Source organism: Pinus tabuliformis, chromosome Q, assembly GCF_031772625.1.
Source record: "Pinus tabuliformis cultivar Carrire ecotype Pingquan chromosome Q, CPIR1, whole genome shotgun sequence".
NCBI classification, from domain to species: Eukaryota; Viridiplantae; Streptophyta; class Pinopsida; order Pinales; family Pinaceae; genus Pinus; species Pinus tabuliformis.
The window spans coordinates 805067551-805139639 of NC_142296.1; the positions used below are offsets into that span (position 1 = coordinate 805067551).

The window sequence follows — 72089 nt, forward strand, 5'->3', positions numbered from 1 at the left end:
GCGAGCATGAAAAGACAATTGAGCAACTGCCGATGCGGGGAGTCGAAGCAGTTCGGTTATGGGTCCATTCTAGTCCCACTCATGCTGGAGTGGGTGCCAGCGTTACAGCTATAGGACATGGCCCTTGATCCACCCAGAGGTCTGCGAGAGACGAGGGCTAGTCGGTGGGGCAACATCATGCCCCGAGGAGGTGGCGGCCGCCCAGTGGCATGGGGGCATTATTTCTGAGAGTGGTTGGATCGCCAGGTGATCTTCGTAGAGGACTGGCCATATGCTGGGATTGATTTCAGAGGTGACCCAGACATGCCACTGCCTGCGGGGGAGCAGTGGGACGATGGTGGTAAGCCACTTGACCTATTTAATTTTTATGTTTTGTAATGTTTTTAGTTTTTCATGTACATGCCTTGATGATAAATGCTATGATATGCAGATGTAGGACCAGTGAGACCCCTTGGATTGGCTCCAGATGCGAGGAGAGAGGCGCAGGGTGACGGAGTCTTGGCCTTGGCTCCTCCAGGAGTCAACACGCCCAAGATTGTAGTGCAGAACCTTGAGGGCTTACTGGAGGGAGTCCCAGATTACCAGGGGATCGAGGAGGTCCCCATAGCATCCCAAATTCACACAGTGGGAGTAGAGCCCAGGATGCACCACCTTTTGAGGTGGGTGGCATGGACGGCAGTATGCTATAGAGAGCATAACCTACCAGAGTAGTCTCCTAGGTTTTATTTCCACTGCTGTTTTTGAGAGACACGTGTCTCAGATGTACTGAGGACATCGGCCTTATTTTTGACATGTACACTTATTTTTGAGTGCCTTAGTGCGCCACACGATATATATATATATATACATACCGATTTTGGATGGATCTTGTTACATATGATGATGTTTTTTATATGCTATGCAAATGTTCAGTACAAATGTAATCTCATGTAATGGTTGCATAACACACGACCCACATATTTTAATTTTTTGAATGCAAGCTTAAAAGCACACACAACACGCATGCAAACTATGCTTGGAAAAATATTTTATTTACATATGCTTTACTCTATGGTCTTATTATGCTTTCTATGTCTTCTTGTATGATGTTTATCTATTTCGCAAATGCCTTTCCAACACACGATTTGCCAATGCACCAGTCAACATGTTTAATCGTCTCGGAATATGTTGATATGTGATAAAATCAAAATTTCTTTCTAACAATCTGACACGTAGATACAACCTTAGAATGCGTTGGTCCTTGACGGAATATCTCCCGTTGAGTTGATGGACGACGAGCCGAGAGTCCAGGTTTACCACCATTGCACGAATGCCGAGATCAACTGCTTCGGCTAGTAACTCAATTACGGCACTGTATTCGGCAACATTGTTAGTGGTATGAACCAGGCAGACTCCTTGAAGGTCCAGCAACTCTCCGTGAGGATCATAGATTACCCATGCCGCAGAAGACAAATTACAAGTACTACGGCAGGCGCCATCGGCGAAACCAACATAAGGTGCACTAGACATCTTCACAAGAAGCAGAGAACACAATAAGAGGCAAACATGCCTTCACACCAAAGCAAAACGTGAAATCATGCACACATAACACACTAAAACACGCGTATGTACAAGCTGGGTGCACGAAATCATGCATAATATTTCTTCAAATAAAGCCCGTTGCGGGGCTTGTCGAGAGGATTTCCTTCGTAATCAATCAACTCATATGCACCCTTCTACAAAACTCTTTTCACAATATAGGGACCTAGCCACATGGATTCGAGTTTTCCTGCCCCCAGCTTATCCTTAGCTTGATCATAGAGCAGTACTAGATCTCCCTCAATGAAGGAACGAGGTTGAATATTATGGTCGAAGTGAGCCTTAACTCTCTTCTTTTGCGCTTCGATAGCCAGAGAAGCTAAACGACGGGTCTCGTCTAACCGTTCTAGGTAAAGAAGCCGTTCCTCCACCAGAGTGGTGTTGGGAAGCAACTCGACAGCTAATTTCAACGAAGGAATCTCACACTCAACAGGAAGGGTGGTCTCCAGTCCATAAACCAACTGAAAAGGAGTGAAACTGGTGGCGTCCTTCACAGAGGTCCGGTAGGCCCACAAGGCAGGGAACAACATCAGATGCCAATTAGACTTGTGTGTATTGACAGTGCGTTGAAGCATGGTGATCAAAACTTTGTTCACAGCCTCGACTTGACCGTTGGATTGGGGATAGTACGTTGTCGAACTATCTTGGCGCAAGCCTAGTTGGGTCGTTAGTTCCGTCATCATGTGATTATGGAAATGTTTTCCGTGATCCGTGACGATCGCCTGAGGGACTCTGAAACGAGTAATGACATGATTAAACAAAAACTGCACCTCTGTGTAACCATCTTCGTTCAGTGTAGGCATCGCTTCGGCCCACTTGGTGAAATAATCCACGGCAAAGATGATATGCCCATGCCCCTCGACCGAACGAGGGTTACAGGACGTATAATCGATGCCCCACTTGGCAAATGGACCTACGGTAACAACAGGGTGCAGTGGTGCAGGAGGTGCACGCATTTTCTGATGGTAAACCTGGCATTCATGGCAAGCACGGACGACAAGAATGCAATCTTTGAAGATAGAAGGCTAGAAGTAAGCAGCACAGAGAATTTTCTGGGTGGTAGCATATCCGGACATGTGGCTGCCACATGCACCGGAGTGGCAGTCATTCAACACCCGCTCAGCCTCCTCGAGAGTCAAACATCGGCGGAGAACAGAATCAACGCCGAGGTAGTACAGGGTATCGCCAAGAATGCGATAGGGTTGAGATTGGTGATGAATCCGCCGTCGAGCATCTTTTGACACATTGGGATGGAAGGAAGACGTCTGCAAATATACTATAATGTCCCCATACCATGGGTCGAGGGTGCTGATGAGGAACAATGTTTCATCCGGAATATGCTCCTTCGAACGAGATGGTGCAAAATGAGATGGCAAGGAACAGAGCAGTTCAGCAAAGACCAGAGACTTCTTAGACTTGGCCGCAGTAAATTCCAAGTCGAACTCTTGGAGGATTACAATCCATTTCGAGTATTTTCCCCCCAGCAGTTGACGCGACAAAATGTAGGTCATTGGGTTGCAGTCAGAAATCACGGTCGTTGTGCATAACAGGATATAGTGCCAGAAACGTTGGACGGCGCAGACAGCTGCCAAGGCCAACTTCTCGAAATATGCGTAGCGAGTTTCCGTATCCAGAAGGTTGTGACTAAGGTAATAGATAACGTGCTCGGTGTCGTCATCATCATCCTGCACTAGAACCATGCCGATGGTGGTGTCAGCGGCAGCTAGATAGAGAGTGTAATCACGGTGGTAGTTCGGTGGTCTTAAGAGCGGAGCCGAAACAAGGAGGTCCTTGAGTCGCTCGAAAGACTCCTGGGCGACGACATCCCAACGAAAGGGTGTGTCTCGCTTTAATAACCATGTGAAACGCTTAGCCACCTCGGCATAATTCGGAATGAATCGTCTAAGGAAATTGGCTTTGCCCTGCAAGCTCTGCAATTGCTGCAAAGAGGCAGGGGGAGGAAGATTCAGGATGGCCTCGACTTTGAGGGGATCCAGACGGATGCCTTCTCGGGAGACGATGAACCCGAGCAGTCGGCCAGATTCTACGCAGAAGACACACTTGTGCAGATTGAGTCGAATACGGTAGTGTCGACAGCGGAGAAAAATTTCGGGTAGATGAGATGGGTGGTCCTGACGCTTAGCTGAATGAGCTGGGAGGTCATCCAGGTAAGGCTGCACGATGTGTCAAATATCATGAAAAGCATATGACATCGCACACTGGAAGGTGGCTCCGGCATTTTTGAGACCGAAAGGGAGCTTCTTATAGGCAAAGGTGCCCCAAGGACAGATGAAAGATGTCTTATGCTGGTCTGCAGGAGCTATGTTGATCTGGTTATAGCCAGAGAAGCCGTCCATAAATGAATAAAACTCACTTCCTGCACATTCATCGATAAGCTGATCGATGAAGGGCATAGGGAAGTTATCTTTCGGACAGGCCCGATTGATATCGGGGTAGTCAACACAGACCCGGATAGTGCCCTGCTTTTTGTTCACAGGGACTATATTAGACACCCAATCCATAAGGGGAATGGCGTAGATGAAACCAGCTCTAAGAAGCTTTTTGACTTCGGCCTTGATGGCTGCAACTTTTCGACTTCGGCCTTGATGGCTGCAGCCTTTCGAGGGTGCACTGGGCGTAGGTGCTGACGGACAGGCTTGGCCCCTGGGTACGTCGGTATTTCGTGCACCACGATACTAGGGTTGATGCCGGGCATTTCCTCGTAGGACCATGCAAAGACATCACGGAATTCGCGAAATAAGGCAGTATAGAGTTGAACCTCCTCAGGAGTACACGTGACTCCAATGTAAATGTTCTCGACAACCCCTGGTTTGATAGAGATGTCGATGGGTTGGGTTTGTGTGATGTTGCCCATATTGCCCTCAGAAGACACTTGATACAGCTGAACAGGTGTTTGGAGGGGCGGGGATGGGACACATGAAGCAAACCGCTCGAGACATGCGACCATTTCTGAATGTGGAGGGAGAAACGAAGAGCGATGGTGGTGATCTGACCAAGGGAGCTCTTCGAGAGACATGGTCTCTATGATGGCTTCATCGGAGGGAAATGTTTCCTTCAGTGGATCCGAAGTAGCCTCATCCCCTAGCCAAGGGAAATGATCATATGAATTGGGAACACTGCTTAGAAAAGCAGGTTCAGCAGGGGAAGCCGATACAACAACAATCTCGACGTAGTTGAGCTCGGCAGGACTCAATGGCATCATATCACCCCAAGAGTCTTCCTGATTCGGGGGAGGAATAACCCATGGATCAAAACGTACTGAGATCATGTTGATAGGCGAGATTCGGAGGTGGGAGGGGAAAGACTCCCATTAAAGCGGGATCTTTGAAAAGTCCGGCACCCACACTCACTAATGACTTGGAGGTATGCTCCACAAACGGCACATTACCCTCAGAGGAAGAAGCGAAAAAGGAGAGCTGGTCCACCATGACAATCTTTCCTTGGTGAGGGAAACGAACGACACGGAACAGGGAGGAAGCCACGGCTTGCATGGCGTATGTCCAGCTACGTCCAAGGAGGAGGTTGTAGGTGAGATTAGCGTCAACAACATCGACCTCCACCTCTACGGTCTTTCCTTCTAAAGAAATGGGCAAGCGTTGGAGGATACCATAGGGACGAGATTCTCTTCCATCGAAGGCTTCTAGGGTCGTAGGAGACTGGCTCAAAGTAGGAGAACCAATAGCCTTCCAGCAAGCAACAGACATGATGTAGGTTGAGGCACCTTCATCAATAACTGTACAGTGGATCGTTTTGCCATTGATGATGACCTGTATAAGGAAGGCCACTTGGTGAGGCAGTCTCTGTGTAAAACCCTCGAGATCAAAAGAAATCAAATCTGAATCTGCCGGGTCGATGCCACCAATAGCTGATAGCAAGGACTTCCTCTGGGAGGGGCAGCTCTGGAGGACTTCTAACGCGGACATAGCAGACGGAGCCTGAGCTAAGTCCTCAACAATGCTATAATGCTGGGCAGCACGAGCATTAGGGTTATAAGATGACTTCCTGAGTACACCTTTTGGAGGGGGTCGGGGGATCGTCTCAGTGCTGGGCCATTCGATGTGAAGGGGACCAGAACTGGACGGAGGAGCACTGGAGGGAACCTCCGGCTCTTTCCCGGCATGAGATGGATAATCTTTTGCTCAAGTTGAAACATGGATGGGAATCGTTCCATCCATGAACACTTGAGAACCGAACGAGGAAGAGGATTGAGACGGGTTTGCCACCATTTGAGTCTGCTGGGAAGGGAAAGGCTCTTTAAGCACGACAGGAGGCCCAGGAGCACCTTTCAAAAGTCGACTAACTTCGGACCGCCTCGGGCAGTCCTTAGTGTAGTGATCCTCATCGCAGATGAGACAAGGATACTTAGGTTTTCGTTTAGCTCCTTCCTCGGAGGGAGGCTTAGGGGGATCCTGCTTGGGCTGGCCAGATTTATCTTTAGCTTTCCCTTTCTTTTTCCCTTTTGAGGATTTATCCGCCGCGGTGGACTGAACGAAGTTTACCTCGGAGGTACTCCCAGAATTAGATTGACCCTGAGAAGTATTTCCATTAGAAGCGTTCTGCTTTTGCTTCCCAGGGTTCACGACCGATTTCTTTGATGACGAGTTTACAGAGCCAATGACTCCATCAACAGATGGTTTTGGCGGAGCCTTGGACTGTCCAGGCCTCAGGGCATCTGGCAGATAATCATATAAAGTACCCGACTGAGAGTACACTAAGTCGAGGTACTGAGCACACGCGATCGCTTGCTCTTCAGTTACACAAGCTCCCATGGCGATGTCTCGTGCAATTGCAGGGACAAAGGAAGTCGTGAACCAATCGGTCAGGAGTTGATCAGGAATCCAGAATTTGATCAAGCGACGACGCCTTATCCATTCATGTATATGATCAGATATGTGCGTAGTCATGTCCTGTTTGAGAGACGTGAGGAGATGTGTCCCCGTCTCGTACCGAATGGGTAACTGAAAATTAGTTAAGAACGCCATAGCCAACGAGTTGAAATCTTGAAACGTGCCGCGATTCAGCTCAATATACCACTTAGCAGCCGAACCAGTGAGAGTTCTCTGAAAGAGGCGGAGCCAGATCAAATCATCAAGCCATGAGTTCGATGAACACCAAAGCTGATAGGTCATGACATGGGCCTGAGGATCTTCACCAGCTTTGCCATCAAATTTTGGACAATCACCTGGTATTTTGGTTGGAACTGGTGGCCAATACGGATTATGCAAAATAGGATCATTTGTTAACTTGGACACATCCAGAAGTTCCAACGTTGCTAAGAAAGGCAACTGAGGGTTAAAGGACATTTGTGGCTGCGAATTCGAGGCAGTATTAGGGTTCCAACCAGATGGTGGTTGCCCCCACAGACTCTGTCCAGATGGACCCGGCCCAAAAGGACCTAGTGCATAGGGACCTTGCCCATAGGAGTTCTGTCCATACGGATTTTGGCCATATGCAGACAGTTGTCCCTGGGTCTGCCCCCCAGCTCCCCATGTATTAGAAACTTGTCCTGCAGGTGCAGCATACTGATAATTTTGGTAAGGAGTGACCTACATCTATTGATAATTTTGATAAGGAGTGAACTGAGTTTTCCCCTGGGGTTTCTGGTAGCCATACATTTGCTGGGCTCCATACTGAGCCTGATAAGAAGGCTGCATTTGGTAAGAAGGTTGGGGTCGTGGCCCGCCTTGCATTTGATAACCTATTTGAGTTTGGGGCCCAGAATAATGTCCTTGAACCGGTTGGGCTTGGATCATCTGGCCGGAAGGTTGACTTGGTTGGGTTTGGGATGGACCTGCCTGCCCAGAAGGATGAATTTGCTGGGTGCCAGGTTGTCCGTGAACCACCAAGGGTTGTCCTTGCGGAACAGATGGCTGAGCCAGCTGGACGGCTGGTTGACCCTGAGGTTGGCCAGCCTGTCCAGATGGATGATTAGGGCGGAAAACGGGTTGGCCTTGTTGCATAGAAGGTTGGCCCATCTGCCCGGAGGGCTGCACAGGCTAAGCAGTGGGTTGGCCTTGCTGCATAGAAGGCTGCCCCCCTTGCCCAGGAGGATGCATGGATTGAGCAGTGGGTTGGCCCTGCTGTACGTAGGGTTGCCCCCCTTACCCAGAAAGATGACCAGACTGAGCAGTAGGTTGGCCCTGCTGTATGTAGGGTTGCCCCCCCTGCCCAAGAGGATACCCCTGCTGGACTGCTGGTTGACCTTGAGGAGTATAAGCTTGCCCAGCTTGTCCAGATGGGTAACCCTGCTGGAGACCAGGTTGGCCTTGTTGGATATAAGGTTGCCCTGGTTGTCCAGTTGGGTAACCTTGCTGGATACCAGGTTGCCCTGGGTAACTAGAAGGTTGATTCTGATAGGAAAATGACGGACCACCAACGGCCGAAGGTTGTACCGGGTAGGGTTGTCCTTGCGGGCCCCCAGATTGTCCTGGGTAAGGCGGGCCATAAAGTAGCTGCCCTTGAGGGGTTTGCACATAAGGTGGCTGGCCTTGATTTGGCAGTCCTTGAAGCTGCCTAGGGATTACCTGGCACCCACGAAAAGTATGAGTACTGGCGTCGTAAGAGATGGACAACGGTACCGAGACTTCAACGAAAGGTTGAAGAGGCGCGGATTGAGCGAACTGGAGGTACTGACCAGTAGAGTCATAATAAAAGAGGGGACCTTGGTAATTCGGGTCCACGATGGGTTGCCCCTGGGCATCATATGGCCCCCCTCCTGGAGCAGGACCAGAAGAGGGTTGAGCACTCTGTGCAGGATCAATGACTCCAGATGAAAGTTCCGGCTGGCTATTACTCACTTGACTGTGAGAAGGACCAGCACCATCGTTCGTAGATGAAGACGTTGTCACGGCACTAACGATCGGAGTCGAGTATGCTACACAAACGGTTGGATTGGTGGGAACCGAGGTAACAGGCGTATTAAGGGGTTGTGAAACAAAGGGTCCCGTGGTGGCAATAAGACTAGGATCCCATATAGTCGTAGACGGACTTCTGGCAGCTATTCTATCCCTCATCGACTGATATCATGGAGGGAGTGGAGAAGTAGCCGGAATGGGAGTTTCAATATTTGACACCACGGGTGTCTCACCTGTGCTGGGAGATGTCTCATCCATGTGGGAAGTGGTCATCGGAGACGACATACCGGGAGGGGTAAGAGGAATATTGTCTTCGTCAGGCTCCCAGATAGGATTCCAATCTTCTTCGTAATCCTCGTCGCCCGGGGCACGTACATTGATAGGCTGGATACTTGGGATAACAAGAAGAGTATCGCTTACAACTGGTACCTCAGGAGAAACAGAAGATGGAGAACCTTGATCACTTGTACCGGGAGTTGACGGGTCAGCCAGGATGACAAAACCCCACGGAAAACCTAAAGGAAACTAACGATAAAGACCCTCCTCAAGCTAACGCACACAAGATCTAACCAGGTAATTTTATCGTGGCCGAATAAATTTTTAAGACACAGGAACCAAACTTGACCTTTTCATGTTTCAAGAGTCGAGAAAAGGACGAAAAGATGACTCTAGTCTCCTTCGAATATTTAATGAGCACGAAGTGACAAGATGCTCACTGGCACCTTTTCTTTTAGAGAGTCCGAAAAGGATCAAAAGTGACTGCTCTGGAGACTCTAGGTAAAGGGTTTACCAAGCAATCCGTAAAACTACTTATACACCTTGGCAATCGTATGAGAACCAAGGACTTTCCGTACTGCAGTCAATCTTCCCGAATGCTGTGTTCAGTGCGTTACGGTTCACAAGGCAGCAGACTCGGCTTCCTATGGATCAAGGATAAAAGCCTAGTGGGGTCTCCCTATATACGCGATGGTACCTGGGAGCACAGTCTGTGTTAGACCACTATCGAGTCACAGAAGGAGGAATCACCCAACCGTAATGTGAAACAATAGTGACTATGTTTAAAGACTCCGGAACATGTCTCTACCTAGGCCTCTAGATGTTTGCGTTAAGTTCCAATGCGTTTTTAGGTTTATCCAGTTTATTTTATGGTTGATCTTGAATTTAAGTTTCGGTTTCAGGCCTTATCGTGTGATCTCTCACAATTACCTAGATGCAAGCTATATGCCAAAGAACACCATTTCGTTCGATGAATTCTAACTATGAGAGGGTTAAGAGTTTTCAATCAAACAAAACGAACTCAAACAATCGAAAAATCTAATGCAGCTAATGGCAAAGAAATGAGACTTTTCTTTTGAGAATGCAAATCAATAAAATGCTCTTCCTTTGATTAACAATTGAATGCAAAAGATATTAGTTCGATTTCTTTTTCAATGGCACAATGCACTTGCAATGAATTTCGAGAGACAGCAACACCAAGTAAAGAGAAACAAAATCACTCAATGAAAAACACAACAAGCGTGAAAAGGGCCGGTTGAACCCAAGCAATTGTAATCTATGTCTGGGTGGCGAGAAGTAATTGAAACAACCGAAGGACTGGTTCGAGGACAATAACCTAAACAACCAAGCAAAGAAAGAAAAAGAGGAAGGTTTTCGCAAAAGCAAAGGCAAGTAGCAACGGATCTTCGTGAACAAGAGATAAAACAAAATCAATCCAGCAAAAACGGGATGACAAGACTAGGTCACCGGACACGAAACAAAATCCGCCCGACAAGACTTCGCAAGCAAGTGTCTCACAGTTCAAACAATGAAAAACAAGCCACAAACCAAGTGGAAAGAGTAAGGGATAGTCAAACCAACAGGCTCAGGAGGCAAATTTGAAGCAAATTGAATTCTACAGGATCAGCGCGGGTAGAACTCAGCAACAATGCGCTGACCAGAGGTCACGCGTAGCAACAATGCGCTATCAGCGCATAAGGACACGGGTTATCCGCACTGGTTCGATTTCAGAACCGTCGCGACTGTTTAATGAGAAAGCGCGATGACCGCGAGACTCAAGAAACAGGCAAGCGATGTCAGCGCGACTGTTTCAATTAAAAACGCGCTGAGGCTAAAAAACAAGCAGGATCAAACAAAAAGCTCCCAAACCAAGGTAAGGGTTCTTCAAACAATTAAAGCACTTCCCAGACTGAACCAGGAAATCCAAAAGTAAAAGACTAACCCCTAATATTCAAAGAGAGAGCAATCAAGCAAGCTCAAAACAAGAATGAATGAAAAGGGACAGAGGCCAGCTCCCCAGTGGAGTCGCGAAATTGTTGGAGAGGTAAATCCCCTCTACGGATAGAGGCGATCCCTACTAGCCCAGAACAGGTCTAGCAACAATCAGTCAATGCTACTATGCAAGTTCCTAATTGCAATTAAAAGGTAGGCAATGGACACCTACTTGGATTCCAACGCTATTGTTTGATGAAGAGATGCCGCTCTCGCTCCCTCGCTCTGGCCGGTCACGATCCTCCACGATCTCCACGGGTAGATACCTGCACACACGAAGAGAAAGGCAAACACAAGCGTGAAATCTAATAAAAACAATTATACATCAGTCAGAAAGGATGTAATTCACATTAACCATTACAGAGACAAATGATAATGGAACCATAATAGTAATCATCTATTATTAATCAATAACAGAGAAGAGTACAACCAAATGTTCTGACTTCGATATCCTTCTCAAGAGGGTCCAGCCAGCAAGTCTCTCAAGCATTCACCCTTAGAGATAGATCTCCCAAGACAAGAACTCTCTCTCACACAAGCAACACTCCACAACCTCCCTTAAGCTATCTAGCAATTCCACACTTATCACACCAACTACCTACAGTAGCAGCAATCTGAGCATTATAAACTCCACACAATCCAAACTAAAAACTATCTACTCATGGCAATGGTAGAGGTATAAATAGGAGAAGGAGTCTCCTTGAATGGTGGAAGGATGAGCTTATCTTCAAGGGAGGTGGTTTCAAATGACAAACAGACATGCCATAGAAGGCAGGCGATACTCACAAGGCCAACAACCAAGTCTGTAGTTATCTGGAAGGCTGGCTGTTGGAACAAATTCGCCCAAACTGGATCAGTGCGGGGGCATAACTGGAGTGGTGCACTGGCATCGCAAAGTAATAATAGACAGGCCCATGTCAGCGCGACTTAATACAAACAGAGACTGCACTGGTCATGAAATTCGACCAGCGCGGAAAACTCGTGTGCTTCCGCGCTGGCAGCGCATGTGATCTGTTATGAAGCGCCAGTCAGCGCGGTTATTTTAATAACAGTCGTGCTGATGATGAAAACTTTGGAAAAGTGGGTTATTTGGCCAGTTCAGAGGGCATGAACTTGATTATTGTGAACTCCTGACACAGTAGGGTGACTGACAGGGAGACAGTGAGAAATTACTGTGTAACACTTGTCAAAGTAGAGGAGACTTCTTGCTGGACCCTGGGAGGAGCTTGTACAGCGTCAAGGCAAAGGTTGTAAGGTTCTTCTTCTTTCGAATTAATACAATCAAACTCATTTTTCTCAACAAGTATCTTATGTTATTTGTTTCATGGACTCCTTGACTTTCATGTTAAACATGTTTTATGCAATTGGCTTTTCAGGTGCTATTTAATTTGTTTGCCTTGTTTGAGTTTGCAGATTCGCAAAAATCAGCTCATTTGGATCGAAGGAGTGAGGGCATCCACAAGCTAGCGTTGGACCTAAGGTAGGCCCTAAAAACACTTGTTTGCTATTGTCTACCAAATCATATTTAGAGAAAGATAGTGTCTGGTTGGTTTGCTTGTAATTAGGTCTTCTTTAGATTCTAGGAAGGTCTATCTTGTCCACAAGATCAACTTATTTCGTGTGACAGGTTGCCAATCCGGTTTCTCTTATGTGAATTATTCAAGATTGAAAAATAGCTAAACACCTTGTAATGATTTATGAATACCTCCCTAGTTAAGAGGGGGTGTTGAAGAAACTGTAACTAGGTTCATTCTTCATAAATGTACTTTTGATATTTTGATTTATTCAAGAAAAGAAATATATATATATATATATATATATATATATATATATATCATTGAGCTTCTTGCTCATTGAAATAGGCCTAGCACATGTTAAAGTGTTATAAAGAGTCAAAAGAAAATGTTGAAGACCTTAAGTGCACGTTACACCAGGTATATTTATGTATTAGAGTTAAAGATATTCCTACCCTTGCGCCTTCATTCGGGTCGTGTGCCCATTCAAACCCCAAATTTCCTTCAGGTGGGCCGGGTCATCCCGTGCCATGCCGTGTGTGGATGCCTAGGCACACATGGGCATGCTGAAAATGCTAAGTTGTGCCGCCTGTGTGCCTTCTACATGTTCGTGGAGCTCATTTTCCTGACGCTCCCTCGTTCCTTTGTTTGGGTCATGCACCCATGGAAACCCCAAATTTCATTTGGGTGGGTCGGGTCAGCTCGCCTAGGGTGGGTCGGGTTATGCCATGCCGTGTGTGGGTGCCTGGGCACACGTGGCCATGACAAAAATTCTAAGTCGTCACCACCCATGTGTCTTCTGCACGTTTGTGTGGCCCATTTGCTTGATGCTCCCTCAGGCCTTTGTTCAGATCATGCACCCATGGAAACCCCAAATTTCATTCAGGCCATGTACACATGGGAACCCCAAATTTCATTCAGGCGGGTTGGGTCGTGTCATGTGTGGGTGCTCGTGCAAACGCGTTCAAGTGAGTCGGGTCGGGTCATGTCGTGCCATGTGTGGGTGCTCAGGAACATGTGGCCATGCAAAAAATGCTAAGACGTGACCGCGCATGTGCCTTCTGCATGTTCGTGTGACCCATTTGCCTGATGCTCCCTCGTGCCTTTGTTCGGGTCATGCACCCATGGAAAGCCCAAATTTCATTCAGGCGGATTGGTTCATGTCATGCGTGGGTGCTCAGGCACACGTGGCAGTGCCAAAAATGCTAAGTCATGACCCCACGTGTGCCTTCTACACGTTCGTGCAGCCCGTTTGCCCGACGCTCCCTTGTGCCTTCATTCAGGTCGTGCACCCATGGAAACCCCAAAGTTTGTTCAGGTTGTGCATACAAGGAAACCCAAAATTTTGTTCGAGTTAGGTCGTCTCATGTCATGTGTGGGTGCCCATGCAAATGTGTTCAGGCGAGTCAGGTCAGCTCACCCCAGGCCGGTCGGGTCGTGTCGTGTCATGTGTGGGTGCCTGGGCACACATGGCCGTGCCAAAAATGCTAAGTCGTGACCTCCCGTGTGTCTTCTGCATGTTCATGCAGGCCATTTTCCCAATGCTCCCTCGTGCCTTTGTTTAGGTCATGCACCCACGGAAACCCCAAATTTCGTTTGGGTCGTGCGCCCATGGAAACCACAAATTTCATTCGCGGGTAGGGACGTGTCGTGTGTGGGTGCCCGTGCAAACGCGTTGGGGCAGGTCAGGTCGGGTCATGTTGGGTCGTGTCATGTCGTGTGAGGGCACCTAGGGCACACATGGCCATATAAAAAATGCTAATTTGTGACAGGGGTGGGCTTTGTGCACGATCATCCTGTCCATTTGCTCGACTCTCCCTTGTGTCTTCATTTTGGTCATGTGTCGGAGCTGATGTAAACTTGTTTACACGGGTCGTTTGCCATGTAAACACTCGTTTGGGTGGGTTGTTTTCCATGTAAACTCGTTTGGGCAGGTCGCTTGAGGGCGCCCATGTAAACTCATTCGGGCAGGTCATTTGAGGTCGCCTGTGTAAACTCGTTCCAGCGGGTTAGTTGAGGGCGCCCATGTAAACCCGTTCCAGCAGGTCGTTTGCCATGTAAACTCGTTCAGGCAGGTTGTTTTCCATGTAAAATTGTTCGGGAGGGTCATTTGAGGGCGCCTGCGTAAACTCGTTCGGTCGTGTTGTTCAGTGTGAGGGCGCACTCGGGCACACGAGACCATATAAAAAATGCTAAGTTGTGACCCAGGGTGGGCTTTATGCACATTCGTGTAGCTCATTTGCCCATCTCTCCCTTGTGCCTTCGTTTCAGGAGTGTGGGCACCCATGTAAACTCATTCGAGGGGGGTCATTTGAGGGCGTCTATGTAAACTCATCCGGGCGGGTTGTTTGACAGCGTTCGTGTAAACTCGTTTGGGCGGGTCGTTCGATGGCGTCAATGTAAACTCATTTAGGTGGGTCGTTCAAGGGCATCTATGTAAAATCGTTCAGGCAGGTCGTTTGAGGGCATCCGTGTAAACTCGTTCGGGTGGGTCGTTCGAGGGCATCCATGTAAACTCGTTCAGGCGGGTTGTTCGGGTAGGTCATTCTAGGGCACTCATGTAAACTCGTTCAGCCAGGTCATTTGACGGTGTTCATGTAAACTCGTTTGGTTGGTCCATTCAGTGCGCACCCGGGCACACGAGCCCGTATCGAAAATGCTAAGTTGTGTCCCATGGTGGGCTTTGTGCACATTCGTGCAGCTCCTTTTCCCAGCCCTCCCTTGTGCCTTCGCTTCAGTCATGTGGGCACTCATGTAAACTTGTTTGGGAGGGTCATTTGAGGGTGTCCATGTAAACTCGTTTGAGCGGGTCATTTGAGGGTGTTCGTGTAAACTCGTTAGGCAGGTTGTTCGGGCGAGTTGAGAGAGGGCGTCTATGTAAACTCATTTGGGCGGGTTGGGCGAGGGTGTCTATGTAAACTCGTTTAGGTGGGTCGGGCGAGGGAATCCATGTAAACTCGTTCAGGCGGGTAGGGCGAGGGCGTTCGTGTAAACTCGTTCGAGTGGGTTAGGCAAGGGCATCTGTGTAAACTCGTTTGGGCAGGTCGGGCGACGGTGTCCGTGTAAACTCGTTCGGGCGAGTCGGGTGTCGGCGTTCATGTAAAATCGTTCGGGTGGGTCACGCGAGGGCGTGCCCAAGCACACAAGCTTGTATCAAAAATTCTAGGTTGTGACCCGAGGTGGCCTTTGTTCACATTCATGCAGCTCATTTTCGTGGCTCTCCCTTGTCCCTTCATTTCGATCGTGTGGGCACCCATGTTAACTCATTCGGGTAGGTTATTTGAGGGCATCCGTGTCAACTCGTTCAGGTAGGTCGGGCGAGGGCATGCTCGGGTGAACAAGCCCATATAAAAAATGCTAAGTTGTGGCCTAAGGTTGGCTTTGTGCATGTTCATGCAACTTGTTTGCCCAGCTCTCCCTTGTCCCTTTGTTTCAGTCATGTTGTCACCCATGTAAATTCGTTCAGGCGGGTCTTTTGAGGGCGTCGATGTCAACTCGTTTGGATGGGTCGGGCGAGGGCATCTATGTGAACTCGTTCGGGCAGGTCGGGCGAGGGCGCACCCGGGTGAAGGAGCCCGTATTAAAAATGCTAAGTTGTGACCCGAGGTTGGCTTTGTGCACATTTGTGCAGCTCGTTTTCCTGCCTCTCCCTTGTCCCTTCGTTTTGGTCATGTGGGTGCCCATGTAAACTCATTTAGGTGGCTTGTTTGAGGGCGTCTGTGTCAACTTGTTCTGGCGGGTCATTCGAGTGGGTCGGGCGAGGGTGTCTGTGTGAACTTGTTTGAGTGGGTCAGGCGAGGGCGCGCTGGGGTGAACGAGCCCATATAAAAAATGCTAATTTGTGACTCGAGGTTGGCTTTGTGTATGTTCGTGCAGCTTGTTTTCCCAATTCTCCCTTGTCCCATGTAAATTTGTTCGGGGCACCCATGTAAATTTGTTTCGATGAGTCATTTGAGGGCATTCGTGTCAACTTGTTTTGGTGGGTCATTCAGGCGGGTCAGGTGAGGGCGTCCGTGTGAACTCATTTAGCCGAGTCGGGCGAAGGCGTGCTTAGGTGAATGAGCCCGCATTAAAAATGTTAACTTATGACCCAAGGTTGGCTTTGTGCATGTTCGTGCAGCTTGTTTTCCTGCCTCTCCCTTGTCCCTTCGTTTCGGTCGTGTGGGCACCGATGTAAACTCGTTCGCACGGTTTGTTTGAGGGTGTCCATGTCAACTCATTCAGGCGAGTCTTTCAAGTGGGTCAGGCGAGGGCATCCGTGTGAACTCGTTCATGTAGGCTGGGCAAGGGTGCGCCCAGGCGAACAAGCCCATATCAAAAATGCTAAGTTGTGACCCGAGGTTGGCTTTGTGCATGTTCATGTAGCTTGTTTGCCCGACTCTCCCTTGTCCCTTTGTTTCAGTCGTGTGGGCACCCATGTAAATTCGTTCAGGTGGGTCATTTGAGGGCGTTAGTGTCAACTTGTTTGGGTGGTTCGGGAGATGGCGTACATGTGAACTCATTCGGGCGAGTCGGGTGAGGCCCAGCCCAGACGAACAAGCCCATATTAAAAATGCTAAGTTGTGACCCGAGGTTGGCTTTGTGCACGTTCATGTAGCTCATTTTCCTGGCTCTCCCTTGTCCCTTTGTTTTGGTCATGTGGGTGCCCATGTAAACTCATTCGGGCAGTTTGTTTGAGGGCGTCTGTGTCAACTCATTCGGGCGAGTCTTTTGGGTGGGTCGGGTGAGGGTGTACGAGTGAACTCATTCAAGCAAGTCAAGCGTTTGCGCACCTGGGAGAATGAGTCCGTATCAAAAATGCTAAGTTGTTACCCGAGGTTGGCTTTGTGCACGTTCGCGCAACTCGTTTTCCTGGCTCTCCATTTTCCCTTTGTTTCGGTCGTGTGGGAAACCATGTAAACTTGTTTGGGCGGGTCGTTTGTGGGCGTCCACGTCAACTCGTTTAGGTGGGTCATTCGGGCAGGTCGAGCGAGGGCATATGTGTAAAGTCATTCAGGCGGGTCGGGCAAGGGTGCCCCGGGCGAATGAGCCAATATCAAAAATTCTAAGTAGGTTGGCTTTGTGCACGTTCATGCAACTCGTTTGCTCGACTCTCCCCTGTCCCTTTGTTTCAGTCATGTGGGTGCCCATGTAAATTCATTTGGGTAGGTCGTTTGAGGGTGTCCGTGTCAACTCGTTCGAGCGGGTCATTCGGGTGAGTTGGGTGAGGTCGTTCGTGTCAACTCGTTCGAGCGCGTCGGGCAAGGGCACGCCTAGGCGAATGAGTCTATATTAAAAATGCTAAGTTGTGAACTGAGGTTGGATTTGTGCACGTTCGTACAACTCGTTTGCTCAAATCTCTCTTGTCCCTTCATTTTGGTCCTGTGGGCGCCCATGTAAACTTGTTCGTGCAGTTAGTTTGAGGGCATTGGTGTCAACTCGTTCAGGCAGGTTGGGCGAGGGCATCTGTGTGAACTCATTTGGTCAGATCGGGTGAGGGTGCACCTGAGCGAATGAGCACATATCAAAAATGCTAAGTTGTGACTCGAGGTTGGCTTTTTTCACGTTTATGCAGCTCATTTGCCTGACTCTCCCTTGTCCCTTCATTTCGATCATGTGGGTATCCATGTAAATATGTTCAGGTGAGTCGTTTAAGGGCGTTCGTGTCAACTCGTTCGGGCGGGTTGTTGGGCAGGTCAGGTGAGGGCGTTCGTATGAACTCATTTAGGTGGGTCAGGTGAGGGCGCACCTGAGCAAATGAACCCATATTAAAAATGCTAAGTTGTGACCTGAGGTTAGCTTTGTGCACGTTCGTGCGGCTCGTTTGCCCAGCTCTTCCTTGTCCCTTCATTTCGATCGTGTGAGCACCCATGTAAACTCATTCGAGCGAGTCATTTTATGGCGTCCGTGTCAACTCATTCAAGTGGGTCAGGTGAGGGCATCCATGTGAACTCGTTTGGGCGAATCCAGCGAGGGTGCGCCCAGGAAAATGAGCCCATATTAAAAATTCTAAGTTGTGACCCGAGGTCGGCTTTGTGCATGTTCGTGTGAATCATTTGCCTGGCTCTCCCTTATCCCTTCATTTCAGTCGTGTGCATGCCCATGTAAACTCGTTCAGGCGGTTCATTTGATGGCGTTCATGTCAACTCGTTCAGGCGGGTCAGGCGAGGGCGTCCGTGTGAACTCGTTCGGGTGGGTTGGGCGAGGGCTTGCCCGGGTGAACGAGCCTGTATCAAAAATGCTTTATTGTGACTCGAGGTTGGCTTTGTGCACGTACGTGCAGCTCGTTTTCCAATCTCTCCATTGTCCCTTCATTTCAGTCATGTGGGCACCCATGTAAACTCATTCGGGCAGTTCATTTGAGGGCGTGGGTGTCAACTCATTCGGGCGAGTTGGGCGAGGGCATTCATGTGAACTCGTTCAGGTGGGTCAGGCAAGGTTGCACTCGGGCGAATGAGCCCGTATAAAAAATGCTAAGTTATGACCAAAGGTTAGATTTGTGCACATTCGTGCAGCTCGTTTTCCCGACTCTCCCTTGTCCCTTTGTTTCGGTCGTGTGGGCGCCCATGTAAATTTGTATGGGTGGGTCGTTTGAGGGTGTCCGTGTCAACTCGTTCGGGCAGGTCAGGCAGGGGCGTCCATGTGAAGTCGTTCGGGTGGGTTAGACGAGGGCGTCTATGTGAAGTCGTTCAGGCAGGTCGGGCGAGGGCGCGCGAGGGTGCACGAGCCCATATCAAAAATGCTAAGTTGTGACCTGAGGTTGGCTTTGTGCAAGTTCGTGTAGCTCGTTTTCCGAGCTCTCCCTTGTCCCTTTGTTATGGTTGTGTGGGTACCCATGTACATTCATTCGGGCGGGTCATTTGAGGGCGTTTGTGTCAACTCGTTCGGGAGGGCCGTTCATGCGGGTCGGGTGAGGGTGTCTGTGTAAACACATTTGGGTGGGTGGGGCAAGGGTGCCCACGGGCGAACGAGCCCATATCAAAAATGCTAAGCTGTGACCCGAGGTTGGCTTTGTGCACATTCTTGAAACTTTTTTTCCCAGCTCTCCCTTATCCCTTCGTTACAGTCGTGTGGGCACCCATGTAGACTTTTTTGGGTGGGTTGTTTGAGGCTGCGCATGTAAACTCGTTCGGTTCTTGCTTTTCGTGTGAAAAATGGGATGGTAATTGATATGTTTGTTTGGTTCTACCTAAAGGATGGCCTTGTCTCATTTGTAGGGTGGTTGATTCTCATCTACTCTCCGTCCCCACTGGGTAGCACACGAGCGGTAATGTTGGCCATGCTCGTCTTGGTTACTCGGTCGGCTTTTCGTGTCAAAGGTGGGTTGGTAACTGTGTTGTTTTTTCGGGTTTGCCTGAAGAATGGCCTTGGGTCATTTGTAGGGTGGCCAATTTTCATATTCTCTCCATCCCCACTCGTTAGCACATGAGCGGTAATGTTGGCCATGCTTGTCTCGGGAGGCGTATGTCAACAATTCCCCTTATGCTCTCTAAGTTCTTGGAGTTGTAAGGGTTGTTGTGGTGTGGCTCCCTGGCTTGTCTTGGTCCCCTCATGCCCATCCAAATGATATAAGTGGAAATTTTTCTTTTCGCGTGAAAGGTGGATTGGTAATTGAGTTGTGTTTTCAGGTTTCCTGAAGGATGGCCTTGGGTCATTTGTAGGGTGGCCGATTTTCATCTTCTCTACATTCCCACTTGGTAGCACATGAGCGGTAATGTTGGCCATGCTCGTCCCAGGAGGCATATGTGAACAATTCCCCTTATGCTCTCTAAGTTCTTGGAGTTGTATGGGTTGTTCGTGTGAAAGGTGGATTGGAGATTGATTTTTTTTTCGGGCTTGCCTAAAGGATGGCCTTGGGTCATTTGTAGGGTGCCCAATTTTCATCTTCTCTCCATCCCCACTCGGTAGCACATGAGTGGTAATGTTGGCCATGCTCGTCCCGGGAGGCATATGTGAACAATTCCCCTTCTGCTCTCCAACTTCTTGGAGTTGTATGGGCTGTTGTGGTGTGGCTCCCGGGCTCATCTTGGTCCCTCGTGCCCATCCAAATGATACAAGTGATAGGGTTTCTTTCCGTGTGAAATGTGGGTTGGTAATTGAGTTGTTTTTTTGGGATTGCTTGAAGGATGGCCTTGGGTCGTTTGTAGGGTGGCTAATTTTCATCTTCTCTCCATCCCCACTCGGTAGCACATGAGCATTAATGTTAGCCATGGTCATCCCGGGAGGCATATGTGAACAATTCCCCTTCTACTCTTCAAGTTCTTGGAGTTGTATGGGTTGTTGTGGTGTGGCTCCTAGGCTCATTCTGGTCCCCTCGTGCCCCTCCAAATGATACTAGTGACAGGTTTTCTTTCGGTGTGGAAGGTGGGTTGGTAATCAAGTTGTATTTTTGGGTTTTCCTGAATGATGGCCTTGGGTCATTTGTAAGGTGGCCGATTTTCATCTTCTCTCCATCCCCACTTGGTAGCACATGAGTGGTAATGTTTGCCATGCTCATCCCAGGAGGCATATGTGAACAATTCCCCTTCTTCTCTCCAAGTTCTTGGAGTTGTATGGGCTATTATGGTGTGGCTCTTGGTCCCCTCATGCCCCTCCAAATGATACTAGTGACAATTTTTCTTTCCGTGTGAAAGGTGGGTTGGTAATTGAGTTGTGTTTTTGGGTTTTCCTGAACGATGGCCTTTGGTTTGTAGGGTGGCCGATTTTCATCTTCTCTCCATCACCACTCAGTAGCACACGAGTGGTAATGTTGGCCATGCTCGTCCCGGGAGGCATATGTCAACAATTCCCCTTCTACTCTCCATGTTCTTGGAGTTGTATGGGATGATGTGGTGTGGCTCCCGGGCTCGTCTTGGTCCCTCGTGCCCATCCAATTGATACTAGTGACAGGTTTTCTTTTTGTGTGAAAGGTGGGTTGGTGATTGAGTTGTTTTTTTGGGTTTTCCTAAAGGATTGCCTTTGGTCATTTGGAGGGTGACCAATTTTCATCTTCTCTCCGTCCCCGCTCGGTAGCACATGAGCAGTAATGTTGGCCATGCTCATCCCGGGAGGCATATTTGAACAATTCCCCTTTTGCTCTCCAAGTTCTTGGAATTGTATGAGCTATTTTGGTATGGATCTAGGGCTCGTTCTGGTCCCTCAGGCCCATCCAAATGATACGTGTGATAGGTTTTCTTTCTATGTGAAAGGTGGGTTGGTAATTGAGTTTTTTTTTAGGTTTTCCTAAAGGATGGCCTTAGGTCCTTTGTAGGGTGGCCAATTTTCATCTTCTCTCCATCCCTCGGTAGCACATGAGATGTAAGGTTGGCCATGCTCATCCTAGGAGGCATATGTGAACAATTCCCATTCTACTCTCCATGTTCTTGGAGTTGTATGGGATGTTGTGGTGTGGCTCCTGGGCCCATCCTCGTCCCCTCGTGCCCATCCAAATGATACGAGTTACAAGTTTTCTCTTTGTGTGAAAGGTGGGTTGGTAATTGAGTCGTTTTTTCAGGCTTGCCTGAACGATGGCCTTGGGTTATTTGTAGGGTGGCATATTTTCATCTTCTCTCCATCCCCACTCAGTAGCACATGAGCGGTAATCTTGGCCATGCTCATTCTAGGAGGAATATGTGAGAAATTCCCCTTCTACTCTCTAAGTTCTTGGAGTTTTATGGGCTATTGTGGTGTGGCTCTTGGGCTCATCTTGGTCCCCTCGTGCCCCTCCAAATTATACGAGTGATAGGTTTTCTTTCCATGTGAAAGGTAGGTTGGTAATCGAGTTTTGTTTTCAAATTTTCCTAAATGATGGCCTTGGGTCATTTGTGGGGTGGTTGATTTTCATCTTCTCTTCATCCCCACTCGGTAGCACATGAGCATTAATGTTGGCCATGCTCATCCCTGGAGGCATATGTGAACAATTCCCCTTCTGCTCTCTAAGTTCTTGGAGTTGTATGGGTTGTTGTGGTGTGGCTCTTTGGCTTGTCCTAGTCCCCTCGTGCCCATCCAAATGATACAAGTGACAGTTTTTCTTTTCATGTGAAATTTGGGTTGGTAATTGAGTTGTGTTTTTGGGTTTACCTGAATGATGGCCTTGGGTCATTTGTAGAGTGGCCGACTTTCATCTTCTCTCCATCCCCACTTGGTAGCACATGAGCGGTAATGTTGGGCATGCTCATCTCAGGAGGCATATGTGAAAAATTCCCCTTTTTCTCTCTAACTTATTGGAGTTGTATGGGTTGTTGTGGTGTGGCTCCCTGGCTCGTCCTGGTTCCTCGTCTCCATCCAAATGTTACAAGTGATAGTTTTTCTTTCCGTGTGAAAGGTGGTTTGGTAATTAAGTTGTTTTGTCAAGTTTTCCTGAACAATGGCCTTGGGTCATTTGTAGGGTGGTCAGTTTTCGTCTTCTCTCATCCCCACTCAGTAGAACATGAGCAGTAATGTTGGCCATGCTTGTCCCCATCCCTCTTGCCCATTCAAACAATAAAAATGTTAAAAGTTTTCTCAGCACTCCTTTGAGCCTTCATTGTTGAGGTCCCAGATGGAAACCCCAAAACTTTGTCGTGCCTATGTCGCTATCATGCCCCTCGGTTGTTGCAAATAGAAAATTTTGATTGGGCTGGGTAGCCATGTGTGGCTCCATTGAAATTGGCTCCTCTTTATATTTTTCACCTCCTCCCTATTTGGTGGGGTGGGCTTTGCGTTTTGTGTGAAAGGTGGGTTGGTAATTGAGTTGGTTTCGGGTTTGCCTCAAGAATGGCCTTGGGTCATTTGTAGGGTGGCCAATTTTCATCTTCTCTCCATACCCACTCAGTAGCACATGAGCGGTAATGTTGGCCATGCTTGTCCTGGGAGGCATATGTGAACAATTCCCCTTCTGCTCTAAGTTCTTGGAGTTGTATGGGTTGTTGTGGTGTGGCTCCCTATGATGGCTAGCCTCTTCATTGTTCAGCTATTTATGGTGCCAGTTTCTTGTGCTTGTACTCTTTCTGTGTTGGCATTGTCGGTTGAGATGCACACATTTAAGAGGGACGTGGAAGGGCTTTGGCTATAAACCACCTACCCTCCCTCTTGCTTGCTTTTTCCGTCGGGCGACGTGAGTCACTATTCTCCTTATTGTAAAATTAAGGGTTGGCGTTCCTTTCAAAGTGCACATCGTCCATGGTTGTGTTGGCTTTGAGGTTTTGATAGATGTGTTGGCCCATATGTTTGATCAAGTGGTTGGCTTTTTCCTTGCATCTTTCATGCATGGCAGGCTTTTGTGGTTGGAAATGTTAAGTCACAACATTTATGGGCATTTTTTGTTTCAATTGTGTATGCACTTGTGGTCCACTGGGGAGGAGGCTTGCTATGTCGATGGTGGGGGCTATCTGGAAGAAGGATTTCTAGGTTTAACACTTCAGCCTCCCTCCTTTGCATGGAGGTCACTGTAGGTGAAAATTATTCGTTGTCCAGTTGGTAAAGATGTGGTCAATCTCCTAGGTTGCTTGTACATAGGGTGTGTGGGTGCAAAGCTGCCCGATCCCTCCTCCTATTTGGATATGTTCTTGTATTGTGTAGAGAGCCTCTTGATTTGCATTTAGTTCCTTCCTTTGCCTTCACATCTTGGTTGCTGCAGGCGATCAAGTGATCGAGGTCCACCATTGCTGTTGTCCGGGTGGACTCCTAGGTGGCCTCGATGCGCAACGGGGAGGGTCGTGGGGCATTTCTAAGAGAGGTTACAAGCTCGGTTGATCTTGTTTTATTTCCTTCTGTTTCCTTTGCATTGAGGTTGTTGCAGGCCGTCATGTGATCGAGTTCCATCATTGCTGCTGTCTGGGTGGACTCCTAGGTGGCCTCTGTGCGGGGAGGGGAGGGTTGGGGGGAATTTGTTGTTTCAATTATCTATGCGCTCGTGGTCCAATGGGGAGGAGGATTGCTATGTCGATGGTGGTGGCTATTTGGAAGAAGGATTTTGAGGTCGAATTATTTGACCTCCCTCACTTGCTTGGAGGTCGTTGTAGGTGAAAATTATTCATTTTCTAGTTGGTAAAGCTGTGGGAAATCTCCTAGGTTACCTATACGTAGGGTGCGTGGGGTGCGGAGCTTCCCGATCCCTCCTCCTATTTGCATATGTTCTTGTATTGTGTAGCAAGCCTCTTGATTTGCATTTATTTCCTTCCTTTGCCTTCACATCATGGTTGCCACAAGTGGTCAAGTGATCGAGGTCCACCATTGCTGCTGTCCGGGTGGACTTCTAGGTGGCCTCGGTGCGTGGTGGGGAGGGTCGAGGGGCATTTCTAAGAGAGGTTGTGGGATTGGTTGGTATTGTTTTATTTCCTTCTATTTCCTTTACATTAAGGCTGCCGCAGGCAATCATGCAATCGAGGTCCATCATTGTTGCAGCCTACTGTTTGGGTGGACTCCTAGGTGGCCTCTATGCGGGGAGGGGAGGGTTGGGTGGCATTTATAAGGGAGAGGTTCTCGGCTCTGTTTGTCTTGTATTATTTCCTTCTCTTACCTTTGTGTCGAGGTTGCCACAGGAGATCATTCGATCGAGGTCCACTGTTGTTGTTGTCCAGGTGGACTCCTAGGTGGCATCGGTGAGGGGCAGGGAGGTTTGTATGGCCTCTCTATGATAGGATTTGCAGTCGATTGTCCTCTTTTTATTTCCTTCCTCTTCCTTCACATCGAGGCTGCCACAGGCAATCAGGAGATCAAGGTCCATCGTTGCTGCTGTCCGGGTGGATTCGTAGGTGGCCTCAGTGCAGGGTGGGAAGGGTTGGGGCTCATTTATAATATAGAGGTTGCATGGTTTGTCATTCTCAATTTATTTCCTTTGCATCAAGGTTATCGTAGGCGATCAGAAGATCAAGGTCCACCATTGCTGCTACCCAGGTGGACTCCTAGGTGGCCTTGGTGTAGGGCGTGGAGGCTTTTGGAGGCATTTCTAAGGGAATGGGTGAGTGATTGATCATTTTCTTGTTGGTTGGGGCATGGTCGCAAAATACAGAGTGGCCTCGGTTCATTTTAGCTCGGCAGGGCTACCCATTTGTTTGCCATGTCCTTGGCATGTTGCGTGTGCTTCCTTCTTGGGATGCAAGAGGTGCAAGGAATACAAGATTTACATGATATTTTGACATCTTTTTAACTTGATGGGTGTTCAGGTTGGCTCTTGGTAAGAGAGCTCCCAGAATGTCCTTTGAAGTGGGCGGGTGATATCTGGTTGATCCTACCAGTAGTCATATGCTTGTCTCAAAGATTAAGCCATGCATGTCTAAGTATGAACTAATTCAGACTGTGAGACTACGGATGGCTCATTAAATCAGTTATATTATTTTCAATGGTACCATACTACTCAGATAATCATAGTAATTCTAGAGCTAATGCGTGCACCAAGTCCTGACTCTTTGGAAGGGATGCATTTTTTAGATAAAAGGCCAGCGCAGGCTTGCCCACTTCTCTGGTGAATCATGATAACTCGATGGATCGCATAGCCCTTGTGATGGTGATGCTTCATTCAAATTTTTTCCCTATCAACTTTAGATGGTAGGATAGAGGCCTACCATGGTAGTGATAGGTGATGGAGAATTAGGGTTCGAATCCGGAGAGGGAGCTTGAGAAGCGGCTACCACATCCAAGGAAGGCAGCAGGTGCACAAATTACCCAATCCTGACATTGGGAGGTAGTGACAATAAATAACAATACTGGGCTCATCGAGTCTGGTAATTGGAATGAGTACAATCTAATTCCCTTAATGAGGATCCATTGAAGGGAAAGTTTGGTGCAAGCATCCATGGTAATTCCAGCTCCAATATCGTATATTTAAGTTGTTGTAGTTAAAAAGCTCGTAGTTGGATCTTGGGTCGTAAAGGTCGGTCCGCCTACTCGGTGTGCACTTGCCCTTCCATCCCTTTTGTCGGCGGCGTGCTGCTAGCCTTAATTAGCTAGGTCATGGCTCCGACACTATGACTTTGAAAAAATTAGAGTGCTCAAAGAAAGCTTATGCTCTGAATACATTAGCATGGAATAACATGATAGGAGTCTGGTCCTACTGTGTTGGCCTTCGAGACCAGAGTAATGATTAATAGGGACTATTGGGGGCATTCATATTTCATTGTTAGAGGTGAAATTCTTGGATTTATGAAAGACAGACCACTGCAAAAGCATTTGCCAAGGATGTTTTCATTAATCAAGAATGAAAGTTGGGGGCTTGAAGACGATCATATACCATCCTAGTCTCAACCATAAATGATGCTGACCAGGGATCAGTGAATGTTGCTCTAAGGACTCTACCAGCACCTTCTGAGAAATTAGAGTGTTTGGTTTCCATGCAGAGTATGGTTGCAAGGCTGAAAATTAAAGGAATTGATGGAAGGGCACCACCAGGAGTGGAGCCTACGGCTTAATTCGACTCAACACGGGGAAACTTACCAGGTCCAGAAATAGTAAGGATTAACAGATTGAGAGCTCTTTCTTGATTCTATGGATGGTGTTGCATGGCCGATCTTAGTTGGTTGAGCGATTTGTCTGGTTAATTCTGATAATGAATGAGACCTTAGCATGCTAACTAGCTACATGGAGGTTCCCCTTTACGGCTACGTTCTTAGAGGGACTATGGCCATTTAGGCCATGGAGGTTTGAGGAAATAATAGGTCTGTGATGCCCTTAGATGTTCTAGGCCACACGCGTGCTACACTGATGCAGCCAATGAGTTTTTCTTCATGGTTCGAGAGGATCAGGAAATCTTCTCAAATTACATCGTGATGGGGATAAATCATTGCAATTATTGGTCTTCAACGAGGAATTCCTAGTAAGCGCATATCATCAACTCATGTTGACTACATCCTTGCCCTTTGTACACACCGCCCGTTGTTCCTACCGATTGAATGATCCGGTGAAGTGTTCGGATTGCATCAACGATGGTGGTTCGTCGCCATCGATGTTGTGAGAAGTTCATTGAACCTTATCGTTTAGAGGAAGGAGAAGTCGTAACAAGGTTACCGTAGGTGAACCTACGTAGGATCATTGATAGCAGGGGTTTTCTTTTTTGATTTGGGTTGGTTGGGTTTCAATTGCAATGTGTGACTGTGTGGTGTGTCTCTAGGGGAGCAGGTTTGGTGTTTGGCTCGAACATTATTGGTTGCTTGTCTTGTGGTAATGCTTGTCTTTTCATGTGTGTGCCTGCAAGCCATGATTGTGCTTGTCCCACCCATCCTTAGTTTTTCTTTCCCCCGATGTGTTTCCGTAATGGTTTCAGAAGCTTGTTTCTTGGGATCCCTTCCAACGATCTGTTCGGCCAGGCATGGTTGCTGCAGTTGAGGTGCTTGGGAAATATGATGGATAAATTTAGACTCATTCGTAGCGGCGGTGCTCGGTCTTTTGTTCATTGGAAGGCATGGGCCAAGGGTGTGGGCTTCCATAGTTGGTTCTCTCGAAAAGGTGACAGTTGTTGATGCGTTGCTTGGGTGAGCTTTTTCGCTGGTGGTTGGGTCGAGGGAGTGGTTGCGCACGAGCCTGGTAGCTCAAACCTTCCATGAGGGGAATTTTTGGGGTGGGGTCAGTATGGGATGGATGAAGAGTAGTTCAACTCATTGGGCTGGCCACCCTAGTGAGCCAGTAGCCACCTTTGATCTCTATTTATTTCACCTTTTTTTCTTCCCTTCTTCCTTTCGGTCCTTAGCTTTACAGAGAAAAGGGGGAATTGTTGTGGACTGGTGTTCGGGAAGGATTAAAAGTAGTGTGAGCTCTCAGGGTGGCCACCCTAGTTCTTCTCGATTGTTGTTCCATGCATTTCCCCCCTTTTTATGAGGGCGTCGGGCTTGGGAAGATTGTTCTCTATTTGAGCCTCCTTTTATGAGCGGGGTAGACACCTTTGTTTCTCCTTCTTTCATGTGTTTTTCTTCCTTTTCCTCCTTTTGGCACTTAAACTTACATTTGTTGTGGGCGGGTGCCCTTATTCAGCGTTGTGGTCGATTTTTTAGTAATACATGGAAATGACTCTCGGAAACGGATATCTCGACTCTTTTTATGATGAAGAACGTAGCGAGATTTGATACTTAGTGTGAATTGCAGAATCTCGTGAATCATTGAGTTTTTGAATGAAATTCGTGCCCGAGGCCTCGGTCTAGGGCATGTCTATCTGGTCATCGCATCCCATTCAATCGAGCTCCCTTCAATATGCTAGGGAGCAGCAGAGCTAGTCGTCCATGCCCAATGTGGTGTAGTTGGCTGAAATACCTCGAGCGATGTTTCATGGCGTGCGTTGGTGAGCAGTGATCTTGTCCCCTTGGATGGGCAGTGGGCGTTAGCTAATGCAGGCTTTGTGTGGCATCACTAGAACTTGCTTTTCTCTCCCTTGTCCTCCCATTGGGTAGGGCAGATTTAGCTCCAACTTTGTGACCTTAGCTTAGGCAAGAACATCCGCTGGGTTTAAGCATATAATTAAGCAGAGGAAAAGAAACTTACAAGGATTCCCCTAGTAGTGATGAGCGAACTGAGAAGATCCCAGCATGAAAATTGGGCAGCAGCATCGCCTGAATTGTAGTCTATAGAAGCATCCTCAGCGGCAGACCTGGGCCAAGTCCCTTGGAAGGGGGTGCCTGAGAGGGTAACTGCCCCGTTAGGCCGGGACCCTGCCGCATCACGAGGCATTTCGGCGAGTCGGGTTATTTGGGAATGCAGCCCTAATTGGGTGGTAAATTCCATCCAAGGCTAAATACAGGTGAGAGACTGATAGCGAACAAGTGCCGTGAGGGAAAGATGAAAAGGACTTTGAAAAGAGAGTTAAAGAGTGCTTGAAATTGCTGGAAGGGAAGAGAATGGAGGCTATCAATGCATCTTGGTAGGATGTGGAATAGCTCAGGCTGGTCTGCCACTCGACTTGAGGTGCAAACCAACATGGGCTGCTGCATCATCACGAGCGTGGGTGGATTACTACCTGTCAGTTTACAAATGCGGTGGTCGAGGAATGAAGCATGTGCCCTTGTGGTGGGCCGTGTGCACCTGCATGCTCGTGGTGTTGGTTGGCGGGCTTTCAATTTGACCCATCTTGAAACATGGACCAAGGAGTCTAACATGTGTGCGAGTCGGCGGGTTTGAAAACCTGCAAGGCGCAAGGAAGCTGACGAGCGAGATCCCCTCTATGGGGGGTGCATCGTCAACTGACCTTGAGCTTATGTGAAGGGTTCGAGTGCGAGCACACCTGTTGGGACCCGAAAGATGGTGAACTATGCTTGAGTAGGGCGAAGCCAAAGGAAACTCTGGTGGAGGCTCGTAGCGATACTGACATGCAAATCATTTGTCTGACTTGGGTATAGGGGCGAAAGACTAATCAAGCCATCTAGTAGCTCGTTTCCTCGGAAGTTTCCCTCAGGATAGCTGGAGCTCACGCGTGAGTTTTATCGAGTAAAGCAAATAATTAGAGGCATCGGGGGCATAATGCCCTCGACTTATTCTCAAACTTTAAATAGGTAAGAGGGTGTGGCTGCTCCATTGAGCCGTGTCGTGGAATCGAGAACTCCAAGTGGGCCACTTTTGGTAAGTAGAACTGGTGATGCGGGATGAACCAAAAGTCAAGTTACGGTGCCGAATTATGTGCTAACCTAGATCCCACAAAGGGTGTTGGTTGATTAAGACAACAGGATGATGGTCATGGAAGTCGAAATCTGCTAAGGAGTGTGTAACAACTCACCTGCTGAATCAACTTGCCCCGAAAATGGATGGTACTGAAGCGCACAAACTATACTCGACCGAAAAAGCAATTGTCTGGCTCCAACGAGTAGGAGGACAGGGGGGTCATTGAGAAACCTCGAGCATGAGTTTTGGTGGATCAGCCCCCGATGCAGATCTAGGTGGTAGTAGCAAATATTCAAATGAGAACTTTGAAGACTGAAGTGGGGAAAGTTTCCATGTGAACAACACTTGGACATGGGTTAGTCGATCCTAAGAGATGGGGAAGCCTTGTATCAGGGTGCACTCTGCATGAGCATCGAAAAGGAATCGGGTTAATATTCCCGAACCAGGACATGGCGGCAGGTGGCAATGTTAGGAAATCCGGAGATGTCGTCGGGGGCCCTGGGAGGAGTTATCTTTTGTTTTAATAGCTTTCCCACCCTGTAATCGGTTCACCTGGAGATAGGGTCCAGAAGCTGGAAGAGCACCGCATGTCTTTCGGTGTTTAGTGCACCCTTGGTGACCCTTGAAAATCTGGAGGACCAAGTACCATTCATGCCCGATTGTACTCATAACCGCATCAGGTCTCCAAGGTGAACAACCTCTGGTCAATAGAACAATGTAGGTAAGGGAAGTCAGCAAAATGGATCTGTAACTTCAAGAAAAGGATTGGCTCTGAGGGCTAGGCCTAGGGGTCCATGCCCTCAACTCGTGGGTTTTTGGAAGTCTAGGTGAGTTGCTCTTGCGGTGAGGGTGGACAGTCACGCGCCGATTGGGCTATGGGCATAAAATGCCCCCTGCCAAGGGCTTTTCCCTAGGTGTCGAACAATCGACTCAAAAATAGTATAGACAAGGGGAATCTGATTGTTTAATTAAAACAAAGCATTACAATGGTCCCTTCGGATGCTGACACAATGTGATTTCTACCCAGTGCTCTGAATGTCAAAGTGAAGAAATTCAACCAAGCGCGGGTAAATGGCGGGAGTAACTATGACTCTCTTAAGGTAGCCAAATGCCTCATCATCTAATTAGTGATGCACATGAATGGATTAACAAGATTCCCACTATCCCTATATACTATCTAGTGAAACCATAGCCAAGGGAATGGGCTTGGCAAAATCAGCAGGGAAAGAAGACCTTGTTGAGCTTGACTCTAGTCCGACTTTGTGAAATGACTTGAGAGGTGTAGAATAAGTGGCAGCCATTTTTGATGCAAGTGAAATACCACTACTTTTAATGTTATTTTAATTATTTCGTGGGGCGGAGATTGGGCATTGCCCCTATTTTTGGCCTTAAGGTACATTTCAGCGAGTCGATCTGGGTGGAAGACATTGTCAAGTGGGGAGTTTGGTTGGGGCAGCATATCTATTAAAAGATAACGTAGGTGTCCTAAGATGAGCTCAACGAGAACAGAAATCTCATGTGGAACAAAAGGGTAAAAGCTCATTTGATTTTTATTTTTAGTATGAATACAAACTATGAAAGTGTTTCCTATCGATCCTTTAGATTTTTAGAATTTGAAGCTAGAGGTGTCAGAAAAGTTACCACACGGATAACTGGCTTGTGACAGCCAAGTGTTCATAGTGACATTGCTTTTTGATCCTTCAATGTCGGTTCTTCCTATCATTGTAAAGCATAATTCACCAAGTGTTGGATTTTTCACCCACCAATAGGGAACGTGAGCTGGGTTTAGACTGTCATGTGACAAGTTAGTTTTACCCTACTAATGAACAGCACCACAATAGTAATTCAACTTAGTACAAGAGGAACCATTGATTCACGCAATTGGTCAATGTGCTTGGTTGAAAAGCCAGTGGCGTGAAGCTACCGTGTGTCGGATTATGACTGAATGCCTCTAAGTCAGAATCCACACTAGAATCGGTGCATGTCACTCTTCGACTGTATCTTGACCCGCAGTAGGGGCATCGCTTTGTTGCCCCCAGGGGCCCGTGTCATTTGCAAACTGTGATCGTGAATCATCTTGGTCGAGGTAGCTTTGAAGTTTAATTCCAAATGGTCGTTGAGAAGAATCCTTTGCAGATGACTTAAATACACGATGGGGTATTGTAAGTGGCAGAGTGGCCTTGCTTCCACTATCCACTGAGATTCAGCCCTTGGTCGCCTTGATTTAGAGCTTCGCTCTTGTCACAAACAAATCCAAATAACCCTCCCACTCTCGCACCTTTGCCTCTTCCTCCAGATGACAATTTTTTATTGCTTGGGGGTGGGAAATTAGGGGTTTCCACGCCGCGATGGAAAAGGTGCCAAAGCTCACAAAAATTGGGGTTTCCATGTCACACCCTGCCACCCAAAATTTTGGTGTTTCCATGTCACGCCCCTGCACCCAAAATTCTGGGGTTTCTGTGTCGTGCCCCAGCACCCAAAATTTGGGGTTTCCATGTTGCGACGAAAAAGGCACCCAAGCATGGGAAGAATTGGGGTTTCCATGCCGCACCCCAGCCCCCAAAATTTGGGGTTTGCACCTAGCACCTAAAATTTGGGCATTTCACCTGGCGCAAAAAAATTTGGGGTTTCCATCTCACACCCAAAATTTGGGGTTTCCACCTGGTGCCTAAAATTTGGGGCTTCTGCCCGGCACAAAAAAATTTGGGGTTTCCATGCCATGCCCAAAATTTCTGGTTTCCAAGTCACGCCCCACCACCCAATCCGGGGCAAAATTGGGGTTTCCATGTTGAGCCATGACCGAAACTTGTGGTGCCAAAGCCTGGGGAAACTTGGGGTTTCCATGTCATGCCCTGGTGCCCAAGCGTGGGAAACTTGGGGTTTCCATGTCATGCCACGACCGAAACCGCCAGCGCCCAAGCCTGGGGAAAGTCAGGGTTTCCATGTCACGCCTTGGAACCCAAGCCTGGGAAACTTGGGGTTTCCATGTCACACCACGACCGAAACTGGTGGTGCCCAAACCTAGGAAACTTGGGGTTTCCATGTCCTGCCACGACTGAAACCAGCGGCGCCCAAGCCTTGGAAACTTGGGTTTTCCATGTCATACCATGACTGAAACTAGTAGCACCCAAGCCTGGGAAACTTGGGGTTTCCATGTCCCGCCCTTGATGGAACTGCGGGTTTCCACATTTTACGACACGATGGAAATGCGGGGTTTTCAACAATTCCCCAATGCGGGGAACTTGGGGTTTCCATGACGATGCAAACTAGCTCACAAGTCTCCGGAACTTGGGGTGTTTCGAAACCGCTTCTCAGGTCTGGGGAACTCGGAGTTTTCATTTTGCAGCGCAGCTGGAATCACTGACAGAAACCACCCAAGTCTGGGAAACATGGGGTTTCCATGTCGCAGCACACCCTAAATTGCCCGAGAGTCTATGGAACTTCAGATTTCCATGATGTGGGGCGACGAAAAGCCACTAAAGTCTGGGTAACTTGGGGTGTCCATTTCATAGCGCGATGGAAACTACTACCAAAGTCAGTGGATGCACGGGGTTTCCATTTCACGTCACGACAAAAATTTCTACCCAAGTCTAGGAAACACGGGGTTCCCATGTCGCTCGCATCGTGGCTAAAACTGCCACCCAAGATTGGGGAGCTTTGGGTTTCCATGTCATCGCGTGACAAGGAACGACTGCCCAAGTTTGGGGAGGTTCGGGTTTCCATGTCATCGCGCAATAGGGAACGACCACACAAGTCTACCGAACACGGGGCTTTCCATTCCGTGGCATGATGGAAACTACCTAATTATGGGAAACTCGAGGTCTTCCATGTCCTGCCATGACAGAAACCATGACCTCAGTGTAGGGAACTCGGGTTTCCATGCCACAGAATGACAGAGAATCGCCCAAGTCCATAGAACTTGGGGGCTTCCGTTTCATGGCATGATGGAAATCGCCTAATTCTGGGAACCTCTAGGGTCTCCATCTCCCGCCCGGGTGAAAACTGTGACCTCGGTCCAGGGAACTTGTGTTTCCATGTCGTAACATGACCGAAATCGCCCAAGTTTATGGAACTCATGGTTTCCATGTTGCGGAATGATGAAGAATCATGCAAGTCTTGCGAACTTGGGGTTTCCATTTCGCAGCAGGGTGGAAATCGCTTGCCTGGTTTGTCTCTAAAACTTGGGGTTTCCATGCCTCGTTGCAACAGGAGCCGTCCAAGTGTAGGGAAAGTAGGTTTTCCCTACCCCGTCGTGATTACAGCTACCCAAGTGTGTGAAATCTAGGGTTTCCATGTCCCATTGCACAGGAAACCTCTAACACGTACGTGGGGGGGGGGGGGGGGATAGGGTGTTAGGTATTTGAGTCGGGAGTGCCCAAGAGAGTCGAAAAATTGAACCTGTAGTATGGGTGCCCGTGTTTGGTTATATGCGACTCGGGTGAGCATTCGGTTATATGTGAAGACTTGGCACGACATTCAGTTATGCACAATGGTGATGGGTGCACTCATAGCTGGGGCACCGTGTTGGGCATGGCACACGGCCCTTGATACCTGCACGATGGGCGAATCACCAATGGAAGGCAGGTGAGTGACCTTGTTGGGTGCCCAGATGAAAGAGGTGACCATGTGCAGACGAGTTAGGATGCAGGCAGGTGTGTGACATGCAGCGATGGGAATTGGCTAAGTGTTGTAATCGGTTAAGTGGTGGAATGGGGTGTGTCAAGGTTATGTGGTAGGTCAGCTGGGCATGCATGTTGATGGAGTTGACCCTTTTTATCCTTGAGAGACACGACCCTTGTGCAAAAGGATGCGTGTAAGTAAGGAGGATGGCGTTCAATGAAGGGACATCGAATTCAAACTTCCACATCACAGAAAAAGTGCAAAGTAAGGATTTGCGCGAAAACGGAAAGAAGAGAAGGACGCAGGTAAGAGGGCCGCACCACTGGGCGGATTATAGTAGGTGGGTTAGACTTGGTAGTGCAGACAGGCAGAATGGGGTAGGTTACCGTCCAGGCAAGCAGGCCGCACTGCATGCGGGCCATGCGCCCTGACTATGGACCGCACTGACGGGCAGAGTTTGGGCGCCACGAAATGGAAAGTCGGGCAGAAAGGTTTGCAGTTCAGGTGTGGAGTTGTGTCGTGTAGGCTGCAAGCAGTGTAGCACGACCACACGACACGATGGGTTGAAAGAATAATTGAAGAAGATAAATTTATTGTAAGTTATTTTCGCTGCATTTTTAAGAACACTTATTGGAAAATTGACTGTGTTGAAGTAGGCGAAGATCGTGTACTCATGTATTGGTAAAAGGAGAAAGTAAGGTGATGCCGCACCCGCTTATGTGTGGTTGGAATACTACAAATAGGATAGGAGTGTGACATGGGGTCTCCTAGTACCTCCTCGACAAAAGTCACCAAATTGCAGGGAACCCGGGGATTCCATGTCCCGCCTTGTCGAAAGCCTCCCAAGTTCAGAAAATATGGGGTTTCCATGTCTCGTTACAATGGAAATCGCCCCAGGTGCAGTAAACTTGGTGTACATTGAGTTTGCAACCTCACATCAAGAAAAAGGCTCGGTCGGTCAAGAGAATGAATTTTTCTTCATTGGTAAAGGATCTCACTAAGGATCAAAGGTTGGAATCTATTCTAGAGCTAGTCCACCAAGGAATATCAAAAATTTGAAAGAAGGACACAGTGTCGGGGAATGAAGTGTCAAAGAAACAAAGTGGAGAGAGGAGGAAGGACTTGACTTGTCCTTGGAGGATATTATTTTCAAGGGTCTAGGGATTATTAATGACCAATAAGAAGCTTCAATAAGAGAAATTTACGAAAGGGTTTTCCTCTTTGAGAGAGAGAGGTTTTTCCCTGGCAGAGATCCAACATCTTGTGTTCTTGTTCTTATGTTTTTTGGCACCAGTTTGATGAAGTAAACACACATGCATTAATAAGAAGAGAAGAAGATTAAGATAACAAGATAAATTGTAAAAGAGCTTCACAAATCTTTCTTCATAAGATCCTCCTCTTTTATGGCATTAAGCGGTCAATATCAAAACAAGGTTTCTCTAAATGTGGTGGAAGGGTTAGACCGTGATCCTCTGGCTAGTTGATGAAAGAGGTGGAACTGTATCCGATTCTTATCGAGCGTATCCGGGACAAAGAGTGCTTATTCCGACCCCGCTTTCCCTTCTGTTGTTCCGACCCCCATGGACGGCCTACCCCCGCTGGATATAAATTAGTTGTTGGTCTAGCTATCCCATCACGGTTTCATCGTTGCATCGGCCTAGAATTTCTATAGGGGGGAGGATAGGTAATTGAGTGATCGTTCAACCGTCGGTCGGGGTCCCTCTCTCTCTTTGATGGTCTGATGATGCCCTGGGATCGAAGCAAGAACCCAGACTCTTGGATGGGTGGATCATATACCTATATATTGTACCTGCTTATGTTCGATACCTAGCTGATCCAGGCACGGGAACAGATGCCCCCTCGTCACCGCCTTCCCATCTACTCCACGCACAAGAATCCATTAACGACCGATGGGTTCACCATCCCACCCCTGCCTAAGATTCTCTATTTTGCCAATCATAAGAAGCAAGAGGATCGAATCGTAACATCCCAGATATTGGGTTGTTTTTATGTTCCCATGTATGTGGAATGCGGTGAAGTCAAACATCAATCAATCATTCGTAATCACTTCTGTCTGTTGTTCCTCTCACAGCAATCAATCTATTGTCTACGTATTAACAACTGGAATGACTCGGCAACTTTGATATCTTAAGCGGTTGGTTTAATAACCGGGTGGATATAATATTATTAACAGGCAGACATAACCCGCTAGCAAGGGGTTAATACGTATTAGCTGTGCACGATCGATCACTTGGCAAGCAAATGGGCTTTACTCACGGGGATACGGGGGTAGTGGCTACGATCCGATCTATGGCAGGCAAGGTTTTGTGGCTGAGGAGTAACGGGTACGGTAGGCACAGATGTGGGAGGTATGGGTGGACCCAATTCCGTAAGCACCCATTCGCTTGGTTGGTTCCAGGAAAGGCGGGGGAAGCAAAGGTAGCATCCCCGCCAGTTTGAGACCCAGAAGCAATCAATTGATCTGGATATTATTAGTAAGCGCATCAAAGCAGGTCTACCTCTAGCTGCATAAGGTTAAACGAAGTCAAATAGCACAACTGCAACCGGCTTAGTTGGTATTTCCTCTCCTTATCATTCGAGCCCCCAGAGTTAACCCATATATTGGGTGTGACTTCTAGCTCTCCCTGATTCTAACACCTTGAACAAATCTAGCTTGGGTGGGTACACCATTTTTAGCAGAGTATCCCACAAATCTAGCTTGGGTGGGTACACCATTTTTAGCAGAGTATCCAAGCCCATATATTGGGTGTGACTTCCTGCTCTCCCTGTGGGAACAACTTGCTGTATGCCTGGTAGTGACTCCTCTACCAGGCCTACCATCGTCAGACATAACTCATTCATGGAACCCGTAAAGCGACATAGAATCCAATTTTATGATGTATGATTGTGACTTCCTGCTGGACAGTTTAACGCATGATGTTAGAATGTCAAGAGACAAATCAGCTTGACCCTTCCAAACGGAGGTTGCCACTTTACTAGAGCAGATGAGAATGTAATTTGGTCCCGAGGGGATCGAGTCTAGAAGAATCTTGCTATACCCCATTGCCCCAGATTCTTCAATGCGGTATCGGAGCTAAGGTGACACATCAAGGAAAGGGAATCTCAAGAGCATCTGGAAGGTTGAAGCATCAAGCCAAGAAGTCTCAATCACATCAAGGACAAGAAGGTCTTCCATCAATCATTCATCATGGAAGACTACAAAGCAAGAAGAAATTCTTTGTATAAAGGCACCTACAAGAAGAACAAATCAAAGAGGGACCTACATCAAGCTACACAATCTTGAAAAACGAATGACACTACGAGTCAAGTCATCAAGAAAGTCCATTTGAAGAAAGAAACTTGAAGAACATCAAGATCTAAGGAAGTCAAGCCATCAAATCTTCAAGAAGAAAGTAAGTTCACTACATCTCAAACTCTATCAAGTAAGTATATGTCCCCTTCTGAGTATACCTCATTGTCTTTTTGCAAGGAAAGTAACAAATTGGTTGGGACAACTACATGTCCAAAGTCCAATGATTTGGATGCAAAGAATATGGACACTACAAAAGGGATTGTCCTAAACTTAAGAAAACAACAAGAGAAAAAGGGAAGAAGCTCATGTAACTCAAGAAGTGAAAGAAGACGACAAGAAGCAAAAGAAGGAAGATCCTCATATGACTAAGTAAACCTCTTTGCTTACTGCCTTCTTTCAAAGGGGGTATATGTCTCATTGGGGGTCCCATTTATGGGATTCAAGAAAGGATGATATATAGGCGAGAGCAGATGAAGCAAGAAAGGATACACCAACTGAGGAGAACTATCAAATAAAGTCGAGATGATAAAAGCATAATCAAGATGAGGTATGTATGCATCAAAGTTTAAGTCATGTCATCATAGATATTGATTGGGTCATGGGAAAATTTCTAGAATCACGATCAAGAATAAAAGGATCTCTTTCGCCAACGATACGCTGGGAGGCATGTACTACAATGGAGTAAAGGTCAACATGAAGAAGTGATCCCATAAGGAGTATAAGGTGGTTAACTAATCAATCCAAGAAGAAGCAAATGAAGAAATAGATCAAGCATGTGAAGAACATCGCGGTCACAAAGAATAACTATTTGACAAGATTCCTCAACATCTCTCGAAAGAAGTCATGGTAACTATGACAAAAGAAGAAAAAGATAAAGGACCCTTGACACCTGCGAAGGCCTTGGAGATAGTAAGGTGCAGATAACCGATTCAACTCTACAAATATGTCATTATGAAGAGGCCATCCAACGAAAGTACCATTTGATGTTAAAGCAATAACACGTTGAAGCCATGAAGGGCCACTAAATCAAAGTATGGGAACAAGCATGTACAACTAAGCATCCATGTGATAAGTGTTATGAAGGATAGACAAGGTGACAAAGGAGTAGCTAGATGACAAAAAGGACCTGATATATATCAAGAAGGCCACTTTCCACGAAGGGAGCAATGACATGACAAACCAGGAGGGAAAGTGATCGATGGCCGATACCCTGCCAAGAAGAAGTTCAAACAAAGACTTCATGACTTCGAAGGAAAGAAGGAGATCAAGCAGTTGAAGGACCCATGAAGAAGACATTGTTGATGAATGGACAAGTCCCTAGATAAGAGGGAGTTCTAACAAGTTTCCAACTACAAAGGAGCTTGGTAAAGTTCCTTATCAGAGGAAACTTGGGCATGTCTTCCTAAATCAAGGGGAAGAGATAAACACAACATTCTTGTCTTCACATGGGAAGAAATAATGGTAGGATTGGGTAATCATTTGGCATCTGATGCTCTTTGAGGATGTGTAGGGCATCCAAGACAGGAAGGTAAGAGGAACGATATTCTTTGAGGGTTGGAAACCCAAGACAAGAATTGTCCTAGAAGGTCATACTCAGGGAACACCTTGGTGGGTATGTACCTTTAGAGACAATGACTAAGGTGTTTATAAGCCATTGGCCTAGCCAACATTGTGCTCTGATCTTATAAGAGATAAAGCTATTAGTCAAGGCCTTGCTATGAACAATGTTGGCTAATATGGTGCTATAACAGATGGGTTGCCAATCTGGTTTCTCTTATGTGAATTATTCAAGATTGAAAAATAGGCAAACACCTTGTAATGATTTATGAATACCTCCCTAGTTAAGAGGGGGTGTTGAAGAAAGTGTAATTGGGTTCAGTCTTCATAAATGTACTTTTGATATTTGTATTTATTCAGGAAAAGAAATATATATATATATATATATATATATATATTTATCATTGAGTTTCTTGCTCATTGAAATAGGCCTAGCACATGTTAAAGTGTTATAAAGAGTCAAAAGAAAATGTTTAAGACCTTAAGGGCATGTTACACCAGGTACATTTATGTATTAGAGTCAAAGATATTCCTACCCTCGTGCCTTCGTTCGGGTCGTGTGCCCATTCAAACCCCAAATTTCCTTCGAGAGGGACAGGTCATCCATTACCGTGTCGTGTGTGGGTGCCCGGGCACATGCGGGCATGCCAAAAATGCTAAGTCATGACCGCCCATGTGCCTTCTGCACATTCGTGCGGCCTGTTTTCCCAACACTCCCTCGTTCCTTTGTTTGGGTCGTGCACGCATGGAAACCCCAAATTTCATTCGAGCGGGTTGGGTCATCTCGCCCAGGGTGGGTCGGATCATGCCGTGCCGTGTGTGGGTGCCCGAGCACAAGTGCCCGTGCCAAAAATTCTAAGTCGTCACCCCATGTGTCATCTGCATGTTCGTTCGACCTGTTTGCCCGATGCTCCCTTGGGCCTTCATTTGGGTCGTGCACCCATGGAAACCCCAAATTTCATTCGGATCGTGCACACATGGAAACCCCAAATTTCGTTTGGGCGGGTCGGGTTGTGTCGTATGTGTGTGCCTGTGCAAATGCGTTCAGGTGAGTTGGGTCGGGTCATGTCGTGCTATGTGTGGGTGCTCGGGAACATGTGGCCATGCAAAAAGTGCTATGATGTGACCACCCATGTGCCTTCTGCACGTTCGTGCGACTTATTTGCCCGATGCTCCCTCATGCCTTTGCTCAGGTTGTGCACCCATGGAAACCCCAAATTTCGTTCAGGCGGGTTGGGTCATGCCATGCGTGGGTGCTCGAGCACACGTGGTAGTGCCAAAAATGCTTAGTCATGACCCCCCGTGTGCCTTCTACACGTTTGTGTGGCCCATTTTCCTGACATTCCCTTGTGCCTTCTTTCGGGTCGTGCACCCATGGAAACCCTAAATTTCGTTCAGGTTGTGCATACAAGGAAACCCCAAATTTTTTTCTGGTCGGGTCATGTCGTGTCGTGTGTGGGTGCCCATGTAAATGTGTTCCAGCAAGTCAGGTCGGCTCGCTCAATCCGGTCGAGTCGTGTCGTGCTGTGTGTGGGTGCGCGGGCACACGTGGTTGTGCCAAAAACGTTAAGTTGTGACCACCCATGTGTCTTTTGCACGTTCGTGCAACCCATTTGGCCGACGCTCCCTCGTGCCTTCGTTTGGGTCATGCACCCACGAAAACCACAAATTTCGTTCGGGTCGTGCGCCCATGGAAACCCCAAATTTCGTTCGGGTGGGTTGGGACGTGTCGTGTGTGGGTGCCCATGCAAACGCGTTGGGACGGGTCGAGTCAAGTCAGGTTGGGTCGTGTTGTGTCGTGTGAGGGTGCCCAAGGCACATGTGGCCGTATAAAAAATGCTAAGTTGTGACCGGGGGTGGGCTTTGTGCACAATCTTGCTGCCCGTTTACCCAACTCTCCCTTGTGCCTTAGTTTTGGTCATGTGTCATAGCCCATGTAAACGTGTTCGTGCAGGTCATTTGCTGTGTAAAAACTCGTTTGAGCGAGCCGTTTTCCATGTAAACTCATTGGGGCAGGTCATTTGAGGGTGCCTGTGTAAACTCAGGCGGGTCTTTTGAGGTCACACGTGTAAACTCATTTCGGCAGGTCAGTTGAGGGCACCCATGTAAACTCATTCGGGCGGGTCGTTTTCCATGTAAACTTGTTCAGGCAAGTCATTTGCCATGTAAAATCATTCGGGAGGGTTGTTTGAGGGCGCCTGCATAAACTCGTTCAGTCCTGTCGTTCAGTGTGAGGGCGCACCCTAGCACACAAGACCGTATAAAAAATGCTAATTTGTGACCCAGAGTGGGCTTTATGCATGTTCGTTCAGCTCGTTTTCCCGACTCTCCCTTGTGCCTTCGTTTTGATAGTGTGAGCGCCCATGTAAACTCGTTCGGGGGGATCATTTGATGGCGTTTGTGTAAACTTGTCCGGGAAGGACATTTGAGGGCATCTGTGTAAACTCGTTCGGGCAGGTCGTTCGAGGACATCAGTGTAAACTCGTTCGGGTGGGTCGTTCGAGGGCATAGATGTAAACTCGTTCGGGCGGGTCATTTGAGGGCGTCCATGTAAACTCGTTCGGGCGGTTTGTTCGAGGGCGTCCATGTAAACTCTTTCGGGCGGGTCATTCTAGGGCGCTCGTGTAAACTCGTTCAGGCGGGTCATTCTAGGGTGCTCATGTAAACTCATTTGGTTGGGTCATTCAGTGCACACTGGGGCACACGAGCCCATATCAAAAATGCTAAGTTATGACCTGTGGTGGGCTTTGTGCATGTTCATGCAGCTTATTTGCTTTTCCCTCCCTTGTGCCTTCTTTTCGGTCGTGTGGGCACCCATGTAAACTCGTTTGGGAGGGTCATTTGAGGGCGTCTGTGTAAACTCCTTCGGGTGGGTCATTTGAGGGTGTCCATGTAAACTTGTTCAGGCGGGTTGGGGGAGGGTGTCCATGTAAACTCGTTCGAGCGGGTCGGGCGAGGGCGTTCGTGTAAACTCGTTCTAGTAGGTCGAGCGAGGGCATCCGTGTAAACTCGTTCGAACGGGTTGGGCGAGGGCATTCGTGTAAACTCGTTCAGGTAGGTCAGGCGAGGGCGTCTATGTAAACTCATTCAGGCTAGTTGGGCGAGGGCATACATGTAAACTCGTTCGGGCAGGTCGAGCGAGGGTGTTCGTCTAAACTTGTTTGGGCGGGTCGAGCGAGGGAATCCGTGTAAACTCGTTCAGGCGAGTCATTCGAGCGAGTCGGGCGAGGGCGTTTGTGTAAACTCATTCGGGCATGTTGGGCGATGGCATCTGTGTAAACTCGTTCGGGGGGGTTGGCCGAGGGTATCTGTGTAAACTCGTTCGGACGGGTCGGGTGAGGGCGCGCCCGGGCACACAAGCCTATATAAAAAATGCTAAGTTATGACTCGGGGTGGCCTTTGTGCACATTTGTGCAGATCATTTGCCTGACTCTCCCTTGTTCCTTTGTTTCGGTCATGTGGGCACACACGTAAACTCGTTTGGGCGGGTCATTTGAGGGCATCGTGTCAACTCATTCGGGCAGGTGATTCTAGCATGTCAGGCGAGGGCATGCATGTAACTCGTTTGAGTGGGTCAAGCGAGGGCGTCTGTGTAAACTCATTCGGGCGGGTCAGGCAAGGGTGTGCCTGGGCAAACGAGCCCAGATCAAAAATGTTAAGTTGTGACCCAAGGTTGGCTTTGTGCACGCTCGTGCAACTCATTTGCCAGGCTCTCCCTTGTCCCTTCATTACGGTCGTTTGGGTGCCCATGTAAACTTGTTCGGGCGGGTCGTTTGAGGGAGTCTGTGTCAACTCATTCAGGCGGGTCGTTCGAGCGGGTCAGGGGAGGGTGTCTATGTGAAATTATTCAGGCATGTCACTCCCCTACACTGGTAGTACTCTTCCAATCGCATTATACCGAGGTGCGGCGCTACCAACCATTTTCTTTTCACCAATACTTACGATTGTAGAATATGCCTAACATTCCATACTTCGTTTATTTTTCATTATCAAGTATTATCTTTGTCCTTTATACAAATGAAAACCCATACATATTCATCATCAACAACAATTAACACATATACAATTGCACAATAGAATAAAGGGAGGGGAAACTCCCTGCAATATGAGTCTGCCCGAATCAATATATATAATCTTCTTTTATAAGTACACGTTAAATATTTGGAAACCCCAAATTTACACTTAGCCAAATTTCCAACTTCGGAAAACTCGATTTCCCATCTCGTCGGCACCTCCGCACGGTTGCCACATGACTCACCAACCATTCGTTCACCTCATCGCATGATCATGTCATTTGCCCAACTTGGTCACGCCTCATCGTAACCAAGTCGCCACACACGGGCACCTCCGCACGAGCCACACCTCCATTCACAACTCCAACACTTCACCATTTCCACCATTTCGTCATGCATGAACCACCCTACCCTGGTTGCCCATCCGCACAATTCTTCATTTCGGCATGCACGGCACGCCCTCACCTGGTCGCTCGTCCGCACGTCCACCCATTCACCCAACTCGTCCACCCAAACTCATTCACCCGAGTCGCCACACAACTTCACCCAAGTCACCCGAAAACCTCACCCAGTTCACCTGAATTACTTCACCTGGGTCACTGGACGACCTCACTTGGTTCGCCCGAATGACTTTGCCTGGGTTGCCCAACAACCTCGCTCGGTTCGCTCGAATGACCTCACCAAGTTTTCTGCCTGACGACCTGACCCGATTTTTTTGCCCGACGACCTCGCCCGAGTTCTGCCTAAACGACCTCGCCTGAGTTCGCCCTTGCCCGAGTTTGACCTCACCCGAGTTTTCTGCACGAGTTCCCTACACGAATTTTTTGCCCGAGTTTCTCACCCGAGTTTCCTACGCGAGTTTTTCACCCGAGTTCTGCCCATCATGTGAGCTCATCCATGCACCACAGATCTCCTTGATTGAACTCGTGTTTTCCGAATGATTGATGGATTGTCTCCACAAATGCTCCACCAATATATATGGGTGGGTGGCAAGTTATGTCACCTGGTAGACCCATGCCCAATGCCCAAGCTAACTCGTTCAACATGTTGCCTTCGCCCGAGTGGAGGGTCGGCCCGCCCAACTCATGAGACCACCTTCTCAACTCACCCAACATCATATAAACTTGCCTCTTAGTTCATTTCGAATGCATTTTGCACAAGTCCTTGGCATAGTGGAGTCGCCCTAACCATCGCATGGACCGCAGGTCCTTACAGGGCAGGCCGAGCGAGGGTGCGCCCGAGCGAACGAGCCCATATAAAAAATGTTAAGTTGTGACCCAAGGTTAGCTTTTTGCACATTCATGTAGCTCATTTGCCCAGCTCTCCCTTATCCCTTCATTACAGTCGTGTGGGCACCCATGTAAACTCATTCGGGGGAGTGGTTTGAGGGTGTCTGTGTCAACTTGTTCAGGTGAGTCGAGTGAGGGCATCCGTGTGAACTCGTTCGGGCTGGTCATTTGAGGGCATCCGTGTCAAGTCATTCAGGCGGGTCGGGTGAGGGCGTCCGTGTAAACTCGTTTGGGAGGGTTGGGCGAGGGCATCCATGTAAACTCATTTGGGTGGGTCAGGTGAGGGCGTCCGTGTAAAATCGTTTGGGCGGGTTGGGCAAAGGCGACTGTGTAAACTATTTTGGGTGTGTAAGGACTTTTGGTTCGGTTGACTCCAACCATGTGAAGTGCGATCAACTTGAGCCAAAGTGTGCGAATTTACATGGTAAAAATGTGCATGGATGGTTGAGTGTCGGAGAATATATAGCGTGGAGACACGTTTGGCATACCCATGGGCCGACTCACATAGAATAGAAATCTGGGCGAAAGGTTGACGGCCGGCCTTATGTATTTGTGTTATGTGAGGGTGTTTGGCACGTGGTGGATGAGTTGGCTTGGGCAGCTCGACTCACCCAACCACTCATATAAGTAAATGAAGGATGGAGCTTAGAAAGGCATCATTTGAACGCAAGTCTTTCGATGATACAAGAAGTCTGAAGAGGTGTAGCAGCTCGCAAAAGAGGCACAAGTTTAATGCACCTACTCTTGGGCAAGCACACATGGTGAAGCACGATTTTTGTATTGGGTGAAGGTGCAGGTGAGGAAAGGCGCCCGCCGTTCGATGGAGGAGACACGGGTGACTCGGGTGAGGTTGCCCACCCATTGTGCAGAGGTAAACAGGTGACTCGAGCGAGGTTGCATGCCTGTTGTGCAAGGGTGAACAAGTGACTTGAGTGAGGTCTCCCACCCATCGTGCAAGGGTGAACATGTTGGACAAAGTTTGGCTGAGGAGTGCGGTTGGCGGTCTATGTGAGGGCGCACCCGCCCAACATGAGCAAGGAACTTGGTTGGCACACGAAGGTCTTACCTTTGTAATTTGTCTAAGTATGAAACTTGGTGTTTCCCAAGTATACTTGAAAACATTGTAAAGTTGAATAATATATTGAATTCGGGTAGACTCATTGTTTAAGGAGTTTCCCCTCCCTTTATACTGTGCAATTGTGTTCTTCATTTATAATTGCTGATGATAATGAATGTGTATAAGTGTTCATTAGTATAAAGGAACAATAATAATACTTGGCTAAGAAACATAAAATAAGTAGACTAATGGTTAGGTGTAGTCCATGAACATAAGTATTGGTGAAAAGAAAGTGTTTGGTGGTGCCACACCTCGCCAAGTGCGGTTGAAATACTACTAGGCCTGGGGGCATGACAGATGGTATCAGAGCAGGTTCAAAGTGGGTGAAGCTGGTGTATAAAAGATGATACACACCTTGACAGGTGTTATCAGAGCTACTGATTCGAGCATTGAATGTTGAAGCTGCTACACACCTACACTGAATTGCAGGTGGTATCAGAGCTAATGATCAGGAAGCTGATCAGGTTGATGATGAAGAACTGATCCCACTGCACTATCGTGACAGTTGGTATCAGAGCTAGTGTTGAAGAGTTGTTGAACAGGTTCAGGTGTTGAAGCATTGGAGCTGAGACACACCTTGACAGGTGATATTAGAGCTCACGGTTGAAGTTGGTATGTGACGAAGTGGCAGGTGTGTATGCACTTGATAGTTGGTGACAGTGGAAATAGGTACTTGCAGGTGAAGGAAGTTGATTTCACATACAAGTGGAACAAGTGTTATAGACATTTTTGTGCCTTGCATCACTGAGCATGAAATGTCAATAATTAAGGGATCCAAAGTCCCTAAACATGTTGTTCCTACCCGTAGAGGAACAAGGCCAGCAAACCACAACAGTTTACAAAAGTTCTCCACCTGAAAACACTCAAAAACAAGGCAATTCTGGATCATGTCAACTGCTCCACTGAGCATCTGCGCTGACTGTCAACTGCTCCACTGTCTACCTGCGCTGAATGTCAACTGCAAAGAAGGCTACCTGCGCTGAGCGTAATTGGACAAGTGGCAGACTCATTTCTCAAAGTGTCAATGCCCAGGAAGCTTCCAAAATGACACTTGGATCAGGGAATTCGACTGGTGATGAGTAAGAGGTTCCAAATCTCCAAGTGGAAGCAAGAACCTCCAAGTGGACTCAAGAACTGAAGTGGGAGAGGACACTAGTCAGCTCCATGCAAGCCTCAAGCTGACTCATCCTTTCTCCAAAACTCCTATATATAGATCTCTCTCATGAGGTCTAGGGAGGCTGGATTGTAATTGCAAAGAATTATTGTTGGTTTGTGGTTGGACCATTGGGTGTTTATGCTTTGAAAGGGGCTGAAGAAGGAATTCCATTCTGCTGGGAAGGAGATGCTGGGTTGGAACCCCATGGGTTGTATCTCTTCCTGAACCTTGTTTATCAATCAATAAAGATTCTTGGTTCTTTCCTATATGCTGGTGTTTATTGTATGATTTGCATTAGTGTATTTGATTTAATTCTAATCCTGAATCATTTATGAATATGTATATTTTCCTTTGCATTGTGTCCTTCTCTTGTTGCATGTAGCTGTTCTCTTGTCACAGGTAGTTGTTCTCTTGTGATCTCGTGGGAGCAAAAGTAAGGAGGCAAGTAGCTGTGGACACACAAAGAGGAGAGGATTTAGATCGAGGGACAACCGAAAGATAATGGTAAGTCTACCAATCTCCTCTCTTTCATATTTCATAAAGGAAGAAACCGAAGTAGCTGCATTCGTTTGTTGCTAAGGCACTATCACGCCTTAGGTGGATAGGATCGTCCTGTATAGGCATTTTTCTCCACAAAAAATTGGCGACTCCACTGGGGAGGAACTTTGTTTTAGTCATTTTGTTTGAGTTTGCATCATTGTTTACTTCATAGACTCAACGGCAACAATCGAACCACTTTGCAAAGTAGAATGTTGCTGCTTTGATCCTTCACTGGGTTTTTGTCTATGATCTCAACAATGGACTCAAAAATGACTTGATGATCCTTTGTGATAGTCTTTAGTACCCTTTCAAAGCATCCCTCTATTTATACCTTGCTTTTGTTTCTGATTTGGCCTGAAACAGTTGATTTTTGAGCATTTTATGACCCGGAAACCAAGAGAAACGAGAGTTTCTCCTTTCAGCGCAGACACTGTGAAGGCAGTCTGCATTTCAACGCAGGTCCCGTGAAGGCTACCTGCACTGAATGTCAAACTGACAGTGTTGTACCTGCGCTGAACCAGTGTGGCCTTGTGCAGCTGGGGTTCCTTGCTGTCTTTTGCCCTGTTTTGATCTCTGTTTTTGCTGCCTTTAACTAGCATAGGTACCACCTCTGATACCCCTTTTCTTTGCTTGTATTCCGCCTCATTTTTTTGTACAAAAATACTGTAAGTGTTTTTATGTGTTTGTGGCATCATTTACAGTTTTCCTTTGCATGAGCGAAATAGTCATCCTCTAGCCTTGATTCAGATCTGATTGAGTGATTGATTGTGATCTTAGAAGAGAGTTCATTGGCTGTTTGCAGTTTGATTTATCATTTGCTTTTGCTTATTGGTTTGAATTTGTCATTTTTAAGTGTCGAAACAAGTATTTCTTTCGAAAAATCGCAAAGTGATTGTAATCTCTTCTACCCTTGCTGATTTGGGAAAAAGTAAACTTGTTTATTTTTTAGTCATTTAAAAGCAAATTCGAAGTTGTGCAAAAAGATTTCTTTGTAGGCATTTATACTAAGAAAGTGAAAAAAAACACCTGCATTGTGCATTTTTCATTTTGATAAGATTGCATGTTGGATTTAGGAAGAGTGCATTAGAGTGTGTTGATTGCTCTTTGAGAAAAGATAGTCGCTCTCTTTTCCCTTAGTAGCTAGGATTTTCAAAGTTGAAAGATTATAAAGCTTGCTTATCATCTTAGACTGCATTTAGGAATTTGTACCCATACATCTCGTGGTGATCCTGAAAGACAAACTTTAAAAAGATCAACTTAAAATATATTGAATGAACCTAACAACGCTTTGCAACATAACGCTCATTGTAGAGGTCTAGGTAGAGACATGTTCCGGCGTCGTTAAACGTAGTGACTGTCGATCTCTACGAAGGTGGGTGATTCCTCCTGAGGGACGATAGCACTAATACGGACTTGTGCTCCCACGTACCGTCGCGTATATATTGGGAGACCCCTATAGGCATATATCCTTTATCCTTAGGAAGCCGTGTCGGCCGCCCTACTGATCGCAATGCAGTGAACACAGCATTCACGAAGATCGACCACTCGTACCATAAAACGTATTCTGTGGTTTTGCGAAAGGGTTGGCACACCCTCTGCCTAGATCTCCAAAGCAGTTTCTTTTGGCCTTTTTCAGACTCTATAACAGAAAAAGTCCAACCGAGCATTTGTCACTTCAGGCTCGTTAAAACATCGAAGGAGACTAGAGTCATCTTTAGCTTTTTCTCGACTCTTTAAAACTGAAAAAGCAAGTTGTGTCTAAAGCGTCGTTAACAATTTATTTTAAACGGAACAATCACCCTTTTTCCCGCGTTGATCTTTGGGTTGAAAAGATGGAGCACACCAACCAAGGAGTTCCCCTTGGTGGAAATCCTAGTCCCTTCTCCTCTTGGGGAGATGTTGGTGCGCCCCACATGGCCACATTGTCGCTTCCAGGATTGACAATTGGCCTACCTGTATGGCTCTTTTCAACCAGTGTCGTTCAGAATGCCACCATTCCTGAATAGTCGAGTCAACAGTTAGATCAGACAAGAGTTGCCTCCCAGCCTTCTACTTCATCTTCCTCTCCTCCTTCCTCTTCGCTTGACGGAACTGGTCGGTCAAAGAACCGGGTTTCTAAGGAGAAAAAGGAGAATAAGAAGAAAGAAAAGAAGCAGAAGGAGCCTAAGGTGACTGGGGGCAAACAATCGTCATCTAACAAAAATCCACACACAGCACTCGTAAGGCCTAAATCGCCATGCGTCATATGCAGGGGAGACCACTTCCATAGAGATTGTCCATGTATCCCCCGGATACTAAGAGACTGGTCCCCCCATTTGCACAATTCGGTACCATCGACCTCTGATAGCCATGTCGATTGTTCACCGTCAACTAGTGGGAGTGAAGCTCCAAGACAGAGCGGGAAAGCTAAATTTCCCTGCAGACTGTGTGAAGGCGATCACGCCATCCACCGTTGTCCCTTCTTAGACGAGGAAAAAAGAGTTCTGGAAGATCGCCAGATATTACGAGCAAATCTTCCTCCTGGATATCAAAAACTCTTGCCTAGTCCCTCGCTAGTTGAGAATCCGGTTGACCCGCCCAAGTGGTTAGCCGAAGCACCTGTCATTGAAGATGAACCGTCTGAATCCATACCTGACGAAAGTCTAAAGGTTGAAATGGCAGTTGACCCGGTTTTGCCTTCAGAGGCTCTATCTTCGGATGACACCATCACAGAGGAGAACAAAGACGACACCGTTCAAGTTCTCTTCATCAGCACTGGATCTGATGATCAAGGGGGCAATGCCACCATTCCTTTATCGCAGGAAGGAAGTTCATCAGAGCGCTATCCGGCCGTTTACTCGGTCCCACCACCAAGCAACCTAGTTGTGTCCTTTGACTGGAACCAACTAGGCAGACCCCGCTTGCCCGCTAGCATACCATTCAGAATTATTGTCCAAATATATAGAATGGCAATGGCTGGTACATTTATTGATGAAGGGGCATCTGTGAGTATCCTTTCCTCTATTGCTTGGAAAGCGCTTGGTTCGCTTGCGCTTTTGCCTGAGATGAGAAATCTATCAGGCTTTGATAAGGGAACCAGTCGCCCTTTAGGGATCCTCCCCAAGGTGCCAATAACATTGAAAGGGAAGACCGTTCAAATGAAAGTGATGGTCGTTCAAGGACCCTTGGATTATAACCTACTCCTTGGACGAGACTATATATATTGCATGGGAGCAGTAGTCTCCTCACTCTTTAGAGTAATGTGTTTTCCGCATGGAGGAAGAATGGTCAAGCTCGTGCACCAACTTTCGTTTCCCGGATCACACATCGCAAATAGTCATATACCATCCCTAAATGGTCTATTCACGCAAGAAGTGTCTCAACCCATGGTCCATCCTCCTGATGAGCGCGAGTAATCCGGGAGGGCATGACTGGAACCCAGGGGGCATGTGTCCTGGTCTGCTTCGGCAGAGAACTTTGGGTATAAAGTAGGATTTCCGCGAAAGAATACGACTAGTCCGTACCCCGTCCGTAGAGGAAAGAGGGTTGTTCTAGAATAGGATTCTTTTGTCAAGGTACGTGGGAAGGACGGGACCCGTCGCCCACCTTTGTCTATTTCGGTAGGCATTTCCGAGGAAATGTTTTGTTTAACGAGACAATCTTTAGGTAACCTGAAAAAGGTAAGCCAAGGAAGTGTTTGGTTTAAAACGAGACAATCTTTGGGTAACCAGAAAGAGGTAAGCCTCCCTCAGTAACACAAATGTTTTGTCTTTGAGTAGTGTTCTTCTCTTGTCGCAAGTAGCTGCTCTCTTGTCGCAAGTAGCTGTTCTCTTGTGATCTTGCGAAAAATCTATTAAAAATTGGACTAACGAGAAGACAAGTATCGTTAAAACTGAAATAGCAAGACGACAAGTAGCTGTGAACACCCAAAGAAAAGTAGAGGTGAGAAGGAGGAGGGGCAACCTTGAAATTGTATTTTATACCTGGGGGCATGCAAACCCTTTTGGAGTGCAAGCAAAGAGTGGTTATTTATCTGTTTTTGGGGTTAGCCGTTTCCAAACTTGCATAAAGGAAGGGTGAGGAGTAAAGCGCAAGAGAGATGAAGCTCCTTAAAAAATAGCAATCTCCATTGAGACACTCGCATCATATGACTGGTATAACGAGCAGTTTTAGCATAAAGTTCATGCTCGTTAAAAAATAAACGCAAGATCCGAGTAGTTTTAACGCGGAATTAATGCTCGTTAAAAAATAAACATAAGCTTTGAGCAGTTTTAGCGGCGCATTCAAGCTCATTAAAAAATAAACCCATCCCGGTAAATAACCATTGAAGTATGTAACCTGATCAACCATAAAAAGACCTTGGTCGTGTTTGTGCACCGTCACCTCCACTTTTCATTTGGCCGATCGTTTACCTCCATGTGATTGTTTACCCATTTTGAGGAACAGCTGCGAAGAGTGATTTCAGCTAGCCATCCTTGTGACACTGTCGTGATTGGAAAATTCCAACCTGTACCTGGAATCAGCTGCTATCCCTGTTCATCACTCGTTCCTCAAAAGACGAGTCTTCTTTAAGCTCTTTTCAACTAACTCATAAAATATGAAAAGATTGCCGAGTTTTGGCCTTCCAGCTCGTTAAATGACCGGAAGAGCTATCCCTCCTCTAGATTTTAATCTTTTTGGACCTGAGGGATTATTGCACAAAAAGATCGAGCGCTTGTTTTGTTCGGCTCGTTAAAACTATCGAAAACTCAACCCTTCTGTATTGTTTTATACTTTTTCGGACTTAAGGGATTAGATGACGAAAAAGGAATTGTGGAGTTAACTTTATGTACCTTTTCAGACTCTCTAAAAATGAAAAGGGCCGAGTTTTCCTTGTCGTTAGACTCGTTAAAATCACTAAATAGCGACAAACTTGTCTTTAGACGAGAACGAGTTTCACTATCGCTAGGCTCGTTAAAACATAGCGATGGGCTTGCCCAAAGGGCAGGTTATAGAACAAGCATATGTTATCCTCCTCAAGCTTGACAAAAATAAAGAGGTACTGGTCAGCAATGACTGGGGAAAAAATTAGGAAAAATCAAGAAGTCTTTGATGGTAGCAGGTCGCTCTTGAACATGACACTTTTCCTCCGTACCACATCGGGTTGGGTTGTTTCATTCACCGGTCAGATCACCATGGTCTTTGCCACACCATCCATACTTGGGGTAATGCTACCAATCCATCGCATCAGGGTCGCCATATGTTCAAGAGAAGTCGTTCAGAAAGAGTCAACCAAGTCCCATCCACTGCCATACATTATCCTTCATCCATTCATGACCGCCACCCTGAATCATATGTCACAGATTGTTTTCACCTCCACTAAAATCATTAGCTCCGTTTCGTGTCACTGATGTGGGATTCATTAAGGCCCTCCTTTGATGGATTGCTTCTTTTCGACATCAGCTCATTATCCAAGAAGTTGATCTAGGAACAACCCCTTCAGTACTTTGAAGCTTGCATGCCTCAATGGCAAGTTTCTCACTTCCGGCGACAGGTATACATCAATGACCTTCAACCAGAAGATTTTGCGTGGTGTTCGACGCCAAGTCCTTTATTCGCACCACGTGAATTGTACTGCAGTACCTTGAGGGTCATTATCATTATCGGTGATTCCTCTCGCGCTTGTTAACGGTTTACATCATTGACCGGTAATCAAGCGATGTCTTTCCATGTTCGACTTCAGCGCAATTCTCACATGGATCGACTTGTACTTAGAGCGAAGATCGAACGTGTTTGAAGACCCCGGATCTAGTTTCATCCATCCGGGCTGTGATAATATATTCAGGAAAATATAAAAACATTTGACATGTACATCATTGCAGCAGATGATCATCCTACTCAAAGGATGATAGTTTCGCCAGAATTATCAGTCTACCATCAGACGATTGTCTGTTCTATGTACCAAAATGTATTTATAAAGCTGAGCATGGGAATGCCCGCCTCAGCTAGATCATGAAAGCAGAATGAATCATAATGTATTGTATTGTATCTTATTACAGGTCTCCTCCCAGCAAATGGATGAACTTCGGACTCCCCTGGATAAAGAATTTCACCCGATAAACGGCCTCATACTTTAGGGGGCAACTGTTATAGACATTTTTGTGCCTTGCATCACTGAGCATGAAATGCCAATAATTAAGGGATCCAAAGTCCCTAAACATGTTGTTCCTACCCCTAGAGGAACAAGGCCAGCCAACCACAGCAGTTTACAAAAGTTCTCCACCTGAAAACACTCAAAAACAAGGAAATTCTGGATCATGTCAACTGCTCCACTGAGCATCTGCGCTGAATGTCAACTGCTCCACTGTCTACCTACACTGAATGTCAACTGCAAAGAAGGCTACCTGCGCTGAGCGTAACTGGACAAGTGGCAGACTCATTTCTCAAAGTGTCAATGCCCAGGAAGCTTCCAAAATGACACTTGGATCAGGGAATTCGACTGGTGATGAGTAAGAGGTTCCAAATCTCCAAGTGGAAGCAAGAACCTCCAAGTGGACTCAAGAACTGAAGTGGGAGAGGACACTAGTAAGCTCCATGCAAGCCTCAAGCTGACTCATCCTTTCTCCAAAACTCCTATATATAGATCTCTCTCATGAGGTCTAGGGAGGCTGGATTGTAATTGCAAAGAATTGTTGTTGGTTTGTGGTTGGACCATTGGGTGTTTATGCTTTGAAAGGGGCTGAAGAAGGAATTTCATTCTGCTGGGAAGGAGATGCTGGGTTGGAACCCCATGGGTTGTATCTCTTCCTGAACCTTGTTTATCAATCAATAAAGCTTCTTGGTTCTTTCCTATATGCTGGTGTTTATTGTATGATTTGCATTAGTGTATTTGATTTACTTCTAATCCTGAATCATTTATGAATATGTATATTTGCCTTTGCATTGTGTCCTTCTCTTGTTGCATGTAGCTGTTCTCTTGTCACAGGTAGCTGTTCTCTTGTGATCTCGTGGGAGCAAAAGCAAGGAGGCAAGTAGCTGTGGACACACAAAGAGGAGAGGATTTAGATCGAGGGACAACCGAAAGATAACGGTAAGTCTACCAATCTCCTCTCTTTCATATTTCATAAAGGAAGAAACCGAAGTAGCTGCATTCGTTTGTTGCTAAGGCACTATCACACCTTAGGTGGATAGGATCGTCCTGCATAGGCATTTTTCCCCACAACAACAAGAGCTGGTTCAGGTTGCAGGGAACTTGGTGAAGCTGGTGGATGGTCTATACTAGATCACAAAGGAGGAAGCTGTTAGTAGGAATGGTAGGTGAATCTCAGGTTGGAGAATCTAGCCACAATGCTTCGCTGACTCTCATTGAGAAGTTGTTGGAAAGAATGGAGGACTTGGAATCTTACTAAACTAAGAAGATAAAATTGGTCATGAAGGATTAATAGGATACTTCAAAGATGAGGGAAGAATTTGATGAACTCCGGACTCAACATGAGTACATTGATCTTATGTGTACAGAACTTGAAGTGAAAGTCAAGGAGATTGAAGAGGCAAGAGATCGAGGTTTGACAGAGATCTTGAACTTGCAAAAATCTCTTGATGAAGCTAGAGATGAGATCATGGTGTTGAAGAGAGCCGTGAGGCATAACTCAGGTGGAGGAGTGCCTCATGTGAAAGTCAAGGAACCAGAACCTTATGATGGTACAAGGAGTGTAAAAACTCTTGGCAACTTTCTTTGGGATATGGAGCAATACTTGGAGCACTTGGGTCTATCTGATGATGAGACAAAGGTGAAGGTAGCTGCTCAATTCTTAACAAATGATGCTAAGATGTGGTGGCAAAGGAGGATGGATCAGATTGCCAATGGTAGTTCTGGTGACATAACTTCGTGGGATGACATGAAGAAGGCTTTGCAGACCCACTTCAGTCCTCAGGATGAAACATGGGAAGCGAGGATGAAGATTAAGTTTATAAAGCAGACAGGTAACCTATAGACATATCAATGGGAGTTTGCAAGTGCGGTTCTGGAACTTCTTGACATGGCAGAGAGGGACAAGGTGTTCAACTTCATTATTGGATTGAAACCTTGGGCTCGCAATGAAGTGAAGAGGCAGAAAATTAAGACACTTGAGAAATAGTTTGTTGCTGTGGATCGATTGGTGGAGCATTATGATGAGACTTCTGATGAGAGGAAGAAGAAGTTTGATAAGCCGAAAGAGAAGAAGAAGGATGATGCTTTGAAATCAGATGATAAGTCAAAGACGAAGAAAGCCTTGAAGTGTTGGATATGTGCTAAACCACATACGGTGAAGAATTGTCCTTTAAGACCAAAAGTGGCCACTATTGCACAATCTAATATGAAGAATGAAGAAGCTTCTGTGGGGATGATGCAGATTCTTGGAGCTGTTGTTGCTACAGAGGTGGTCTCTCGAAGAGATCCTGAGAGGAAAAGTTTGGAGTATGTACGGATGAATATTGGGAGTACTGATATACTCACTATGGTGGATAGTGGGGCTAATCACAACTTCATGAGTGAAGATACTATGAGAAGGATTGGGCTAAATTCTGTACCAGTGAAGGCACAAATGAAGACAGTGAATTCTCCTCCTGATTGTGTTCTTGGTGTAGTTGAAAGAGTGGTGTTATAGACATATTTGGGCACTGCAACACCAATCACATATGTCCATAAACCAAGGGCTTATAAACCCCTAAAAATTTTTTTTCATACCCTAAAGGAACAAGGTCATCTGATTACATCATTTCCCAGAAGTTCTCCCTGAAAAACTACTCAGAACTGGTCAAAACTAGACCATACAGACTGCTCCATGCTGAGGGTGCGATGCATCTCACCTGTTACACATAGAGGGTGTGATGCATACTGAAAAGCCCTTCTGTAGGGTGCGATGAGTGAGAGCAGACAAATGGCAGAGGCAGTTTGCTAGGTGGAAACCCAGAGAATCTTCTAGAAACTGCTCATTTGACACTTGCCTCTCTGAATTCACCCAGGGATGAGTAAGAGATCATGAAATCTCCATGTGGAACCAAGAACTATAAGAGAAATGACACTAATCAAAATCCCAGAATCTGACTCACCCACATGCAAATATCTATATATGGATCCCTCATCCTAGAGATCCAGAGGCTGGAATTTTGTATTTTGTAAGGAAGTGTTGTTGGTTTCTCTATGAAACATTGTGTTGTTGGGTGATCTATATTTTCATGAGGTGAAGAGGGCTTTCATGCTGGTAGGATGGTGCTGGATCAGATAGCTTGGTTGTAATCCTCTCTTCTACTACTTCTATCAATAAAGATATTTGAGTTTTCCTCTATATTCTTGTATATTTCTGAATCTTGTATTGGTGTATGCATTTGTATGGTAAATATACATCTGATACTATATTGTTTATGGTTATAGATCTCTATGCTTTGATGGTATTATGCTACTTTGACTCTCCAAGTGTTCTTTGAAGCGGGACAAGTGAGGAAAGTGTGGTGAGGCTCTGTCAAAGGGGGGAGGAAACAAGCAAGGAGCCAAGCAAAAGACTGAGGTTGGTACTCTTTGCTTCTATCTCATCTATCTCTCATAAAGGAAAACACAAGTAACTTTAGTTTGTTTGTTTCTAATATAGCTACCCGTCTTAGTGGGACTAGCAGCTCTGAATGGACACTAGTTTTCCTGAGAAAAAAATGGCAACTCCACTGGGGAGTGAATAGTTTGATTGTTAGTTACTGTTGTTTTATTTATAAACTACAGATGGAGCCTGAAGTTAAGCTAGCTAGCCTTCGAACTGCTTTTGCTATGCAACTGCAAAGTAGATCAATGCTACTTTAGTTAATCTTTGGGTTATTTTATGAACTGAACATCTAACTTGAAAACATCCTAAGTGCCCTGGTCATAGCTCAAATAACCTCATTAGATCAGTCCCTATACTTTGTGTTTACTGTCTATCATTAGCTCAGCTCAAATCCTTGAACTTAGCTGCAAATTGTGAGTAAAAACCAAGCTAAGTCTCATCCCTGGACCATTGTACTATCTCTCATTGGCAACCTGGATGCAGCACACCTCCCGTGTGTTATAGGTGAGATGCATCCATGTTTCCCTGTGTTACAGGTGCGATGATTGAGTGAGACTATTTCTACCTCCATATTTTGGATTTTTCTTCATTGTCTATAGCTTTATTCAGTAGTTTTGCTGCCTATGATCAGTATATCACTATTGAAACTTTCTTCCTTTGCATTATTCAGCCTCCATTGATAAAGAATTGTGAATTTTTTTAATGTATTTTTCATCATTTACAGTTCTCCTTTGCAAACAGTAGCATAATCAAACTGTCGTCTTTTGATTTGAAAGTGTCGCAAGTTTCGTTTTCAGTTTCTTCCTCTTTTAGATAGTCGATTACACTTTTGATATTATATTTGATTTGAATCATCAATTCTTTGAAGTGTCAAAAGTATTTTTCAAGTCGAAATTGAAAGTGTCGTCTAAATCTTCCTTTCGATTTTTGAAAAGAAATTGCTAAAGTGTCGCTTTGAGGTAAGATAGTTCAGATTTGTACTTAGTTTTCTTTTTGTCATTCACACATTAAGGAAACTGAAAAACAAATACATGCATGTGAATTTGCATTTAGACTGTGTGCAGAAATTTATTTAGGACAGTGCATCTTAGTGTGTGCTCTCTGCTCTATGTTGAAATAATTTTAGTTCTCTTTCCTTAGTAGCTAGGATTTTCATTGCAAAAAGAAAGTAAATGACTGTTTATCATCTTAGATTGCATATTTAGGAATTTTATATCTACATCATGTGGTGAACCTTAAAGGAAAACTTCTTAAGAAATATCAACTATAAAATAAACCTCAATGAACATAAAAATGCTTTGGAACCTAACGCACAACATTTAGAAGTCTAGGCTAGAGACGTATTCCAGTGTCGTAAGGCCTGGTAACTATCGTTTTCATCGTAGGTTGGGTGATTTCTCCTCCTTGATACGACAAGTGCCAGTACAAACTTGTGCTCCCATGTACCATCGAGTATATATTTGGAGACCACAATATACTATATCCTTTATCCTTAGGAAGCCGTGTCAGTCGCCCTATCGATCGCAATGTACTGAACACAACATTCAGGAAGATTGACTTCCGTACGTAAAAATTATTCTGCAGTTTTGCACTTGGTTTGGTAATCCCTCTATCTAGATTTCTAGAGTAGTCACTTTCATTCCTTTTTAGACTCCTTAAAAGAAAATGTCCATCTGAGCACTTTTCACTTAAGGCTCATTAAAAATCGAAGGCGACTAGAGTCATCTTTAGCTTTTTCTCGACTCTTTAAAATTGAAAAAGAAAGTTGTGTCAAACAATCATAAAATTTATTTTAATTAGAATAAAATCATTGTTCCCTTGTTGGTCTTAGGTTGAGAAAATGGAGTCCACCAATCAAGGATTTCCCCTTGGGGGAAATCTTAGTCCTTTCTCTTCTTGGGGAGATGTTGGTGCTCCACATATGGCTACATTGTCCCTTCTAGGACTTACAATTGGCCTGCCGATATGGCTTTTCTCGACCTCTGTCATTCAAAACACCGTAGTTCTTGAACAATCAAATCAGCAACCAGACGATACTAGAGTTTCTCCCCCACCTTCCACTTCGTTTGTTTATCCCTCTCCTTCTTCCTCTTCGCTTGGTGAAACTAGGAACACTAAAAACCAAGTAACTACGAAGAAGAAGAAAGGGAAGGAGAAGAAGAAGAAGAAGCCAACGGTGAAAGGGGGCAACCATGCATTACCTGGAAAAAATCCACACACTACACCATCCAAACCTAAATCTCCATGTTTCATTTGCAAAGGAGACCACTATCATCGAGATTTTCCTTGCATCCTGCGGACCTTAAGGGACTGGTCTCCCTGCTTGCACAATCTAGTGTCTTGAACCTCTGACTCTCATGTTGAGAGTACACCATCAACTAGTGAAAACAAATTCAATGGACAGAAAGGAAGGTCTAAATTTCCTTGTAGATTGTGTGAAGGCGATCACACCCTCCACCGTTGTCCTTTCCTGGACGAAGCTAAAAGAGTCTTGGATAACCATCCTGATTCACCGCAGCGACTTCCTCCTAGATACAAGAAACTCTTACCACATCCGTTGCTAGTTGAAAATCTGACTGACACACCTTTGTTGTCTATCGAAGCACCTATCATTGAATATAAACCCTCCGAGTCCACACTGGACCAAATTCAACAAGTTGAGATGGCAGTCAACCCAGTCTTGTCTTCAGAAGGTCCACCTTCAAATGATACAGTCACCAAAGAGAATGAGAATGACACCGTTCAAATTCTTTTTGTTAACATGGAATCCGATGAACATGAGGGAAATCTACCCGTTCCTTTACCGTAGGAAGGAAGTTTGTCAAAGATTCATCCGGCTATTTATTCAGTCCCTTCTCCAAGAAATCTAGTCGTTTCCTTTGATTGGAATCTACTAGGGAGACCCCGCATACCATCTAATGTACCATTCTGAATCATAGTACAAGCTTATAGAATGATCATGGTTGGCACTATCATAGATGAAGGGTCTTCCATGAGTATCCTTTCCTCAACTGCTTGGAAAGAACTTGGTTCACCATCTCTTCTACCTGAGATTTGAAATCTGTTAGGCTTCAACAAAGGAACCAGTCGACTGTTAGGGATCCTTCCAAATTTGCCTATAACTTTGAGAAGGAAAACCATTTATCTGAACGTGATGGTAGTCCAAGGGCCATTAGATTACAATCTACTCCTTAGGCATGACTACATTTATAACATGGGAGCTATTGTTTCCTCACTCTTTTGAGTGATGTGTTTCCCATATGAAGGTAGAATGGTCTAGCTCATAGACCAACTTTCATTCCTGGTTCAAACACAACTACTAGTCAAGTTCCATCCCTAACTGGTCTTTTTGCACAAGGAATGTATCATCCACCTCCAGTTTGTCCACCTGATGAGCGCGAGTGATTTGGTGAACGTGACTAAACCAAAGGGGCATGCGCCCTGGTCTGCTTCGGTAGAAAAAACCCCAGATATAAGGTAGGTTTTCGCGTAGGATATATGACTAGTCTAACACACTCGTCCATTTAGGAAAATGGGATTAGACTGGAAAAGGATTCCCTCATCAAAGGTTATGTGAGTGGAAGCTCCCACCATTCACCTTTGTTTATTTCGATGGACAGAGCCAAGGAAGTGTTTTGACTACAAATGCGGACGAAACAACCTTGATTTAATGCAATAACTTCCATATGGTAACCTGGAAACTCTACTTCTCTTTATACCTGGGGGCATGCAAACCTTTTTTCTTGCAAGTGAAAATCAACCTTTTATTTTCTTAGTTTGTAGGCTCTCAACCCTTTAAACTCATAGGTTGGTCATTCCTAGCTTGCATACAAAAGGCTCTGGAGCAAAGTTGCGCATGGGGAAAGCTCCCTAAAAAATGAACCTACTGATGAGAGACATCCTTATTATATGACTGGCACGAGCAATGTTTCCGCAAAGTTCAAGCTCATTAAAAAATAAACTTAGTTATGAGCATATGTTCCCCCAGAGTTCAAGCTCGTTAAAATATGAACCACTTTTGGTAAATAACCTTTGTGATCATGTTACTATCAGCTTTACCATCACCTCCACTTTTTAGTTGATCATCCACCTCCACTTGATTGTTTAACTTTTTGAGGAACAGTTGCGATGAGTGATTCTGTTAGCCATCTTATTTACACTGCCATGATTGAAAAGTTCCAAACCCTACCTGGAACCAGCTGCTACCCAAAAATATCACTCGTTCCTCAAAGATGAGTCTCTTTTAAGCTCTTTTTAGACTTGTAAAATATAAAAATATTGTCGAGCAATTAGCCTCTCTAGTTCATTAAAGTGATTGGAAGTGCCATCCCTCCTCTATATTTTAATCTTTTTGGACCTGAGGGATCATTACACAAAAATATCAAGCGCTTGTCTTTTTTGGCTCGCTAAAGTGATCAGAAAATTCATCCCTTTCGTATTATTTTATACTTTTTCAGACTTAAGGGATTATACTACAAAATAGGACTACTGGAGTTTCCTTTCCGTCTCTTTTCATACTCTCTAAAATTGAAAAGGATCGAGTTATCTTTGTTGTTAAACTCGTTAAAACAATAGCGACAAACTTGTCCAATACAGACAAGAGCGAGTTTCACTGTCGCTAGACTCACTAAAATAGAGCGACAGGTTTGCCCAAAGGGAAAATTATAGAACAAGCATATGTTATCCTCCTCAAGCTTGACAAAAATAAAGAGGTACTGGTCAGCAATGACTAGGGAAAAATTGGGAAGAAAACTTGAAGAACTTCATTGGTAGTAGGTCGCTCTTGAACATGACACTTTCACTCTATCACCATGATTGAGTCAGGCTAGGTTATTCTGTCCACCAGTCATATCACCATTGGTCCTTCGTATCATCCATTTTTGGGGTTAACCATTTTAGTGTCACTGATATGTTTAAGAGAAGTCACTCCGATAATTCACTAGCCCAGCTAACATCTCATCCGCTGCAATACCTTCACGCTTCATTCTTTCATGACTGCCATCTTGAACCTTGTATCATCAGATCGTTTTCACCTCCACAAAATCATTTGCTCTGTTCTATGTCATAGATGTGGGATTCATTAAGGCCCTCCTATGATGGGTCACTTCTTCTTGACATCACCTCATTATCCAAGAAGTCGACATAGGAACAACCTTTTCAGTACTTTGAAGCTTGCATGCCTTAATGGCAAGTTTCTCACTTCCGGTGATAGGTTTACGTCAATGGCCTTCGACTGAAATATTTTGCGTGGTGTTCAACATCGACTCATCTATTCACACCACATGAATTGTACTACAGTACCTTGAGGGTCATTATCATTATCGGTGATTCCTCTCGTGCCTGTTAACAACTTACATCATTGGCTGGTAATCAGGTGATGTCTTTCCATGTTTGACATCAGAACATCTTTTCACATGCATCGACTTGTACTTCGTGTGAAGATTGAACGAGTTTTGAAGACCCCAGATCTAGTTTTGTCCATCTAGGCTGCGATATATTTAGGAAAGATAAAGACATAAAATGTACATCATAGCTACATAGATAATCATCCAAGCTAAGGGATGATGGCTCTACCGGAATCATCAGTCTGCCACATAGACGATTTTCTGCCCTATGTACATGAAAATGAATTTATAAAGCTGAGCATGGGAATGCCTGCCTCAGCTAGATCATGAAAATATTATGAAGATAATGTATTGTATTGTATCTTATTACAGGTCACCTTCTAGTTCAAAAAACCTCGGATCCTCATGATAAAGCATTTCACCCGACATCAAAAGATTTATGACCTCATGCTTTAGGGGGCAACTGTTATAGACATATTTTGGCACTACAACCACAATCAAATATGTCCATAAACCAAGGGCTTCTAAACCCCTAAAATTTCTGTTTCATACCCTAAAGGAACAAGGTCAGCTGATTACATCATTTCCCAGAAGTTCTCCCAGAAAAACTACTCAGAACTGGTCAAAACTGGACCATATAGACTGCTCTATGCTGAGGGTGTGATGCATCTCACTTGTTACACATGGAGGGTGCAATGCATACTAAAAATTTCTTCTGTAGGGTGCAATGAGCGAGAGCAGACAAATGGCAGAGGTAGTTTGCTAGGTGGAAACCCAGAGAATCTTCTAGAAACTTCTCATTTGACACTTGCCTCTCTGAATTCGCCCAGGGATGAGTAAGAGATCATGAAATCTCCAAGTGGAACCAAGAACTATCAGAGAAATGACACTAATCAAAATCCTAGAAGCTGACTCACCCACCTGCAAATATATATATATATATGGATCCCTCATCCTAGAGATCCAGAGGCTGGAATTTTGTATTTTGTAAGGAAGTGTTGTTGGTTTCTCTGTGAAACATTATATTGTTGTGTGATCTAGCTTTTCATGAGGTGAAGAGGGCTTTCATGTTGGGAGGATGGCACTGGATCAGATAGCTTGGTTATAATCCTCTATTCTACTACTTCTATCAATAAAGCTATTTGAGTTTTCCTCCATATTCTTGTATATTTCTGAATCTTTTATTGGTGTATACATTTGTATGGTTAATATACATCTGATCCTATATTGTTTATGGTTATAGATCTCTATGCTTTGATGGTATTACACTGCTTTGACTCTGCAGGTGTTCTTTGAAGTGGGACAAGTGAGGAAAGAGTGGTGAAGATCTGTCAAAGGGGGGAAGAAACAAGCAAGGAGCCAAGTGAAAGACTGAGGTTGGTACTCTCTCTGCTTCTCTCTCATCTATCTCTCATAAAGGAAAACACAAGTAACTTTAGTTTGTTTGTTTCTAAGATAGCTACCTGTCTTAGTGGGACTAGTAGCTCTGAATGGACACTAGTTTTCCCGATAATAGTGGACACAACACTAGGTGAGTGGACTGGGATAGTCGACTTCACTATAGTGTGGATTGATGACTATGAAGTTGTGCTGGGGATGGAATTATTGAAACAATATGATGCTATGATTGTTCCACATTTGAAGAAGTTGTACATTTACGATGGAAGGGAAGATGTACCCATTGGTGTTCCAACAATTGGTGTGACCAGACTTGATTGTAAACTAGAAGTGATGTAGATGGAGGATGAGAAGTGCATGGATGACATGAGTAAGCGGTTGTCTACTATTGAGGCAAAGCTTACCGAGCAGTCATTGGTTATCAGGAAACTATTTGATAGTATCTTGGATTTGTCAAGAAGGCTAGAGGAGGTTGAGGATGATGAATATGACAAGGAGGTTTATGTGAGGCCGAATGTCTGAGGGGAGGATCGAGTTGCATATCTATAGAGGATGGAGATAGAGAATACTGATAGATGGATTGAGCTTATTAGTGAGGGTGAGCCTTTAGGCTCTACTCCCTCTACATATTCGTAGATGACATAGAAGATGGGGCTCATTGTTAGCTGCTCATGGCAGTGAGCCTTTAAAGCAAGTTGAGCAGGTATGAAAGATGGTGCAGGAATGGTTTGACATTAGCATCATGACATGTTGCAAATGGGATGGAGTTTCCATGGACTTGAGCATGGGTGGGATTCTTGGTGAGTCCAGGATGTGGTAGAATCTGAGAAACACTGGTGAAATCATAAGGATGGACATTCTTATGATTTGAGCATGAGAGTTGGACTGATCACCCGACTAGTTCGAGTCATCAGGGCTAGCAGTGTACCAGATGGATGTTGACATCAAGGGAGTGTCTGATGACAGTTCACAGGATGGGACGACACATGATGGAGACAGTGGCTTTTGCATATGTTGTAGGGATGTTACGATGTATGGATTTATTGATATCATGGACCAAGGATGATACAGTTGGAGATGATGATCTTTGTGGATGACTACTGGGATGGCATGATTGTCGAGGACAATAATGACTTCAGGTGGAGGATCATGTAAGGACCTATGGTTCGGTTCACTCCCTCCGTGTGAAGTGTAAGTAGCTTGAGCCAAAGTGTGTGAAGTTACATGGTAAAAATGTGCATGGATGGTTGAGCATTGGAGAATATATAGCGTGGAGACATATTTGGCATACCCACGGGCTGACTCACATAGAACATCAATCCGGGCGAAAGTTTGATGGCTGACCTTGTGTATTGGCATTATGTGAGGGCATTTTACATGCAGTGGATGAGTCGGCTTGGGCAGTTCGACTCGCCCAACCACTCATATAAGTAAACGAAGGATGGAGTTTGGAAAGGCATCATTCAAACGCAAGTCTTTTGGTGGTACAAGAAGTGTGAAGAGGTGTAGCAGGTCACAAAAGAGGTGTAGGTTTAATGTGCCCACTCTTGGGCAAGCACACATGGTGAAGCACGATTTTTGTATCAGGTGAAGGTGCGGGTGAGGAAAGGCACCCGCTGTTCAGTGGAGGAGACACGGGTGACTCAGGTGAGGTCACCTGCCCGTCGTGCAGAGGTAAATGGGTGACTCGGGTGAGGTCACCCACCCGTCATGCAAGGGTGAATGGGTGACTCGAGTGAGGTCGCTCGCCCGTTGTGCAAGGGTGAACGCGTTGGATGAAGTTCGGTTGAGGATTACGGTTGGCGGTCCGTGTGAGAGCGCGCCCACCCAACTCGGGCAAGGAACTTGGTTGGCACACGAAGGTGTTGCCTTTGTAATTTGGCTAGTTATGAAACTTGGTGTTTCCCAAGTATACTTGTAAACATTGTAAAGTTAAATAATATATTGAATTCGGGCAGGCTCATTGTTCAGGGAGTTTCCCCTCCCTTTATACTGTTCAATTGTGTTCTTCATTTATAATTGCTGATGATAATGAATGTGTATGGGTGTTCATTAGTATAAAGGAACAATAATAATACTTGGTTGAGAAACACAAACTAAGTAGACTAATGGTTAGGCGTAGTCCATGAACATAAGTATTGGTGAAAAGAAAGTGTTCGGTGGTGCCGCACCTCGCCAAGTGCGGATGAAAGACTATTGCAGGTCTAGGGGCATGACAGGGTGGGTTGGGTGAGGGTGTTTGTGTAAACCTGTTAGGGCAGGTCGGGCGAGGGTGTCTGTGTAAACGCATTCAGGCAGGTTGGGTGAGGGCGTGCACGGGCACACGAGCCCATATCAAAAATGCTATGTTGTGATCTCGGGTGGCCTTTGTGAACGTTTGTGTAGCTTGTTTGCCCAGCTCTCCCTTGTCCCTTCATTTCGGTCGTGTGGGCACCCATGTAAAATTGTTCGGGCAGGTCATTTGAGGGCGTCCATGTCAACTCATTCGGGTGGGTCGGGCGAGGGTGTCCGTGTAAACTTGGTCGGGTGGGTCGGGTGAGGGCGCGCCCGGGCGAACGAGCCCATATAAAAAATGCTAAGTTGTGACCCAAGGTTGGCTTTGTGCACGTTCGTGCAACTCGTTTGCTCAGCTCTCCCTTGTCCCTTTGTTTCGGTGGTGTGAGCACCCATGTAAATTCATTCAGGCAGGTCGTTTGAGGGCGTCCATGTCAGCTCGTTCGGGCGGGTTAGGCGAGGGCATCCATGTGAACTTATTTGGGTGGGTCGGGCGAGGTCACACCTGGGAAAACGAGCCTATATTAAAAATGCTAAGTTGTGACCTGAGGTTGGCTCTATGCATGTTCGTGCAGCTCGTTTGCCCGACTCTCCATTGTCCCTTCGTTTCGGTCATGTGGGCGCCCATGTAAACTCATTCGGGTGGTTTGTTTAAGGGCGTCCGTGTCAAGTCGTTTGGGCGGGTCATTTAGGCGGGTCAGGTGAGGGTGTCTGTGTGAACTCGTTCAAGCGGTTCGGATAAGGGCGCGCCTAAGTGAATGAGCCCCTATCAAAAATGCTAAGTTGTGACCCAAGGTTAGATTTATGCACATTTGTGCAGCTCATTTGCCCGACTCTCCCTTGTCCCTTTGTTTCGGTCGTGTGGGTGCCCATGTAAATTTGTTCGGGCAGGTCGTTTGAGGGGGTCCATGTCAACTAGTTCGGGTGGGTCATTCGGGCAGGTTGGGCGAGGGCGTCTATGTGAACTCATTTGGGTGGGTCGAGTGAGGGCATGCTTAGGCGAACGAGCCCGTATTAAAAATACTAAGTTGTGACCTGAGGTTGGCTTTATGCACATTCGTGCAGCTCATTTTCCCACCTCTCCCTTGTGCCTTCGTTTCGGTTGTGTGGGTGCCCATGTAAACTCGTTCGTGCAGTTTGTTTGAGGGCGTCCATGTCAACTCATTCGGGCGGGTTGTTCGAGTGGGTCGGGTGAGGGCATTCTTGTGAACTTGTTCGGGCATGTAAGGACCTACGGTCGAGGTCACCTTCACCGTGTGAAGGACGGGAGAGGAGCTCATGTGAAATGCAAAGTAAAACAACAAAGATATGAGTTTATGTGGTGTTAGGCAAGTTGAGAGGGTGGTCCCACAAGTTGGGTGGGCCGACCCTCCACTCGGGTGAAGGAAACATGTTGAACAAGTCAACTTGGGTGTTGGGCATGGGTCGGCCGAGTAACATAAACCACCACCTGCCCATATATATTGGTGGAGCATTTGAGGGGACGAGCCATGATCATTCAGCCAACACGAGTTCGATCAAGCAGTTCTGTAGTGCATGGATGAGCCCACATTAAAGGCAGAACTCGGGTGAAAAACTTGTGCAGGAAAGTCAGCAAAAAACTCGTGCAGAAACTCAGGCGAGGGTGAAGTTGAGTGAGGTCATTCAGGCAGAACTCGGGTGAGGTCGTCGGGTAGAAAACTCGGGCGAGGTCGTTGGGCAGAAAACTTGGGTGAGGTTGTTCGGACGAACCGGGTGAGGTCGTCGGGCATAAAACTTGGGCGAGGTCATTCGGGTGAACTGGGCGAGGTTGTCGGGCGACCTAGGCAAAGTCATTCTAGTGAGCCAGGTGAGGTCGTCGGGCGACCCGGGTAAAGTCGCTCGGGCAAACCAGGTGATGTTGTCGGGTGAACCGAGTGAGGTCATGTGGTGACTTGCGTGAACGAGTTCGGGTGGATGAATTCGGGTGAACGAGTTTGGGTGAATGGGTGGACGTGCGGATGGGCAAGGGTGCGCCGTGCATGCCAAAATGAATGATCATGCATACGGGTGACCTGGGTAGGGCACACCATGCACGGCGAAATGGTGGAAACAGTGAAGTGTTGGAGTTGTGAACGGAGGTGTGACTCGTGTAGAGGCACCTGTGTGTGGTGACTTGGTTACGATGAGGCACGCTCAAGTTGGGCAAACAACACGATTGTACGATGAGGTGAATGAAGGGTTGGTGAGTCATGCAGCGACCGTGTGGAGGCGTCGACAAGCTGGGCAACCGAGTTTTTCGAAGTTGGAAATTTGGATAAGTGTAAATTTGGGGTTTCCCAAGATTTAGCTTATACTTTGTAAAAGTGAAAAATTATATATATTGATATCGGGCAGACTCATATTGCAGGGAGTTTCCCCTCCCTTTATACTGTTGTGGTATATGTGTTAATTGCTATTGATGATGAATATGTATGGGTTTTCATCTGTATAAATGCTAATAATAATAATTGGTAACAAAAAATAAACTAAGTATGGAATGTTAGGCATAGTCCATGAACATAAGTATTGGTGAAAAGAAAGTGTTTGGTGGTGCCGCACCTCGCTATAGTGTGGTTGGAAGATTACTGTCAGTGTAGGGGTGACAAGTGGTATCAGAGCTAGTGCCGGGGAGCTAGTGCTGGTGTTGAACCATTGAAGCTGATACACACCTGTACTTCATAACAGGTGGTATCAGGGCTAGTGAAGTGCAAAGGGGATTTGTGGAAGAAGTTGATCCCAGTGTCACTTCATGACAGGTGGTATCAGAGCTGGTCCAAGTTTTGTAGGAAACTTGGTGAACTGAATCAAGGAGTTGATTCTACGAAGACAGAAGACTTGGTAGGGAGTTCAATTTTTGTAGGTGATAGGTGGAATATCAGGGTGATTCAGGTGAATGGTGAAACAGGTTTAGTAGAGGTGAATCTTAGTGCTTCGGCCAAGCTAAACGACAAGGCAAGGCAGGTTTGGAAGAATGTGATGGGAAGATCTTGCTTACCTTATACAGGTTGAAGCAGATGAAAGAAGAGAATCCTAGGATTTGAGATAAACTTGAAGTCTTGGAAAGGAATGTTGAAGAAAAACTTCTTCAAGTATGATGAAGTTGCAGATTATGCTAACCAGGAAGAGGAAGCTGTGATAGTTGAGGATGTTGCAGATGTGACAACAATGTAGGATGAACTTGAGGTTGATTAAGTTGGACCAGGATCGTGCAGTTTGCAGACATGGATAGGTGAGGATACTCACATGGAGGAGCCTCATGATGATGATGTAAGTAATATTGATACTTGTGTTTCACTTGAGCATTTGGTAGATGAACCGTATGCAGGGAAGAGCAACACCAGTTTGCTGATGAAAGGGAACATCTTACCATGGATTCATATGATGAGACCTTGTATGGAGAAGCAAGGATTGTTGACTATTGCAGGACTTGTTGGGGTTGTTTGTGACCTTATGATAGAAGGTACAAGGACTCGTGACAAGGGAGGAACATGATGATCGTTGCGGAGGAATGGGTCATGCTTTTTCCATATGGAGAATTGGCTAAGTGCTCGACATGACTCATGGACATATTGGAGAAGGGCACACACTTGAGTTGCTTGGGTGGACTTCTCATGGCCGAGACCAAGAGATAGTCTTGGTGGAACCTTTAGTGGGGGAGCTATGATGGAAGGGATTCATGATGATGATATGGTTGGGTGACCGAGTTCACTAGATTGAAGATTATAGACTTGGATGGGGATGATCGATTGTTGTGATGGGTCTACTTAGTTGGACTACATGGGTAACTTAGTCATGGACATCAGGTTGGAGACATGGAGCATGGAAGTCTTATGCAGGGACATTATGCAGGAGCACTTGTAGAGGTGTCATATGGGTATCCAATGAGGAGTGCCAAGGAAGGGATGTTGTGCAGATATATTTGCTGTTGTGACATGGAGATGTTTTACTTATGAGCTGATGGAGAGGTTGTGCACTCTTGTACGACAAGGCCATGGACTTGGGTGGACTTGTGAGCAGATTATGGAGCATTCCTACTACATGGAGAGCTGAGGCATCTTGTAGAGACCTTTGGGCTGAGACTTGTATGCTTGCTGGACGTTGGTTGGAGATGACACATGGAGCTCATGATGACATGAGATTGTTGTGACTTTTGGGGACTTCATATATGGTGGACTTAGAGGATCTGATGTATTGAGGAGCTGAGGTCAGAGACTTTGATGTAGAATGGGGTGCATACTTTCAAGTACATGTAAGGTTGTGGCTTGGAAGAGCAAATTGATGTGGAGGATCGATATGAGACACTTTGGAATGATGGAGTTACAGCGATGATGATGCCTCGGTGGCAACACTTGGGCATGGGTTGAGCTGAGACTTAACCAATTTTGACACATGGGAGCTGATTGATCTATGATCATAGGTAGCTCATCAATAGATGAGACAGGTGTATACTTGTTTCTATGGCAGACTTTAGGGATGGCACATATAGATATGATGGAGGTTGCTTCATGGACTTGGATGTGGCACATCGAGAGTCAAGTTTGATGAGGAGATCTCTTCACTTTGAGGAGATGGATGTTTTGCAGATGGATGATGATGTTGGGATAGATGTGGCTGATTTCATGTAGCACATTGACACCAAACATCATGGACAGCATGTTGTAGATGAGATGATGACTACTTCATGGGCATGAGCATGGCTTACTTATATGGAGATGGATTCTTGATCGAGTTGATGATGTGATGGGATGTTCTAAGAAATGACTGATGATGGCACGAGGATGTGCATTCTCATGGTTTGAGCATGACAGTTGGATTAGCTACCCAACTAGTTCGAGCCATGGGGGCTAGCGGTGTGCAGAGATGTGTTAGCATTTGTTGGAGTATCATGGCAACAGTTCACATCATGACAATACATGATGAGGTTGACATGATATGTTGCAGGGCACGTAGCTTGAGATGGAGGGGCCAACCTTCCATGATGGGGAGCAGCATGTGGAGATTGTGGCAGGGTGGTTAATGATCATGGATTGAGATGACTTTCCAATGTATGACATACTGGTGGGGTGTATGCCTTGGTATGGATATCTTGGTGACAGATGGTTTCCAGGACAAGATATTGTCAAGGACGATAATGGCTTCAAGTGGGGAAGGATGTAAGGACCTATGGTCCGGGTCACCTTCACTATGCGAAGGATGGGCGAGGACCTCGTGCAAAATGTGAAGTAAAACAACCAAGAGACAATTTTATATGATGTTGAGCAAGTTGAGAGGGTGGTCCCATGAGTTGGGCGGGTCGACCCTCCACTCAAGCGAAGGTAACATGTTGAACGAGTCGGCTTGGGCGTTGGGCGTGGGTCGGTCGGGTGGTATAACCCACCACCCGCCCATATATATTGGTGGAGAGTTTGAGGAGACGAGCCATGATCATTCGGCCAACACGAGTTCGATCAAGGAGTTCTACAGTGCATGGATGAGCCCGCATGATGGGTGTAACTCAGCTAAAAAACTCGTGCAGGAAAGTCAAGAGAAAAACTCATGCAGGAAAATTGTGCAGAAAACTCGGGCGACGGCGAACTCAGGCGAGGTCGTTCAGGCAGAACTTGGGCGAGGTCATTAGGTAGAAAACTCGGCAAGGCCATTGGCCAGAAAACTCAGGTGAGGTTGTTCAGGCAAACCAGGTGAGGTCGTCGGGTGACTCGGGTGAAGTCGTTCGAGCAAACTGGGTGAGGTTGTCAGGTGACTTGGGTGAAGTTGTGTGGCGACTCGGGTGGACGAATTTGGGTGAACGGGCGGATGTGAGGATGGGCAAGGGCACACCATGCAAGCTGAAACAAAGGATCGTGCGAATGGGTGACCCGGGTAGGGCGCATCGTGCACAACGAAATGGTCGAAACGGTGAAGTGTTGGAGTTGTGAACGGAGGTGTGACTCATGTGGAGGTGCCTGTGTGTGGAAACTTGGTTACGATGAGGCACGCTCAAGTTGGGCAAACAACACGATTGTGCGACGAGGTGAACGAAGGGTTGGTGAGTCGTGCGGCGACCGTGTGGAGGTGCCGACGAGCTAGGCAACCGAGTTTGTCGAAGTTTGAAATTTGGATAAGTGTAAATTTGGGGTTTCCCAAGATTTAATTTGTACTTTGTAAATGTGGAAAATTATATATATTTATATCAGGCAGACTCATAT

The 72089-nt window shown here is 46.2% G+C and overlaps 2 non-coding genes and 1 pseudogene across 2 annotated transcripts; all 3 read left to right on the plus strand.

Annotated features, from left to right (window-relative positions):
• Positions 1 to 25390: 25390 nt before the first annotated feature.
• Positions 25391 to 27202, plus strand: LOC149221942 (18S ribosomal RNA; annotated as a pseudogene).
• A 967-nt stretch (positions 27203 to 28169) lies between these two features.
• Positions 28170 to 28323, plus strand: LOC149221943 (5.8S ribosomal RNA). Its single transcript, XR_016249772.1, has one exon. It is a non-coding gene; the product is annotated as a 5.8S ribosomal RNA (ribosomal RNA).
• Positions 28324 to 28570: 247 nt separating this feature from the next.
• On the plus strand, positions 28571 to 31977 carry LOC149221944 (25S ribosomal RNA). Its single transcript, XR_016249969.1, has one exon. It is a non-coding gene; the product is annotated as a 25S ribosomal RNA (ribosomal RNA).
• Positions 31978 to 72089: the final 40112 nt, after the last annotated feature.